This window comes from Mytilus trossulus, chromosome 5, assembly GCF_036588685.1.
Source record: "Mytilus trossulus isolate FHL-02 chromosome 5, PNRI_Mtr1.1.1.hap1, whole genome shotgun sequence".
Classification (NCBI taxonomy): Eukaryota; Metazoa; Mollusca; class Bivalvia; order Mytilida; family Mytilidae; genus Mytilus; species Mytilus trossulus.
The window spans coordinates 75,108,858-75,169,218 of record NC_086377.1 but is presented as its reverse complement, the minus strand read 5'-3'; the positions used below and the strand labels follow the sequence as shown (position 1 = coordinate 75,169,218).

General features: G+C 32.6%; 1 protein-coding gene across 1 annotated transcript; it reads left to right on the top strand.

Moving 5' to 3' along the window:
- Nucleotides 1-13,356: 13,356 nt before the first annotated feature.
- Nucleotides 13,357-52,401, top strand: LOC134719164 (uncharacterized). The gene is made up of 11 exons (XM_063582140.1): nucleotides 13,357-13,600; nucleotides 14,081-14,560; nucleotides 21,077-21,183; nucleotides 24,655-25,108; nucleotides 32,846-33,618; nucleotides 34,683-34,713; nucleotides 38,298-38,569; nucleotides 39,231-39,258; nucleotides 40,275-40,598; nucleotides 42,313-42,612; nucleotides 52,030-52,401. The coding sequence occupies exons 1-11, from the start codon at nucleotides 13,387-13,389 to the stop codon at nucleotides 52,347-52,349; spliced, it is 3,303 nt and encodes a 1,100-aa protein (XP_063438210.1). The 5' UTR covers nucleotides 13,357-13,386; the 3' UTR covers nucleotides 52,350-52,401.
- Nucleotides 52,402-60,361: the final 7,960 nt, after the last annotated feature.

Below are 60,361 nucleotides of genomic sequence, written 5' to 3'. Positions count from 1 at the left end.
CCATGTTATTGACAGCGGGGCCCACAGAAATGGCTTCCATCTTAATGGTATCTAGTTTTGTATATTTTCTTTGGTTACATCTTCTGACATCAGACTCGGACTTCTCTTGAACTGAATTTTAATGTATGTATTGTTATTCGTTTACTTTTCTACATTGGCTAGAGGTATAGGGGGAAGGTTGAGATCTCACAAACATGTTTAACCCAGCCGCATTTTTGCGCCTGTCCAAAGTCGGGAGCCTCTGGCCTTTGTTAGTCTTGTATTATTTTAATTTTAGTTTCTTGTGTACAATTTGGAAATTAGTATGGCGTTCATTATCACTGAACTTTGTTTAGGGGCCAGCTGAAGGACGCCTCCGGGTGCGAGAATTTCTCGCTACATTGAAGACCTGTTGGTGACCTTCTGCTGTTGTTTTTTTCAATGGTCGGGTTGTTGTCTCTTTGACACATTCCCCATTTCCATTCTCAATTTTATTTGGATTGATTGATAATTTCTCAATCCAGAATGCAATGATAAGCGGACTGCACGTGATTTATACTGATAACGGAAAATATATTTTCTCGATTTATTTTACTATTGTCCAATCGCTGACCGCTGACCACTGACCACTTGTCGACTTATTCATTGCATGCACACACAAATTATGCTGGTGTTATCGATTAATTTTCAGAAATACATGTACACGATTTGGAGCAGATATTTTATTTTGCAAGGGGGGTAGATGGGTAGTTGTGGGCATTCGATGATTTACCCATTGCATGTACGCATCATGAGAGCTGTAAAGTTTGAAGCTATAATTAGTCAATTTGATGATTTTTCCATTTCAGTGGCATGAAAACCCACAAAATACTACGAATATTTTTTCAACAAAATTTCACGACATAAATAATGTCGCCACTAACATTTTGCACACATTTTTTCAATTTTACCCCGGACTTCTTTCAGAGAAAAAGCAGTTTGAAGTGAATGTCAAAATTATGAACATGACCTTGACCTTTGACCTTAGCCTCATTTTTAGCTCACCTGGCACGAAGGGCCAAGTGAGCTTTTCTCATCACTTGGCGTCCGTCGTCCGTCGTCGTCCATCTTCCGTCGTCTGTCGTCCGTCGTCGTTAACTTTTACAAAAATCTTATCCCTTGAAACTACTGGGCCAAATTTAACCAAACTTGGCCACAATGATCAATGGGATATCAAGTTTGAAAATTGTGTCCGATGACCAAGCCGACCAACTAAAAATAGAACATAGGGTTTAAATGTAGATTTTGGCTTATATCTCTAAAACCAAAGCATTTAGAGCAAATCTCACAGGGGGTAGAATTGTTTATTAGGTCAAGAACTATCTACCCTGAAATTTTCAGATGAATCAGACAACCCGTTGTAGGGTTGCTGCCCCTAAATTGGTAATTTTAAGGAAATTTTGGCGTTTTTTGGTTATTAACTTGAATATTATTATAGATAGAGATGAACTGTAAACAGCAATAATGTTCAGTAAAGTAAGATCTACAAATAATTCAACATGATCAAAATGGTCAGTTGACCCCTTAAGGAGTTTACAAAAATCTTCTCTTCTGAAACTTCTGGGTCAAATTTAACCAAATTTAGCTACAATCATTATTATACCCCACGCAACGGGTTGCGGAGGGTATAATCTTTTTGACCCTTCAGTCCGTCCGTCAGTCCTGTTTCTTGTCATCGCAACTCCTCTCAAACCACACAACAGAATTTCACGAAACCTTTTCAGATAAGGCCAACTAAAATTAATTAGTAGATTTTCATCCAAATTTTGTAAAAAAATGGGGTGGGTGGGAGAATTTTATTTTTTAAATTTTATTTCATATGAAACCCTTGTCACAAGTTCTGCATACCGCGGGGTATGTGCTAGTGGAAAACAAGCTTGTATAATGTATTATACATGCTGTATAAGGAATCCGATACTATTTTTTAAACTCTTAAATAAAAATCCATGATTGGTAACCACTGTTATACATGCAATTGCCGCTTTAAAAACCTATTTATAGTATACATCAAAGTGAAGAGAAATGCTCTCTTCAGTTGGACTAGACCTACACCAAATTTATTTTGCTTTCTAAGCAATGGTTTGTAGTCCACATAAAATCAATAAAATGTATTGGTACAATTGTATGCAACACAAGTATTATGAGTACAAAATAAAATGTAAACTCAGTGTGGAAAGTAATTATGATGTAAAACATGAACTTAACCAAAAATTAGCTGTTGTTTAATGACTATATTGAGGGTATTGGGACAGTTACAGAGGGTGTTTGCTGTTTGTCAACAAAAACAATAGCCATGGGTAAATATAAGAGAATTACAATGCGTGTTTGTCGACTTTTTTTCTCAATATACGGTCATAAATCAAACGAATTCGTGCTTGTGTCAATTTCTTTAATCCAGTCATGTTTCTTGTACCAATTTGTTCTACGATTCTTGCGCTTTGGATATCATTCACAGTCCAAATTTCCTGACACAAAGTTTTCGTAAATAAATAAATATTAAAGAGAGAAAAAACACGGTTTTCGATTCACTTGTGACTACCGCAATTTGCGTTAAATGACAAGGCGTTTTACTCGTTACTCGAATATTTCATACCCTTCTCGTTATCAATCTCTATTCTCGGTAGATGATGTTGTCATCATAGAGCAGCAGAATGTGTCGACTCAATCAATCACTGAGTCGTTAGTTTACTCGAAGAAATACAAAAACGAAATTTGAAATCGAAAGTGTTGAATGAAACGAAATTATCGATGATTCCCGGTAACGGACATGAACAAAATCCGGAAATCGTATTTTTGTTAAATAACAAAAATCGGGGCGGGACGATGTCAGAGGGGCGGGCGGGGATGAAAATCTAGCAATTAATTTTAATTGGCCTAATAAGGACATACTATGTAGTTGTGCATATCGACAGGAAATTGCAATTCAATTTTTTTTCTAGGAGTTACGCCCCTTTGAACTTATTTACTTTAATGTACTACTGCAACAGTTTGTCATCGCAACTCCTCTCAAACCACAGAACAGAATTTCACGAAACCTTTTTAGATAATAAGGACATACTTTGTAGATGTGCATATTGACAGGAAATTATGATTCAATTTTTTTATTCTTATACAATTTTTTTTCTTACCCATATTGTATTTCTCCAATGACAATGTGGGGACGTGGGGTATGTGAGCGCGCTCACTAAGGTTCTTTAATTATGGTATCTAGTTGAAAAAATGTGTGTGGTGACCCAGCCAACCAATCAAGATGGCCGCCAAGGCTAAAAATAGAACATAGGGGTAAAATGTAGATTTTGGCTTATAACTCTGAAACCAAAGCATTTAGAGCAAATCTGACAAGAGGTTTAATTATTTATCAAGCCAATATCTATCTGCCCTGAAATTTTCAGATGAATCGGACAACTGGTTGTTGGGTTGCTGCCCCCCAATTGGTAATTTTTAAAGAAATCTTGCCGTGTTTGGTTATTATCTTGAATACTGTTATAGATAGAGATAAACTGTAAATAGAAATAATGTTCAGCAAAGTAAGATCTACAAATAGGTGAATATGATTAAAATGATCAGTTGACCCCTAAAGGAGTTATTGCCCTTTATAGTAATTTTTTAACAATTTTCATTAATTTGGTAAATTTTTGTAAATTTTTACCAAATATTTTCCCCTGTATCTAAAGGGCCAAGTTTATTATAGATAGAGAAAATTATAAGAAGCAAGAATTTTCAGTCTAGTAAGATCTACAAACACAATTTTGTCATGATTTCATCTGTGTCCTTCATAGAACAAGGTGAGCGACACAGGCTCTTAAGAGCCTCTAGTTTAAGTTGGGACCCAAGGACACCAAATAAAGCGGTTCTAGGTTTATACGCATAAAGGTTAATGAGTTCATATGCATATCACTGATATCAGATACAAAAGGGGAAATAACTCTCATATGGAGTCTCTGGAACTTATATCAGATACAAAAGGGGAAATAAATCTTATGGAGTCTCCGGACAGCTTCGGTTAAAATTAAAATCCTAATCCTGAAGACGTAATGAGCAAATTGGTGAAACAAATTTGTCATAATCTTTTACGGTTACGGAGGAGTAGTGACCACAAGAAAAACAGTGTTTGGGGAGGTAACTCTTACAACGTTAAGTATTTTGTTACGCGGTTGTCAGTTTTTAAAGCACATAAACTTTACGATATCATATTCCACATATCTAAGCGACATCTTGTGAAACAACAATGCTACGCAAGAAAAAAATTAGGCGGAAGAAAAAAAATAATAATCAGAACGAAATCAATAGGTCTTTCCACGGAAAGTTGGAAAGACCCAATTATTTGAAAAAGGACATCACATTACAAATCATTAGTAAAATATTGTTTGTCGTCCATTACTTGGGTATTAGGATTTATGACCGAAGTCACCATCACACAACTCAAGTGCCAGATAGTGTGGGTTGTATCATCAGCCTGGTCAAACCAACAACTTGAAAATATGTATTCCCAACTTCTCTATAAAGAATAATGTGTCTGACGTATGTATTTCTTGATCTTATATGCACTTTCCAAACATTATGTGCAAATTATGGGCAAATTTGGAATTTTTCTAAAAATCATTATTTTCATTGACAAAAATGGGCCTTTAAAATTAGGCCTTTTACTTAATTTTGTAAATATCAAAATAAACCAATGAAATATGTTTTTTTAAACAGTCATCTACAATTAGAGCAAAATAAATCAAAACATTTGATTGTATGTTCTTGCACGCCTGAGAAAACAGTATTTCATTTTTTTTTTATAAACAACAAATGAATACAAGGGGAACAACCAGAGTTTTTTTTATTAAGTATAATCTGTTTCATCAATTATCTAGCAAAGAACGAAATCATTTTCTCTGTAATTTTTTTATACCACCGCAAAAAATTCTATCTTGTCATTTGTGTTTGGTAAATTGATATATTTTGAAATTTCAAATAAAAAAAAATGGGGATGGGGGATTTTGTTTTTGTTTTTTCACTTTGTTTTTGGAGGGAGTCATATTATTTTTCAAGATTGATCAAAATTTCAAAAAAAAATGAGGGGGGGGGTTCTCATATCTAAACATTTGAAACCCAATACATTAAACAGTCAGGGGACTTACTGAAATAAGTGATTTTTAAATCACTTATTTGAGTAGCAAATTCGAGGTTTTGTCACAAATTGGGATTTTGTAGTTTTTTCAAAATTTTAAACACATAGGTTTAAATCACATCTTTTAATTAGTAAAATTAAAAAAAATGAACTTTTTGCTTCTTTTCAGTAGTAAGGTTTATGCCTTTGATGCTATAATTTACCTGAAAATTCTATTTTAGTTGAAAACATGCTATAATAATGGCTTTACATAATGAACTGATACTTTCTTAAAAGATTTTTCACAGCAGTGGGAGTATTTTTCCTGTGAAGTTCAAGGTTTCATCTTTCAGACTATGTCATAAAATACTACTGTTCGCGATAAAAATTTCACGGTTCGGGGGTGTTGAAATTAGTGGGGGTTATTAAAAGAATGATACTTAAAGAAGTGATTTTTGGGAAGGAAATTGAGGTCTGATACTTAAACAAGTGATTTTTATGCTATTATCCTAGATTCAGTACAAGGTCATCACCTGAAATGACCTGCTCATCCTAGACAACACAGATGTTGGTTCTGATAAGTTTAGAAACATAATTAGTCCCTGGATCGTTAGTATTCTATATTTAAAGCTACACTAATATTAAATCACTTCTTGTGATTAATTTGTACTACTTAAATAGGTGATTATTAAAGAAAGACAACGCTTACTTCCAACCTTTATGGAAATAATGTTACTTGAATCAGTGATTTAGAAAATCACTTGTTTAAGTAAGTCCCCTGACTGTTAAAGGAAGATTTGCATTAATTACAGCTTTGACTGTATTTTTCAGACCTCAGACAATTCAATGCAAGTACACCAAACCAGTCATATAAAATGTATAGGCCTAAGTCTGTCAAAGAAGGTTATAATTGCAAATACCAAACTTTAGAAATAAATGAATATCTTTAACCAATGAATTAAAAATACTAATATCTATTTAATTTCAAAAATATGTACTGAATAAGCATCATGTAAATCATTAAATATAGAACATGAAATTTATAGTTTTAAACAAGGGAAATAACAATGAACATTCTGAAACTGATTATACTAGTAAGGGAGACAACTACATATGCACTTTCATATTTAGTCAACGTGCATCACTATGCATTATCTATAAATTATGTGGCGAGGAGATGATTTTGTTCAATACAATGACTGTACCTACTATAACAAATAGATGCAAACAACATAATCAAAGGTAGAAATTTAGCAAAGAATTACGGTCCATTCAAGATAATTGTCTGTGTCTAGTTAAAAAAAGTTGTGATCGCATTGCTCATTTCAACTTCATGTAAAATATAGAGTTATTGTCTTTTAAACCTAGTGGCAGGTAGAAAGGCTATTAAAATATGTGTATTAAACTAATTGACAAGTTTTCAAATGGGGCATGATAGTTTATAGCATATTTTTCTTTTGTAGACTGCCATGTCAAAGACATCCCCAGAAGTAACTCCTGACACCCATTTACAGAAACCTGCAGCACCAGTAGTTGAAGGTAATTATCTAATGTTAATTATTCAGATACTCGCTGAAATGATTTATAATTACTTGTTTCTAATATAGGGAAACCTTGATATCTGCTTATAATGTTATAATGAAAAAACCCAGCAAATTGATAGGAAAAGTGAAATGGGCTATTGATGAAGATTGATTGATTACAGATCACATGAACTTTAACTGATTTATACTTTCCTCAACGTGTTGAATATATTTTTGATAATCATTCTTACTAGCTCCTCTCACAAGGCATGTAACTACAATATCATTCTTACTTGTTCCCCTCACAAGGCATGTGACATCAATATCATTCTTACTTGTTCCTCTCACAAGGCATGTGACATCAATATCATTCCTATTTGTTCCTCTCACAAGGCATATTACATCAATATCATTCCTACTTGTTCCTCACACAAGACATTTGAAGTCAATATCATTCTAACTTGTTGCTGTCACAAGGCATGTGAAGTCAATATCATTCTTACTGTTCCCTTCACAAGGCATGTGACGTCAATATCATTCTTACTTGTTCCCCTCACAAGGCATGTGACATCAATATCATTCTTACTTGTTCCTCTCACAAGGCATGTCACATCAATATCGTTCTTACTTGTTCCTCACAAGGCATGTCACATCAATATCATTCTTACTTGTTCCCCTCTCACAAGGCATGTGACGTCAATATCATTCTTACTTGTTCCTCCACAAGGCATGTGACGGTACTATCTTTCTTACTTGTTCCTCTCACAAGGCATGTGACATCAATATCATTCTCACTTGTTCTTCACACAAGGCATGTGACGTCAATATCTTTCTTACTTGTTCCTCTCACAAGGCATGTGACGGTACTATCATTCTCACTTGTTCCTCAACCAAGGCATGTGGTGTCAATATCATTCTTACTTGTTCCTCTCACAAGGCTTGTGACGTTTATATTATTCTTACTTGTGCGTCTCACAAGGCATGTGACGGTACTATCATTATCACTTGTTCCTCACACAAGGCATGTGGTGTCAATATCAGTCTTACTTGTTCCTCACACAAGGCATGTGGCAGTAACATCAGACTACACGAAATGCATCTGACCGTTGGACAAATCTGGTTAATAAAGGATCGGTCTGGTAAAATTTTGTTGAATTCCTGTTCGAATGTTCGGTGTTGTTTTTTTCATGGATTTTTCTAGCATTCTAGCAAAATTCCCCAACGATCTCAAAATTCATTTTAATCTTTATCATTCGTGACAGCGATGTTTATTTTGTTCAATCACTAGCTTTATGCCGAAAATCGCCAACAAGTAATGTGTAATCCGAGTAAAAACATATCTGACTGACAAAAATATCAATGGCTGCCATCAACAGGAAATGTAGACAATACCAGATCAGATTCCGGGAACGGATAAGGCTAATTCCGGGTTTGCCGATCAAATACAATAAATATTAAAATTTTTAAAATATCCAAGCAGGTTACACATTTACAGCTATGAAATATAAACACTAGAATTGAAATTGGAGAGTATGCTTTTATTTCCTTGTCAAAAGGAGATACGAAGATTTGTTGTCCCAAGTACATCCATACTTTTCTGAGAGTATTGCCACAGTTGGATATAGCTGATCTGCCTAAGACAAGTAAATGGATGTTTTATGTTCTGCCTACAATAATAGAGGGTCATGATGTTTTCTTGCTTGTGCGTCTGTCCCAGTATCAAGTTAACGTTTTGAAATAAACATGCAGTTTGTGATCACATCAACTTGAAACTTAGTTAATATATATAACTCAAGCAATTAAATATTTGATTAAAATTTAGAATGGAAATGGGGAATGCGTCAAAGAGACTTCAACCAGATCAAAACGCATAAAACAGTCCATGCCCACCCATTGGTCTCTAACACAGCGAGAAAATTCCACACCTAGAGGCTGCTTCAGCTTGCCCCTAAACTTTAATGTATACAAGTTCAGCGAAAATGGACGTCTCACTAAAATAAACTATCAGTATTCACAAAGTGTGGAATAATCAAATAAATTAAATAAATGGACAGGATATCACGCTATTACGTATTGAAGGGTTTCTTTGCAAGTACAAACTGATGGACGCCACTAGTGGATCAATAATTCTTCTCATGGACGTTTGGTGAGATTTGTGCTCTATCTGCAATTTTATGTTTAATGTTTTTAATGGACTTGTGTTTGTCTTTTTATGTTGACTCTAATGCGAATAAGGGGAAGTTGAATTGCTGAAAACCAGCAATTGGCTCAACTGGATTATACAAAATAAGTAGTTTTTGGCATATTAATACATTGACACATAGACGGATAGACACATTGACCAGTTGACCTACTAATAAATCGACATATTAATCAATTGACGTATTAAAACATTGACAGATCATCATCTCAAAATTGAGGAATCAAAAGAGTATAAAATTCAAACATTGACACATAGACATATGGACACATTGACCAGTTGACAAATTAACAAATTGACATTTTAATACATTGACAATTCTAAAGCTTTTTACACATCAACACCTTGAGAGATCTACACATTGACATATTGACACATTGACAGATCAACACTTAAACAGCCTCATATACTGACACATTGATGTATCCTCACTTAGACAGATCAACACAATAACAGACTCATATATGCATCGACACATCAGGCCTCTACAATAACTTTTTTTCAACTTGTCCAGTAGGACAAGTACATACCAAAACTTACTTGTCCGAATGAAATTGTTATTGTCCAATTTTTTTTTAACCCAAAATAACCTTTTTACACTTTAAGTTGATTAAAGGAACAAAACGAATTTAAATAATAGAATAGAATTTGATGAATTTCTTTTGAAATACTTTTCAAAAATATGAGTCAAGTACAACTGAATCTAGTCATGTCACAGGACTTAGGTTCTAGTTTTCACCAATGCCAGTCTCATCAGAATCTAAACATTAGGCACCATCTGATAGGCCTGTACACTCATCATTGCTCATTGGATTTGTATCCTGTTTTTTTTAGTTGAAAAAAGTTTTATTCAAATGCAATCAATAAAAAGAAGATGAGGTCTGATTGCCAATGAGAAAACTCATATGGTATTTATTAAAAAAGAACATAATAAGGTAAGAAAATGAGATACTGATGTGTCTTGGTCCCAAATTGTCTCCTGTCTTGCCAAAATGTCTATCAATCATGTCTACTAAATATGTGTCCTACTGTGCCAAACTGTCTTAAACTTCGAGCTAAACCTGTCCAGGTGACAAACTGTACTATAAAGTTACCTTATCTATAAAGCGCAGCATTGATTCGGATCAGTAAGACTGGTTTCCGAGAAAAGTATACTTTTGACCTGTTAAAAAGTACCTGACAAAGAACCAGTTAAAAATTATCAATTGCAAGTCGAAGAAAAAGGTTTTGCATTTGAATAGACAGAATACAGAAACCACGTGACAGAAACATGTCAAATTCATATTTTTTTTGTTTCTTTGTTGTTTATAATTATACTTTGTTCATTAAAGTTGGATGAAGTTTATTTTCTGCAGAATAATTGTACTTGTCCCAACAGACAAGCTTGATACAGCTTTTACTTGTCCGACCTTTTTTCCCTCTGGTACCGGATAATCGGACAAGCGTTATTGTCGAGGTCTGCACATTGCTATATTGACACACTGACAGATTAACACTTTTACAGATTCATACATCAGCACATTGACATATGACAAACTGACAGTTCAACACACAACAGACTCATCAATTGGCATATTGCTACACTGACAAATCAACACATAAACATATTCATACATCAACACATTGTCATATCGATACACTGACAAATCAACACATAAACATATTCAAACATCAACACATTGTCATATTGCTACACTGACAAATCAACACATAAACATATTCATACATCAACACATTGTCATATCGATACACTGACAAATCAACACTTAAACAGACTCATATATCGACTCATTTACATATTGAAACACTGACAGATCAACACATCCACTGACTTATACATCAACATTTGATTTTTCAACACATTGACAGATCAACACATTAACAGACTCACACATCAACATATCAACACATTAACATACTAAAACATCTACACATTGATACACCGACACACTGACAAATCAACCCATTAACACTCATGCATCAAAACACTGACAGATCTACATATAACAAGACTCATACATCAACACAATGACATATTGATACCTTGAGAGACTTAAAAAGCAATGCATTGCCATATAAACACACTGACAGATTAACACATTAATACACTGATATATCAATACGTTAACACTCATACATCGACACAAACATATTGACACACTGACAGATCAACACATCAACTGACTAATACATCAACATTTGATATATCAACACATTGACAGATCAACACATTAACAGACTCACACATCAACACATATACATATTGACACACTTACAGATTTAACACATCAACACACTGGAATATTGATACACTGACAGCTGAACATATTAACAGACTGGTACATCAACACATTGATATTTTGACACACTGACAAATCAACATATACACACACTCCAACATTAACAAGTTGACATATTGACACACTGACAAATCAACAAATAAACAGACCCATACATCAGCACATATACATATTGACACATTGACAAACTTAACACATTAAAAGATTCACACTGACAGATCAACATATTAAAAGACTTGTACATCAACACAATGACATATTGAACAGACACATTGACATATTAACACACTGACAGATCAACATATTACCAGACTCCCACTTCAACAATTTGACATATCAACACACTGACAAATCAACACGTTAACACACATTTGTCATCACGCTGATAGATCAACACATTGACAGGCTCATACATCAACACATTGACATATTGACACACTTACATATCAACATATAACCAGATTCATACATCAACACATTGACATATTGACACACTTACATATCAACATATAACCAGATTCATACATCAACACATTGACATCTTGACACACTTACATATCAAAATATAACCTGATTCATACATCAACACATTGACATATTGAAACATTGACAAATCAACACTTTGGCACACATACACATCATCACGCTAATAGATCAACACATTGATAGACTCATGCATCAGCACATTGGATATTGACACACTGACATATCAAGATATTACCAGACTCAAACATCAACACATTGACATATTGACACACTGACATATCAAAAAATTTCCTGACTCAAACATCAACACATTGACATATTGACACACTGACATATCAACACATTCCCTGACTCAAACATCAGCTCATTGACATAATGACACACTGAATATCAACACATTCCCTGACTCTAACATCAACACATTGACATATTGACACACTGAATATCAACATCTTACCAGACTCAAACATAAACAATTTGACAGATGAACACATTAACAGACTCATACATTGACACATTGACAGATCTACACATTAACAGACTGAAACATTTGCATATTGACAAATTGACACACTGACAAATCAACACATTAACATACTAAAATATTCACACGTCGATCATACATCAATACATAGACATATAGACACTCTTGAACATATTGAACCACAAACATATACAACTCATACATTAACACATTTACACATTGACACACTGTCAAATCAACACATTAACAGACTCTAACATCCACAAGTTGACATTACGACACATTAACAGACGAACACAGCAACTCATTTGCATATTGACACACTGACAGATAAACACTATTACAGATTCATAAATCTACACATGACATATCAACACATCAACATATCAACACATCAACATATCAACACATTAACATACTAAAACATCTACACATTGATACATCGACACACTGACAAATCAACCCATTAACACTCATACATCAAAACACTGACAGATCTACATAGAACTAGACTCATACATCACCACAATGACATTTTGATACCTTGAGAGACTTAAAAATCAATGCATTGCCATATAAACACACTGACAGATTAACACATTAACAGATTCAAACATCAATGCATTAACACACTGATATATCAATACATTAACACTCATACATCGACACATAAACATATTGACACATTGACATATTAACTAAAATTTCAGACTCATACATACACCTTTACATATTGGCACACTAACAGATCAACAAATTAACAGACTTGTACATCAACATGTAGAAATATCAACACACTTATAAATTAACACATTAACAGATAAATTCATCCACACAGAGATATCGACAAACTGACATTTTAACACATTATCATGCAGACTCATACATCGACACAGACATATTGACACACTGAAATTTCAAAACATTAAAATATTCATATATCAACACATTAAAATATTCATATATCAACACATTAACATATTAAAACACTAACAAATTAACACATTAACAGACTTCTACATCATTACACCAATAATTCAATACATAAACAGGCTAATACATAAAAACATAGACATAAAGACATTGTGACATATTTAACACATTGACATATCGAAAAGATGACATATCAACATATTAACCAACAAATGAGGAGAAAGTATCTATGAGCATGATGAGTGTTTGTATGGATACATTTTTTTTTTCACAACATAAACAAATCAGAACTTTCCAATTTTTTTTTTTTTTTTTTAGATTCCATCGGAAAAGGGCAACAGTCTGCCATGTTAAATCGTTTATTAGGGAAGGGCAGCTATGAATCTTTTGATATGAGATGCATGGTAACTGGCCAATTTTCTGTTGGGAAGTCGACTCTTGTTAAGCTGTTAGCTGGAGAAATTATACCTGATGGTCGACACCCGACAGATGGGATTTCTCTGGTAGAAGGTCGCTGTGGCCTAGATATTCTTACAAAAGAGTGGATTATTGTTGATCAAGGTGAGAAAGGGTACAAGTACAAACATCTGACCACATTTAAAGAAACTATTGCATGGACTGCGCTATCAGCAGAGATGTTATAGCACTGATTTAAATTAGTTTCACATTGTAGCCATCTTTTTGGTGCCTTCTATTCACGCACCATATTAATTCAATATCAAATCTTATTTGTGTATGAAAATCTTAACATCATTACTAATCTCATTAGAGAGATGTTAAGGTTTTTATATTTTGAAATTGAATTTAAATGTTAAAATTATGCAATGAATTAACATTTATTTTCCATAATCAATAATTTCATCAATCAATCAGTTAAAATATGACTCTCTTTAAAATGTGTTAATAGCATTATATGAATGTTACACCTGATAAGATATGATTCTTATCTTAATTCTGATTTTTCTTACATTCTTCACTTGGTTTTGACAGCCTGCATCTGTTTTGGATTTGATTTGCCTGATGTATTAAATATAATTTCAGACTCTTACAATGCCCTGGATGTTGTGTATCATAAGGTTTTAATGACCTCTCTGGAAGAAGAGGAGGAGAGTGAACTTACCAACAAAGCTGCAGATACAAGCTCAACTGGTTATGCCAAAGCAACACTTTCCTCTTTGCCCTCAGAACAGTCTGCAGCAGCACAATCTCTACCATCTACCAAATCCTCCAATGTGCCTCACACGGTAAAACAGATGGAAAAGAAAATGAGAACAAGAATGACTAAAGAAGAAATAAGAAAGAAAATGGAAAAGGTCCTCAAAAGTGGGAAGTATAAGATGAAAGTTGGACGTCTTATCTTCTGGGATTTTGGTGGACAATATGTTTATCTAACAACACATCAGACCTTCATGACATTCCGGGCATTGTTTCTTGTAGTATTTGATGGGAGCAAAGATTTGCATGAACAGGTCCCTGATGTGATGTGTTTTCCAGGGCAGCACATGACGCCAACTCCAGCAGGTAATATGCATGTTATTTACACTCAGATAATGAAAACAGGATACATTTCTATTACAGCAAGGGGATAATTAAAAAAAACAATTAAAATTGTCTAAATATTTACAGCTAATACATTAATGCTATCAAGACAAATCTTTGTTTTGCTTGCTTGCTTTGCTTGTATCAATGTTTGCTCAAGCATGGCAATTAAGATAGGCGGGGCTTCAGCTTGTATACATCATACTTAAATTTTATTGGACGTTATGTTTGAAGTTAAGGACAGTCACACTAAATTTTAAAACATCACAAGATGACAAATATAAAGCGCAATCGTAGAAATGGAAGCCAAAAAATTTGTTATTTTTCTCGAATATATGCATTTTTTATCATCCAACTGAAAAGACTGTCGTCAAGTACTTTTATTAAAACAAAAAAGGTATTCGAACACACCTACTCTGATTTCGAGTGATTCATTACATAGGTATTTCATTTGACCCAGTCATTTCATCTTTTAGTACTGTGATTGTTTTTATGTTATAACGTCAACCTGTAGCTTTGCTATATAAAAATGATAGAATCTGAAGCGAGATGATGTATCAAATATTCTTTCTTTGTACGTTTTCAACACAAAATATTCATCGCAAACACACCCTAACATAAGAAGGTGCACTTGATTTTCTAATAAAAGGGATAAATTAATTAGGGGGGATGACTTAATTATTTTATTTATTATGTCTATTTTTATTGAATATTGCGCACTTTGGATTAATTTTTGCTTGTAAACCTTCAAACTGATTATTCTTTGTTTATAGAGAAGGCCATAAGTGCTTTCTGTTATGTTTACTTTAGTGAGAATTTTTTTAAAAGTGAATAGAAACAAATAAAATAACAATTTTCTTCTCAAAATTTTATTGTAAAAAACAACCATTTGCATAAGTTTTTAATTTATCTATTACAAAGTTAAGTAGAACAGTTAGATATCAAGTCGACGACATGGTTATCTATCAAGTTGGATGAAGAAAATTCTTCCTTTTTTTAAAATTAATACAGACGGAGAACATATCAATCTATAAGTTTACCTATTTCCGTGTCTGTCCTTCCATTACGTGACTCAAGAAAAAATATCAAAAAATTGGAAAAAATTGTATCAAAAAGAGAAAATCGAGCGAACCTCCTTATGTTAGGGTGTGCTTGAGATGAACAATTTGTCTTAAAAACGCACAAAGAAAGAACATTTGATACATCATCTCGCTTCAGATTCTATCATTTTTATATAGCAAACCTACAGGTTGACTTTATAACATCAAAAAAAATCACAGTACTAAGGCCACGGTTTTTTAATTTGTTGGGTTTATGGATTTTCCCCATGAAAAAGTCGGGTCGGTCGGTTGGGAAAAAAAAAGAAAAAAAAATATCTTTCAAGACAGAAAAAATAATGCAAAATAAATATACATTTCACCTTTCCAACAAAATGTTTTTTATGCTATTTTGTCATCATTTCAAATTTAAGTTCGATGAAATATTCTTGCTGAACTCAGCTGTCATAAATATCGCATGACATTGTCTTATGATTCACCGTAAAAAAGGGGGGTGTTCACAGACAAAGACGAAATTAAATCGTCTTTTTACAAACAAGAAAAACAAATTCTCGTAGCTCTTAATCAATTCCAGAAAACTTGGTGAGTAATGTTCTTCAAAAACGAAAACTGATAAAGAAAAAAAATGTAAAAATCGTCGTACGAAAATAAGTTTCAACACAAGTGTCAAAAACGTAATAGACTCGTCCACGGAAAAAACGAGAATATCGGGTTAATCTAGTGTCATGCATTCCCGTTTTTAATCCAAATGGACGATACTTTTTTTTTTATCCATGAAAAAAGAAAATTCTAAATGACTTGTTGATATTCAGAACTTTTACTTCCAAGGTGCTTTCCACCTGTCCACATTTGGACAAGTCTATTTCTATGAGATAATGCATCTTACAAACTAATGACAATTAAGGGAAACGAACTTATTGTGTAATGGGTTTTAAACACAGATTTCGTTCAGTAAAATTATTTGCGTAAACAACATTTCAAGGTCAGTTATAATTGATTTGTCTATTTTTAGAAACGTAAACTGGAAGTTTTATTTTTTCACAACAGAGAGTGTTATCAATTTTGTTAGTGATTCATGCATTTCATTTCATAAAAAAAGAAGAATTTAATTATTTTTCAGGGATATTGTATTTGTTTGGGTCGGTGGGAATAAAAAAGCATGAAAAGTCAATTTTATTTTTATTCTAAGAATCAGCAAAATCGGGTTGGTGGATCCGTAAACCAACAAATTAAAAAATCCTGGCCTAAAAGATGAAATATATGGGTCAAATGAAATACCTATGTAATGAATCACTAAATCAGAGTAGGTGTGTTCGAATAGTTATTTTGCTTTTCTAAAAGTATTTGAGGACAGTCTTTTCAGTTGGATGATGAAAATGCATATCTTCGAGAAAAAACAAATACATTTTTTGGCTTCCATTTCTACGACTGCGCTTTATATTTGTCATCCTGTGATGTTTAAAATTTAGTGTCCTTAACTTCAAACTTAACCGTCCAATAAAATTTAAGTATGACGTATACAAGCTGAAGCCCCGCCTATCTTAATTGCCATGCTTGAGCAAACATTGATACAAGCAAAGCAAGCAAGCCAAACAAAGATTTGTCTTGCTAGCATTAATGTATTAGCTGTAAGTCAATCTAAAGGTTTACGTAACTTGTTTACATTGCCACTTTGAGCTTGTCACAAACTACAATTTTAACTTCAATATGTCTCACATTTTGAAACATTGATATGAGGTAAGACAATAATATTTATCAAAGATACCAGGTTTAAATTTTTGTACGTCGGAAAGTGCTTTAGATTTTGAATGAGTAAATTCTAACAAAAAAGGAGCTGATGATTTTATCATAAGCATGAACAGAGTGTTGCATTTATTGACAGACAACATTATATTTTTGCGGTCATATATTGGTATGAAGTTGGCGTCATTGTCATCGTCCGAAGACATATTGGTTTTTGCGCAATAACTTAAGTTTAAGAAATGGATCTCTATGAAATATTTCCATAAGATTCAATACCACAAAAGGAAGGTTGGGTTTGAATTTGGGGGCTATGGTACCAACATTTAAGGAAAAAGGGGCCAAAAATAAGCATTTTTGTAACTTCCAGACAATAACTTGTGTGTTAGTGTATGGATCTCTCTGACATTGTACCACAAGGTTCCATATCACAAAGGAAATGCTGGGATTGGTGTTGGGGGTAATTGCCTCAAAATTTTGGGAATTAGCGGCCAAAAAGGGTAAAAAAACATGCATTTTTTTAGTTTCAGGACAATAACTTTTGTGTAAGTGTATGGATCTTTCTGAAATTATACTACAAGGTTCCATATCACAAAGGGAAGGCTGGGTTGGAGTTTTGGGGCAATTGCCCTAAATGTTTAGGAATTTGGGACCAAAAAGGACACAAAAAGCATTTTTTTCTAGTTTCCAGACAATAACTTGTGTTCAAAAGTATGGATCTCTCTGAAATTGTACTGCAAGGTATTATACCACAAAGGGAAGGCTGGGATTGAGTTTGGGGTGATGAATCATAAGAGGTTCAAAAAATTTTGGGGGGGATTTTTTTTTTTTTTTTCTTCATTTTTTTTTTTTTTTAATTTGTTTATTTCTGATATATATATATATAAAAGCAAATAATAATGATATGGCAGGAGATACACACCAAACAGGATATGTGAATTATTGTATTAAGTATTGTGCAATAGCAAAAAATTTTCAATTGCACAGTATTGCGCTATAGTAAGAAATTTTCAATTGCACAGTATTGCGCTATAGCAAGAAATCTTCAATTGCACAGTATTGTAGGTGTGATCTGACCTTAACCTCATTTTCATTTCATTGAGGTTTGGTATTTTTTCTAATACTATATGTAATAGGTCAACTATATTTGGTGTAAGGAAATATTTTATGATGTACATGTCAGTCTCCATGTATCATCTGACCTTTACCTGATTCTCATGGATCATTGATCAATGTTAAGTTTTCATGGTTAAGTTTGTTTCTTAGATACTACAAGCAATAGTTCGACTATATTGAATGCATAGATTGATTGTACAGTGTACATGTCTGCCTGGTATGGTTTATCTGACCTTGACCTCCTTTTCATGGTTCATTGGTCAATGTTAAGTGTTCTTGGTCATATCTATAAATTAACTGTTTACAAAACTTTTGAATTTTTGAAATACTAAGGCTTTTCTACCTGAGGAATAGATTACCTTGGGTATATTTGGAAAAACTTTCAGGAATTTTGGTCCTCAATGCTCTTCAACCTCGTACTTTATTTGGCTTTTTTAACATTTTTGGATTCGAGCGTCACTGATGAGTCCTTTGTAGACGGACCGGTCAACTACATTAAGTGAATTAAATGATTGTTAGATGTACATGTATTTCTGTTTAGTTTATCTGACCTTGACCTCATTTTCTTGGATCATGCTAAGTTTATGTGATACATATAGTTGTAGTAAAACTTTATATCTAGGACTATCAACATAATATAAATGGTTAGTAAAGAAGGCGAGATATTTCAGTGTGTGCACTATTGTTGTTATTCCTTAAATCTATTTTTGTTAAAACTTCGTATTAAATAGCTGCAAAACAAATGTTATCCTTAATTGTGTCAAAATATCTTATTTGTTGTAAAAGTAAGTTAAGCAATGTATTGTCAAATTCACAATTAATGGCCTAGTCATTAAGCAATGTTAAAAAAAATGTTTTCCTATAGAGATTCTTATTGTTTTTAATGAGTAAGCCAGAAAACATATTTAATGTTAGAATGTTTACATACTGATTTCTCAAAATATCTACCCAAAGACTAAAAATAGTAGTTTTGATGAGAAGGATTTATCACGTAGGTATTTTGAAGGTGTTGCTTTGCTTGAACCAAAACTGAACACATTTATAAAGACAAAACATAGCATTTGATATATTGTAGTTTGTCCATCCATCCATTAACATTTCAGACAATTTTTTATTTTTTTTAATCAGTTCTTACTTTAACGCATGTTTTAATTGAAGGAATAAAGCTTCTTTTTGATTTATATAATTTTCAAATGATGCAATTCCAGATTTACAGAACTTTGTTAACTACATAATTTCAGTATGATTGAATCTGTTTTGAAGGACATGCATCGTAAGAAACCCACTTATCCGCATCTCCATTTATTGCATTGAGTTAAACATTTCTATATAATGTGTAACCTTCTTAGAACTGATTGAAATTAGTCCTAGTTTATATTATGTATTTCATTAACATCAAAATCTGGAAAAATGAGGATTTTTTTAGTTTTCAGTTTTGACTTCTTTAGAAAACTAATTTTGAAAATAAATCTTAGGAAATGTGGACTACTTTTCAACAATACTACCTGGCTTTAAATGTCTGTTGTAAGGTCCCGGGACACAGTTATCATCGTTTGATTTTCCTTGTCTACAAATAGTGACCCTCATGTGACAGTGTATAACTTGCAATTTTTTTTTCTTACACCATCCAGATTTATTTCTTTATATTTTATGCCTAAAAAAGTAAGTAGGAGAATGGAATTACTTGTCAAATTGGGACAGGAATTTGTATATGAGGTTCATATAATGCTAGTATGTCGTTGTCGTTCGACGACACATTTGGTTTCCGGACAATAACTTTAGTTGAAGTGAATGGATCTCTATGAAATTTTACAAGAAGATTCAATACCACAAAAGGAAGGATAATTTTGGGGGTTGTGGTACCAATAGTTTAGGAAATAGGGGTCAAAAAGGGACATGTTTGTAGTTTCAGGAGAATGACTTGTGTGTTAGTGTACTGTTCTCTTTGTCATTGTACCATAAGGTTCCATATCACATCATTTTGGATAGAGCAGGTGTGATTTTTTTAATTTGCATTTTTAAAAGAAATGCACTACGGAATAACTGTGTTCTCGGCCATAAATGATAATGAAAAAAACAAGAAAGTGATAAGAACAAACACAAAATCCAAGGGCTGTTCCATAAAATCTTACACAGGACTGCAACTTGAACTTGCCATTATTTTGGTGGTGTGAAATATTAGTTTGTATACGTTTTAATTGTATGCAGGTCTTAAGCATTGTTACCTTTTTTGTAATATGCCTTCCTTTAACTATCATGTGTTAATAAAATAGTCTGAAGAACAAATACAACAATATAGAATAAACATATACACTGAAACAGTTGTCACTTTTTGACAGAGAATCCAACTTAAAGGACGACTATTATCATGCAGCTGTTTAAATAAATCAGGTTCATAAAGTATTGATACTTTATCAACCTCATTTATCAGCAATTCATCCAGTTTTTTTAAAATAAGGGGTTAACAAGACAAAAGACAATGAAATTTTTTAAAAGTGTAGTACAGGTATCACAAATATGAAAAATGCAGAATGTATATACTTTTTATACTTTTTTTCTGACAGATTTTGATTTTATTTTGTAGTATTCTTGCAATATTGGGTCAATTCCATCCTGACCTATTGTAAGGTTGTATATGCAGGCATTCCAAAGATCTTGTTTGTTGCCACTCACAAAGACAAAGTACCAACGGTGAGTGATCTAATGTTAGATATATAGTAGTAAGTCATTGCCATTTGAAACACTTGAATAATGTGTAAAAACTGCTTCATAAGAGCTATAATGCTTACATGTTGATAATATGCCCACATGTCTTAACTTGACCAAACTTCTTGTAAAGCTACACTTTTGAAAGAACAAGATCCTAATTGATTTGTGAGTAATAGACTTAAGATCAAATTATAGGGCCTATAACTAGAGTAGAATATATGAAGAACCACTTATAGATAAGAAAATGATATTTGGTTTGCATTTGTATTAATATTCAATTTGATACATCTCAGCGATGTCAGAGGCCAAGCTATTTGAAATTCCAAAATGTAAAACAAATGTTGATGGGTTGGTGAAATCAAAAATTGGGACAGGGAATGCATGAGGACAATTCATGCTTTGTTTTAAAATAAGTTCAATTGTTTATCAACAAAAAATTTAACTGAAACAATATCCATATGTTAATGCAAATGAGACAATATCTGAAAAAGTCTAATTTCCATGTCCAGCAATTTTTTTTTTTTCAACCATCTTTTTTGAACATTTTAAGTTTCAGTATAAACTAAATTATATAATGCACCAACTCCTGCTAATTAAACACTCATTCTTGTATTTCTTCCAATAAAATATTGTAATTTAAATGTTCAAATCCCCCCCCCCCCCCTAAAATCATGTTGTCCCCTGTGTTATTTTGAAAACTAAATCATTCAAATAATATCCAAATTAATTCAACAGGCGTCCGATTCTCACATATATGATATATTATATAATTATATAATAAACTTGCCCCTAATTTGTCTTTTTATATTATAACAAGAGCATGTAATAACATTTTGCAAATTTTAAGAGAAAAAAAATGGTCCCCAGGGGTGATTTCCTTCCTGTTACCACTAATTTTTTTTTACCTGAGGAAACGTTTACAAGACCAAGAGTTATATCCGATTAAGTATTTTGAAGAGCATCATTTCCTGAATGCATTAGTACAAAGAAATAGATGGAAAGGCGGCCAGGTTTGAAAATTCAAGCCCATCCAAGGTACGAATTTATAGAAAAATACTTATTGGTGTTCTATCCTGTTATAGCCTTTTCTTACCCTTTCTGAGAATAATTTTAGGTGTGCACCACACATTAAGTGTGTGTTTATATCATCTTTTTAAAAAATATATGTCACAGGAAATACACTTACATTTAAAATGATAAAAAGGACAAAAACTTTCGCGTAATTCCTTTCTGTTATGTTCTGTCATGTTACCTGATAAAAAGTAACAGCATAACCATCATTAGTAACAGGAAGGATGTTCAAGACAATTTCACTTAAGAATTGAAAAGATAATCTACTATATGCCAACCATTTTATTTAATATTTAAGTTATCACCACCTTATCAAATAAATTTCAAAAAAATATACAGTATATTGAATAAAAAAATAGGTTTTTTCCCTTTGATAACAGCAGAGAACATTGTGCAATTCTAGTATAGTAGATAGTAACAGCAAGGAATTTATTTTAGAATTTTTCATTACCTAGGCAGATATTTCATCTTGCAAATACAGTTTCAAAGGATAAATGACATTGTTTGCTGTTATCTTCCAATTGTGACCAATCTAAAATGATGTATTTTTCTTGAACTTTAAAATAAAGCAGAAAAATCCTTTCTGTTACCAACTCTGTCATGTTACCGTTGTCCTGTTACTCAAGATTCTTTCATGTTACCGACATGTCTGACTATATTTAAGTATATTTCTAAACCTTTTGTATTGCAAATGCTAAAATCAATAATTGGCGTTTGATAAACTATTGCAGGATATACTAGTAAACATAAAATAGTGTCTTAAACTAATTCCTTATTCCCATTAGAAACTTTTTAAAATTGATTCACTTTGGTAACAGGAAAGAACTGGAATTTTTTTTATCATTTTTATACGCCCGTCGTCTTTTAGACGGGACGTATTATGGTATACCGTTGTCCGTCCGTCCGTCCATCTGTCTGTCCGTCGTCAACACTTCGGACAATAACTCAAAAACACTTTCACCAATTTCCATTAAACTTAAGTGAATTGTTTATATCTATTGACGTAAGCTCCCTTCCGTTTTTTTTTAATTTCAGATTTTAAGTTTTGGATTTATGGGGCTTTATTCATAAAAAGGGGGATTTTCAACACTTCGGACAATAACCCACAAAGGCTTTCACCAATGTCCATGAAACTTTGGTGAATTGTTTTTATCTATTGATGTAAGCTCCCTTTCAATGTTTATCAATTTCAGATGTTAAGTTTTGGATTTATGGGGCTTTATTCATAAAGAAATGGGGATTTTAAACACTTTGGACAATAACTCAAAAAGGCTTTCACCAATATCCATGAAACTTTGGTGAATTATTTATATCTATTGATGTAAGCTCCCTTTCAATTTTTATAAATTTCAGATTTTACATTTCCGTGTTATGAATTTTTATGCTTAAAAAAGGGGGGATTTTCCAATTTTGGGACAATAACTAACACTTTCACAAAATTTTATGCAACTTTGATAAATTGTTTATATCTATTGACATAGGCTAATATTTAGTCTATTTTATCTCATCTATAACTTTTATATAATGTATATGCCTTAATAAATATAAAAGGTACTTGGTACTCAGAAAGTGTGTTGTGAACAAGATAGAATGTATGGATGAAAAATAAGACAACAAACTTAGTTAAATTTGAGGTAGCCTTAATAGTGCCAATTTTTTTTTGCATTTTTATTTATTTATTTTTTTTTTGGGGGGGGAAGGGGGGTATTTGACAGGGCTCACACTATTTCGAGTTGATCATATAAATTCATTTAAAGCATAAAAGACAAGTTAAAAGAGCAACAGGCGTATCATGCGCTAAAGCGCAGCCCTTTATTTAAAATTGCCATTGTTTGCTTATTAAACAATTGTTTGAATTACAGACAACAGTTTATAGATCCCCAATGTGTGTTCTTCGATTCGTGCTATTAAAATACCGAGTCTAAAGATTTTGTTTTTGTTTTTTCTTATTGCCAAAAATTAGACTTTTTCAGATATTGTCTCAAATACACTCTTGACCTGTTTTAAATTTATTGCCAACTTATTAAATGTGACTTGTTTTGTTAATTTGTGTTTCTTTACTAGGTAGGTAAAGTGAATTACCGAACAAAAGTATCAATAACAAGTTTTTCTTTCAAAAGACCCTTTTTATTGTATTCCCCTTGGAATGCAATATTTAACAACTGATAACAGTTTCATTCTGTTATCTTTGAAAGTATAAGAAATAGGTTAAAAGTGTAAAATTGACCTGTAAGAGAAGGTGTATGTCATTCAAAAATTTGAGATAAATCTTAATGTAGTACGCAGTGGAATATTCCACCTTTGAAGATGCATATACATCACCAGGTGTGTGATACAGTATCTTTACAGTGTATTATTCTATCAACTTTTTATGTTTAACAGGAGAATATTGAGATCACACGTGAAGAGCTTAACAGAGGAATTGAGGAGTTGTTTAAAGACCACGAGGGAAAACATCATCTGGTCCTACGACCTCTAATATTTGTCAATGCCAAAGATCAAGCCGACCCAGAAATAGAAGTTCTAAAGAAAACAATAACAGAACTTACATTCGACCACCCATGCTGGGGTGAAAGAATGCCCAATGCTTGTGTTCCACTAGAGCTAGAGATCGCTGAACTAGTGGCAGAAGGAAAACAAATAATGTCATTGGCTGAAGTTAAAGAATTAAATGCTATCAGCGAGGTGTCTGTCCTGTCCCCTGAGCAGTTGACTGATTTTCTACATTTTCATCATTCTCTGGGGAAGATTGTTTATTTCGATACCCCCCAGCTGAGAGATAATGTAATGATCAACCCCCTTCTTATGGTGGAAGTTATGAGATCTTTTATCACAGGTGTGTATGTTGTTTCATTGTGTAGTGAATATATTTAGGACTCAAATCTATGGCGGGTTCCAAATCTATGACAGATTCCTAATCTATGGCAAATGTGACGTTACAAACGTCAAAGAACTCAAATTTATGGCAGATTTTTGTTTTCTCCAAATCCATGGCACATCTGGGGGAAAGAGTAACATATAACGTCACAATTGAATAACGCCATAATTCACATATAGTTTTGAACCCCATTCAAGATGAAGATATTTCCCTGACAACAATTTGCAGGTAGTTTAAAGGAAGATGTGACATATTAACCCTGAAGATGGACAAAATGTGCTGTACTGGCCGAATGCCTCGATGAATTATGGCTCGGCTATTTTTAGTACCGCATATTTTAGAAAAAAGAGTTTTTGGGGCCCTTTATAGCTTGCTGTTCGGTGTAAGTCAAGGCTTTTGTTGAAGGCGTTGACCTATAATGGTGTAACGCATCATGTAAATATAACGGAATTTGATGAGACTGTTATTAAAGAGAGAGGGTTAGCGCTATACAACCAGGTTTAATCCACCATTTTCTACATTTGAAAATGTCTGTACCAAGTCAGGAATATGACAGTGCTTGTCTATTCGTTTTTGATGCGTTTTGTTATTTGATTTTGCCATGTGATTATGGACTTTCCGTATTGATTTTCCTCTGAGTTCAGTATTTTTGTGATTTTACTTTTTACTGTTAGAAATTGCAATGGCACTCATACCACATCTTCCTATATCTATTTGGTAGTAGTTTACTGTCTACGGCTCGCAAAGTTTATAAAGTGAAATAAAAAATTACCGGATACAAATTTGATTTAAATCGTCATTAAATAAAAAAAGATGTATTAACGATATCGCTAAAATAAATATTATTTGAAAATTCAAACTGTTTATTTTTATTTGTTACTTTTTTTTTCTTTTTTTATAAAAAACCGCCTCCTTGTTTTTCAAAGGTCTTATTAGTCGATTAAATGAATTTGTTAAACAGTTACCATGCACAGATTAAAAATGTTTATTTTTTACAGAGCACATCATTTTAATCTTGAAATCTGTATCAAGGCATATAAATTTTTCCTTTATGATTTTTTTTTGGGGTTGACCATTATGGAATGTATATTTCAAAAATGTTTATAGGTACGCTCCCATTGTCGTACCTTTACTCTTGCTTAAGACAAGTAATTGGTCGAAAATATACTGCATTGTTTTCAATTTGCACAAAACTTGCCATAGATTTGGAATTAACATAAATCCGCGTAAGATTAAAATTACAAAACTTGCCATAGATTTGGGATGGCATGACGTCACATATACAATAGATTAGGAACCTGCCATAGATTTGAAACCTGCCATAGATTTGAGTCCTACATATATATATAATGCAGGTAAAAATGTTCCAATATCCAAAAAGTGTTTACCTTTTATTAGAGCGTGACAGACTGTTTGATAATATCCTTAACTAATAGTTCTGTTGGTATGTGAGAATTTTTATGTAATATGATTACTAAAAAAACAATCTTTTTTTATCCACAGTGTTAATAATTGTGAAATGCATGCACTTGTTTAACTAATTTCTGAATGAAAATATTTTTTTTAATTGGTGATGTACGGCAGCAGGCAACCGAGCAGTTTACTCAGATACTTAGATCAAATTTGAATTGTGTGGCGTCACTTTTACTATACTAGAGTTATGTCCCTTTATAAATGGGTAAATTGCTGCATTTTTTGTTTCCATTTTCTTACTTAAGTTTGCCTCAACCAGGGACTTTCTATACTAACGGGACTCGTCTCTATTGATTTTAACTGATTACCCAGCCGCCGGTTTAAAGCTACAACCCAAATATAAACATAGTTTTGTATCTCTGATATACGATGCTAGTAGTTATTTGAGTACTTAACATTACATTGTAATTGTATAATTATTATTTGTTGTATATATAAAATCGGATTAATAGCGATTTAAGGTGACAAAAAATATAAGATTTTGAAAGAATGATGAATTATTAAACTTAGACGTATCGTTTTGAAGAACAACCCAGTTGTGTAAAATTGTTTCCATATCACACAAGATGGCGGCCACTGAAAATTCAACGAACAAATTCCTCAAAGTTCAAAGATCAATATTTAAAAAACAATCCGAGAAATCTTTTGAAAAACAGCATTTTGCAATGACAAAATGTATAAAATTTCATAAAATCGCGCCTTGTAGAGTAAACATGTTTACAACTAGTTTAGTGTAGTGTACACTGGTTTCACATTACATTTGTTCACATCTATACACCTTGTTTAGCTAGTACCTGTACATAAGATTTGTTCCCACTTGTAAACTATATGTCATTTAAATGTTCATTACGTAGAACTGAATATTCAAAATTTTTGGAATTTTTTTCTAGCGGTAAGGGAACAACCATTTGACTTCAAAAGGGGGGTGGGGGATGGGAATGGAAATATTCCGATCCCCAATTTGATAAAAAATAAATGGTCATACAGATGATAATTTTTTTTATTCTGAATCAAGAGTTTCCCCATACATTATAGTGTAAAATATTACAAAAAAAGTATTTGATCACCAGCATCGAAAAAAATGGAATAAAAAAGTACGCGCGAAAAAAAAATCTGACTCAGATAAAAAAAAAATAACCCTCCCCCTTTTTTAGCTCACCTGGCCCGAAGGGCCAAGTGAGCTTTTCTCATCACTTGGCGTCCGGCGTCCGTCGTCGTCCGTCGTCGGCGTCCGTCGTCGTCCGTCGTCCTGCGTCCGTCGTCGTTAACTTTTACAAAAATCTTCTCCTCTGAAACTGATGGGCCAAATTAACCCAAACTTGGCCATAATCATCATTGGGGTATCTAGTTTAAAAATTGTGTCCGGTGACCCCGCCAACCAACCAAGATGGCCGCCACGGCTAAAAATAGAACATAGGGGTAAAATGCAGTTTTTGGCTTATAACTAAAAAACCAAAGCATTTAGAGCAAATCTGACGGGGGTAAAAATGTTCATCAGGTCAAGATCTAACTGCCCTGAAATTTTCAGATGAATCGGACAACCTGTTGTTGGGTTGCTGCCCCTGCATTGGTAATTTTAGGGAAATTTTGCTGTTTTTTGTTATTATCTTGAATATTATTATAGATAGAGATAAACTGTAAACAGCAATAATGTTCAGCAAAGTAAAATCTACAAATAAGTCAACATAACCAATATGGTCAGTTGACCACTTTAGGAGTTATTGTCCTTTATAGTCAATTTTTAACCATTTTTCGTAAATCTTGGTAATCTTTTACAAAAATCTTCTCCTCTGAAACTACCAGGCCAAATTTAAACAAACTTGGCCGCAATCATCATTGGGGTATCTAGTTTAAAAATTGTGTGGCGTGACCCGGCCAACCAACAAAGATGGCCGCCATGGCTAAAAATAGAACATAGGGGTAAAATGCAGTTTTTGGCTTATAACTAAAAAACCAAAGCATTTAGAGCAAATCTGACGTGGGGTAAAAATGTTCATCAGGTCAAGATCTAACTGCCCTGAAATTTTCAGATGAATCGGACAACCTGTTGTTGGGTTGCTGCCCCTGCATTGGTAATTTTAGGGAAATTTTGCTGTTTTTTGTTATTATCTTGAATATTATTATAGATAGAGATAAACTGTAAACAGCAATAATGTTCAGCAAAGTAAAATCTACAAATAAGTCAACATAACCAAAATGGTCAGTTGACCACTTTAGGAGTTATTGTCCTTTATAGTCAATTTTTAACCATTTTTCGTAAATCTTGGTAATCTTTTACAAAAATCTTCTCCTCTGAAACTACCAGGCCAAATTTAAACAAACTTGGCCGCAATCATCATTGGGGTATCTAGTTTAAAAATTGTGTGGCGTGACCCGGCCAACCAACAAAGATGGCCGCCATGGCTAAAAATAGAACATAGGGGTAAAATGCAGTGTTTTGCTTATAACTCAAAAACCAAAGCATTTAGAGCAAATCTAACAGGGAGTAACATTGTTAATCAGGTCAAGATCTATTTGCCATGAAATTTTCAGATGGATTGGACAAACTGCTGTTAGGTTGCTGCCCCTGAATTAGTCATTTTAAGGAAATTTTGCCGTTTTTTGTTATTATCTTGAATATTATTATAGATAGAGATAAACTGTAAAGGGAAACAATGTACAGCAAAGTAACACCTAAAAATAAGTCAACATGACCTAAATGGTCAATTGACCCCATAAGGAGTTATTGCCCTTTATAGTCAATTTTTAACAATTTTCATAAAATTTGTAAATTTTAACTAACATTTTCCACTGAAGCTCTTAGGCCAAGTTCAATATAGATAGAATGATTGTAAGCAGCAATAATGTTCAGTAAAGTAAGATATACAAACACATCACCATCACCAAAACACAATTTTGTCATGAATTCAAATGCGTCCTTTGTTTAATATTCACATAGACCAAGGTGAGCGACACAGGCTCTTTGGAGCCTCTAGTTTAAGTTAAGTGGTTGCTACTTTATGAAAGCCATTAGATATGTCTCGATAACGCATTAGAAAACGTTAGCTGCAACAGCGTGCTTACAGCCGAAAAAAAGGATTGAGATATTAGAGTTTACTACATTTTTACTTTTTCTGTTCGTTTAAAATTGTATTTCTTCTCCAAGGAGTATTTGGTAAAGGAATAGGGTAACGTTTTTTTTATTTATTTTACGTGTTATTTAACGGAACTGAAATACTAGACAAACATATCATTTACCTCACACTTTTGTTAGTCATGCATTTATGCGTGAATCGTTTTTTTAGTGAAGACCAGTGGCGAATATTTCTGTGTACGTCAAGTCGATTCGGGAAGACCTTTTCAAATGAATTAGGCAGCAACTATTTACTTCATTTTTTTGTGGAGGGAGGGGGGGGCGTGAGCTATTGATTTTTTTCAGGACAAATTTTGGTGACAAGTCGAAATCAATAGACCACTTTCGAGTTCATCCGTCACCGGAAAAAACTCGTCAATTATACGCGGCTTTATCACCGTCATTTTTGCGTATAGGGGCGTCGTCACTTCCTTCCAATGTTGAGCGAGTGGTAGGAAAACTATAATTCTATATTGTACGAATTATTCGGCAAATTGAATTCTCAAAATTGACAATCAACACTGCTGTCATTAGGGAATTGTCAGTAAGTACCTACAGAGCAACCATTATTTCTAGTTTATCCTGCACAAAGACGATCACTAAGACGCTTGATGAACGTAAATAGTGCAGGGATACAGGCGAGCCACTCTATCTGGTAAGTGACGTCATAAAGGCGTGCATAATTGACGAGTTTTTGCCTGTGACGGATGAACTCGAAAGTGGTCTATTGTAGCATTATATATAGTGTCAGCTGAGGGTGAAACAAACAAATTTTTTTTCAGGGCCAAAAACTGGAAACATTTTTTGTTTCCAAAACAAAATCCATAGCTCACCACCCTCACCCCCTTGCCTTTATGTTTTATACTCGACTATAATTGCTCCCCCCCCCCCCCCCCCCCCCCCCCCCGAAAATCAATTGGTTGCTGCCTTATGGGTTCGGCAATGATACTGCTTTGAGTCTTGATTAGGGGTTAATAAAGTACGTTAATTTTTTTTAACAAAAAAAAATCTGTAAATTTTAGACAACTAATAATTATCAAAAATATCAATTTTACTCAAAAACAGTTTCCTCCTTAAATATATACACGATACAATTAATACAATACATATAATGTCCCAAATGCCTAGTTTTGTGTACACTTAACCTACACAAGGCCTACATTGACTATCGACGGTGTGTAGGTTAAACATGATTTAAACTACATGTAAACATTGAGTTTTATCAATGGGAACGCAATTTTGTTTAGTTTACGTGTGAGTTACACTAACACAACACCGAATTTAGGTCAATGTGAACACGGCCATATAGTTTATTTGTATACATTGATATGAAGAATACTTCGTAAATGTGAAATGATTTGCTATAAAGTCACGTGACATCAGCTACGGCCGAGATCAGTCTGATAATTTGTATAGATATCGTTATAAGTGACCAGTCCCGTTAGTATAGAAATTCCCTGCTTCAACCAAACTTTATGAATTCTATACAAAAACATGAAAATGCTTATAACCACAAAACAAAGATCAAGTTTGAATTTTGGTGCCTTCCCTTTTACCGTTCTAGAGTTATGCCCTTTACAAATGGAAAAAATGCGGATTTTTTTCGTTTCTATTGTCCAACTTAAGTTTACTTCAACGAAATTTTATGAAACTTAAATATAATGCTTATTACCAAAAAGCAGATCATTTAAAAATTTGGGTTGCGTCACTTTTTCCGTAATATGCAAGCTGGGGCATCATCTGTGTCCCATAGACACATTCCCTATTTAGTTTTGTTTTTCAATTTAAACTGAAACTGATATTTATTAAGTATAAAGGTACTAGTATAACTATAGAACTACATGGTTTCAAAATATAAAATATATTTGAACAATCCTAAAAAACTTGCAAGTAGTTCTATCTCATTTTGAGTTGATTACCAACACAATTATGTTTTGAGACAATGTGTTGTTGTTATATATTTAAACTGAAACTCTTATATCAGGCTTTTTATAGAAAGTAAATGTATACATGGTTAGTGTGACATTCATTTTCACTAAACTATCATACATTATTGTTTAGGGACCAGCTGATGCACACCTCGGTTGCGAGATTTACTTTAATGTACCACTGCAACAGTTTGTCATCGCAACTCCTCTCAAACCACACAACAGAATTTCACCAAACCTTTTCAGATAATGAGGACATACTATGTAGTTGTGCATATCGACGGGAAATTGCGATTCAATTTTTTTTCTAGGAGTTAGCCCCTTTGAACTTATTTGCTTCAATGTAATTCTGCAACAGTTTGTCATCTCAACTCCTCTGAAACCACACAAGAGAATTTCATGAAATTTTGTAGATAATAAGGACATACTATTTAGATGTGCATATTGGCAGGAAATTAATTTTTCTTATACAATTTGTTTTTCTTACACTTATTTATTTCCTCCAATGACAATGTGGGGTATGTGAGGGTGCTCACTAAGGTTCTTTAATTTGTCCACATTATATTCTATCATGATGTGGCATGGTTTTAATTTTTTTAATACATTTTGCTCAAATCGCTGTAGATGTAGTCTTACATTAGGATGAACTTCTGTAAATTTATTGATCTGATAAAGACAAAACTAAACGGGGAATCTTCAAATAACCAGTATTTCAAAGAAAAAAATCACATCTAGTGTATTTAACATTAACGTCTACCTTATACCGAAAAATTGTGCTTAAAACTGGAAAATAAAAATATGAAAGACAGTAATTGACTGACAAGATGTCATCATGGATGACTGCCATACATCATTCTTAGTGTTTCCCTTACAGAAAACATGTACAAGCCATGCAGACATTAGAAATCTAGCAGTTTTCTCACAGCACATGCAAGCCTTGTTTCAGATAATTTTCTTCCAAATGGAAATGATTCAACTTTGATCACCAAATCCTGTTATAACAGACTAGACAAAAAAAAATGTGTTCTGATATAAAAGACATTTAATTGAAATATTAAGATAAATTGTGTTTTCCAGTGATGATCTAAATGAGTGATACCAATTGTTTTATCATGTAGCTTTTATAGATCGCTATAATATCATAATATAAATAATATTTCATATTTTATTCAATTTTTATAGATGTTGCATTTTGGCCCAAAGAAAATAAAACAAGGAAAACCTTCAAAAAGATGTCTGAAAATGGAATGATTCAAAAAGTAGACCTCTACCAGATTTGGGAACAAGAAGAATTCCGTCAGATTTTACCATTTAAAGAGTACATATTTGATATGCTGATACATCTAGATATCGTATCCGAACAACGGAGATATGATACAAAAACAGGAAGTCGTCTACCAGTAGAAAACTTCTTTGTACCCTGTATGCTTACACAAAGAAATGATACAGATTACTTGACACAAGAATGTACACCAGAGAGGACTGTAAGTTTGGCCTTTGTTTTCAAAGGAACCATCATACCTCCAGCTTTACCAAACCGTCTAATATGTGCATGTCTGAGTATGTGGACATTAAAAGAATACCAAGGACGGAAACTTATGTTTTCGGGGTTTGTTGGGTTATCATTTGATAAAGAGCATGATATTGTTGTCTGTGTAGAAGGAAATAAGATCTTATTGCACCTAGTCCACAAGCGCTCCAAGGGTTTGATAATACCTGATATAGCCACCAGTGTCCGGGATTGTTTGTTTGTTACTTTGGAGAGAATATCCGAATTTTATCAGTCAACTATCCATTGTAAAGCCAACAACAAGTTACCATTCCACACTGAGTATTCCTGCTCAAAATTAAACTGTTTTACTCCAGAAGAAAATATGGTTGTAGATACAGAGGAATGTCTTTGCGAACATGGTGAAAACATTAAACACAACTGGAGAGTTTGGAATCAGAAACTGGTATGTACTTTACTTTAACTATTTTCATTTTGAATAATTTCTTAGGATGCATAAGACAGATATTTTTGGACATCATATAGTTGGTTTGTTTCTTTATAAAGAAATAAATAAAAAACAAATACAGAAATACCAAGGAAAATTCGGAATGGAAAGTCCCCTATCAAATCGCAAAATTTAATGCTGAAACATTAAAGAAAAAAAAATACAAGGACAATTTTATTCATCAGTATGATAACAATCTTTTGTTTTCAACTCTAGCTTTCCATCTGTTATTTTTTCGTAACTTTTTCGAGTATAATTAACAGCAATGCCAGTGTAGCAATTATTTGATAAAACCCCTAATCAATGTGCTGCAATTCACAGACACAGTGTAATGAATACCAGTTGCTATACATGATGATGTTCTTCTGTTATGCCAACACCAACCACCATGCAAATATATACTTACTCAAAATGTCATAATATGTAGAACAACACAATCAGTGTAGTAAAAGGTCGCACAACAAACCATACAATCCCTCCACAAAAGTCACATAAAGGTATTTGTTGTAGTCTCATTGGTGTAACTTTGTACTTCCAAATATTATGATTAATATGGAAACAAGACGATGTTGTATGATTGCCAATGAGGAAGCTCTCCACCAGAGATCAATTGACAAATTCGCAATGCTAGGTCATGGTATGGCTTTCATTAATTAGAAAAAAAAACATACCATATTTTCAACTATAAAGGGCCCTGAAAAGACAGATCTATGTAAAACAATTCAAAAATTAAAACTAACGAACTGATTCATGCATAAAACAAAGAACAAAAATAAGTAGGATGTACACCCAACAAATTACAACAATGAAAATACAGGCTCCTGACTTGAGACAGGCACATACAAATTGTGGCTTGATTAAACTTGTTCAGCAAAGTTATCAACACTAGTCTAACATTATACTAACATATAACTTTAAAAGAAGCAGATTCTATGTTTTTGTTTTTTGGTATGTTAGCCGGATAACGGATAACGTTAGCTACAAATAATTGTAGAATAATAAAAAGTTTTGTTTCCTTACAGGAACAAATGCAGTGTGATCCTAGTTGTCCAGGTAAATGTATTGACTATTTCTTTTTCTGTTAAAAGATCTCAAAAATATCATAATTCCTTTGTGAGTATCTTAGGAGTAAGTTATATTATGAGCTGATAACATAAATACAAAACCTTAGTAAGATTCACAATAATCCAGTTCTAAACATTTGGAATTGAAATGTGTATCGGCTATCTTTGTGTTCCATTACCACAAACAAATTTCAGCAAATATTCAAGCGTTACTGATGAGTCTTTTGTAGACGAAACACACGTCTGGCGTAAATCCCAAAATTATCCTGGTATTTATAATGAGTTTATATGCATGATATATATAAGAGTTGACAAGCATAAAAACCTTTACTGTTTTTGTCATGATTTCACTACTCCATGTTGGTTCAAAGTTGGTTGGCTTGCTTACCAATATTGTTAGGATGTTTACTAAAAAGTAAAATCACAAAAATGCTAAACTCCAAAATCAAATTATAAAACCCATCAAACGAATGGACAACAACTGTCATATTCCTGACTTAGTACAAACATTTTCAAATGTAGAAAATGCTGGATTAAATCTGTTTTTTAGGACAAAAAAAAAGCATCGTTATATTATTGTATATAACTTGATATGATAAGACAAGGCATATTTATTAATAAGGGAGTTAACTCATGTACAGTTTGGATGTGATTTTTTTTTATTATATTGTCCCTATAATAAACTCATCATAGATACCAGGATTACATTTTGTTTTTACGCCAGACACGCGTTTCCTCTACAATAGACTCATCAGTGACGCTCGATTCTAAAAAAAGTTTATTGGGCCAAATAAAGTTTGACGTTGGAGAGCATTGTTGTAGAAATTGGTGTTTTATAAGCGTATAATTTGAAACATTGAACTGCATGTATAACTTTACATGTCTTAAGATAAAGGTAACTGAAAATTGTTTAGTTATAGAGTGTTTAGATTTTATAGGTAGATATAAAAAATGGTTTGCAATGTTGTCAACATCAATACTTTAGTAAGTATAAAGGTAACACATAAGTCGTATTATAGAAGCTGTTTGACAAACACAAGTAATAATATTTACATAATTCTAACATGCCTTACTCATGTTTTCATAACGATCGTAATAATATGAAATGCAGACTCCGTTCATAGTTCTCATTGAAACATAGATTATGAACTAACTAGTTTGATAATAAATGAAATACAAATTTAAATGTATCCATTTGAGTATCATCATTTTAAACTCTAAATCAGCACTTTTTGACAAAACCTTCTCATTTATTTGAGAGCAAATTATATTTTTATACGACCGCAAAAATTGAAAAAATTTTGTTCGTATATTGATATTGGTATCACGTTGGCGTTAGCGTTGTCGTCGTCGTCGTCGTTGTCGTTGTCTTCCTAATATTTTTGGTTTTTGCACTATAACTTTAGTTTAAGTAAATAGAAATCTATGAAAATTAAACACAAGGTTTATGACCACAAAAGGATTGATTTTAGAAGTTTTGGTCCCAACAGTTTAGGAATTAAGGGCCAAAAAGGGCCAAAATAAGTATTTTCTTGGTTTTCGCACTATAACATTAGTTAAAGTGAATAGAAAGCAATGAAATTTTGACACAAGATTTATGACCACAAAAGAAAGGTGGGGATTGAATTTGGGAGTTTTGGTTCCAATTGTTCAGGAATAAGGGGCCAAAAAAGGACTTAAAAAACCATTATTCTTGGTTTTTGCACAATAACTTAAGTATCAGTTAATAGAAACCAATGAAATTTAAACACAACGTTAATGACCATAAAAGGAAGGTTGGGATTGATTTTGGGAGTTTTGGTCCCAACAGTTTAGGAATAAGGGGCCCAAAGGGTCCAAAATTATACAAAAATTGAATACTTTGTGTTGTTTGATATGCCAATCTAACTGCTTGATTTCATTAAAAATTGAATAATTGGTGTTCTTAGATATGCCAATCTAACTGCGTATGAAGATTCTTAATTTTTTGTCCCATTTTCAAGTTGGTCTACATTAAGGTCAAAAGGGTCCAAAATTAAACTAAGTTTGATTTTAATAAAAATTTAATTCTTGGGCTTCTTTCATCATGTTCATATGCTGAATCTAAACATGTACTTAGATTTTTGAATATGGGCCCAGTTTTCAAGTTGGTCCAAATCAGGATCCAAAATTATTATATTTACTATTGTGCAATAGCAAGAAATTTTCAATTGCACAGTATTCAGCAATAGCAAGAAATTTTTAATTGCACAGTATTGTGCAATAGCAAGAAATTTTCAATTGCACAGTATTGCGCAATAGCAATAAATCTGCAATTGCACAGTATTGTGCAATAGCAAGTATTTTCAATTGCACAGTATTGCGCAATAGCAAGAAATATCTAATTGCACAATATTGCGCAATAGCAATACATTTCAAATTGGAGTTATCTTTCTTTGTCCAGATTAGTAGTTGAATCAACTTAAATCTTTGTTTTATACAATATACTATGTATATTCACTTTTACTACCAACTGATAAATTAAAACAATCTTTACCATTCAGTGATAACAAGCACTTTTTTTACATTTTAATATTTTATGATGTATTTAAATGAGTAGTTATTGTATTAATTTGAATTGAGATCAGTTTTGGAATAAGGGAAAGGGGATGTGAAACAAAATTGGGGGGGGGGGGGGGGGGGGGGGTTCAATTTTTCTCATTTCAGATTTCATAAATAAAAAGAACATTTCTTCAGACATTTTTTGAGAGGATTAATATTCAACAGCATAGTGAATTGCTCAAAGGTAAAAAACAAAGTTAAAGTTTATTTGTCCACATTCATTCTGTGTCAGAAACCTATGCTGTGTCAACTATTTTAATACAATCTAAATTTAGAGCTGAATCCAGCTTGAATGTTGTGTCGATAATTGCCCCAACCGTTCAGGGTTCAACCTCTGCGGTCGTATAAAGCTGCGCCCTGTGGAGCATCTGGTTTATATTTTTTATACGACCGCAAGAAAAACAAATGGGATCGTAAAATGCTATCATGTCCTCATCGGCGTCATTGTCTGTGTCGTTGTCATCCGACGACATTTTGTTTCTCAATAATTCAGTTTAAGTGTATGGATCTCTTTGAAATTTAAGTAAAAGGTTTAATACCTCAACAGGAAAGTTGAGATGGTTTTTGGGGGTGATGGTCTCAACCGTTTGGGAATTAGGGTTACAAATTGTGCCCAAACAATAATTTTTCTAGTTTCAGAACAATAACTTGTGTATTAGTATTTGGATTGCTCTGAAATTGTACCCCAAGGTTCCATACCACAAATTGAAGATTGGGATTGATGGTGGGGGTAATCTGTTCTTGAATTTAGGGTCAAAAGGGTCTAAAACAATCATTTTTCTAGTTTTCAGACAATAATGCTTGTTTTAGTACACTGATGTCTCTTTTTGAAAACAACTGGGTCAATTTGAATCAAACCTTGCTATACTCATCAGTATAATTACTATTTATATTTGTTGACAATATTGACTAATAGTGTTCTAGTAATGTATCGTCACATTTACATAATTATTACTATCTATTCACAATGTTTACGTTTTATACAACTTGTAGGTTTGAGTGAATATTCTTTAGATCAAATTCCAAGTAACCCCGAGTTGCTTCGTCTTTCTGGTAATTGTGAGGAAGACTTGATACATGAGTTAGCACTTCGTCTTGGAATGGAAGAGATAGATTGGAGAGATATTGGCAAGAATTACACAGGAAATACACAGATGGTCAAGTTTTTGACACTTATTCACTTGAAAGATAATTATTCAATATGTTTTGGAGATCTAGATAGAAGTTTGCAAGAAATGAAAATAACAACACACACATTATGCATGGTAAGCTATATAGAGATAAAGTGTTTTTTGCATTTTCATATCTCCCTTTCAATTATGGTCACTTCAAAGTATATTAGCCCTGATTTTGACAACATCAAATCCAAGTTTTAGAGCAGCTTACATCAAAGATATATACTTAAATTTCACAATTAGATTGCTGGAATGTTTACATTTATAAACTACAGAAGTGTCAATAATTGATATTTAATATCGTGTTACATAACTATTAATGATATTTCATTAAATATGCATTGGGTTTTATTTTCCCAAGCTTTGCTGATACAGCAGGAGAAATGACCCAGATATATATAGATATGAACATGTGCTATTTGTTTTCTTAATTTTTGGATAACTTTCTCTTTTAAATAAACGGTCATACTTGACGCCATTTATCAAATTATGTAAATATAACAAAATACAACAAATGCCTCCATATTATTCGAAAATGGTCCTTAAATAATGGCGATATTATCCACATTTTTTCACATCTGTATGACAAAACAATGCTGATGATATGTATTCGTGAATTAAATTGGGGGCAATCATTTAAGATACAATGGAAGAATAATATTGAATAGTGAAAATTTTATTTTTTAACTTCTCTTAAGTTTGCAGATCTCATCATAAATGCTTATACAGTTTCATATGACTTCATTTTCAGGTCAGAAGAAGAAAACAAGTGAAATCTAGTAAGTAAACTGTTAAGATAGTCATGTACTTAAAACAAAATCTAGTATTTTTGTTTTACTGTACTGTCAACAGAAATTATACTTAACAGTGACTTTTTTAACCCATGGTCAACCGTAGTGTGGGCTTAGCTATAGTGCTGTGTCTGTCTATTAATTCTCCTAATTAACTAATGTCTTACAGTAACATCAGTTTAAAATCATAGAAACTGCATATGTTATCAAGTAATGCACATATTCTCAAATTAAATTGACAGAAGCATAAACATGAATTGTGTTTGTTAATTTTTATGTTTAGGAAAAAACACAAACAGGATCTAATATTGAACGTGATGTTTTGTCAATTGATGGGCAGTTTTTTCTTATAATCACTTTGTCATTATTTTTTACAAGGGAAGCAGTATGACTAAAAAGGACTTAGAAAAATCTTTGAAAGGTTCATAAAGAGGGGCTACAGATACCAGAGGGATATTCAAACTCATAAGTCGAAAATAAACTGACAATGTCGGGGCTAAAAAAGACAAGGACAAACAGAAACACAATAGTATACAAAACAAAACACAGAAAACTAAAGACTAAGCAACATGAACACCACTTACCATTGTGTGTGATCTAAGGTGTGCCAGAAGGGTACGCAGAACCTGCTCCTCACGAGGCACCCATCATGTTGTTCATGTCATCTAAAACCAGTCCTAGATAATATAATGATTGTTTAAAACATCACTTGAAGGAAAAGATTTTTTCTGGATTTCTGGCAGTGTAACGGCCTGATTGAATAGTGATTAATGTATAATTTGCAAAAAGTTTGGATGCGAATACAAGAAAACACATGTTCAGAATCGAGTCAGTAAACATGGTAAATACCATTTGACAATAAAAGTTGATCGATATTCAGAAAATCTTGTTGTTTGAATAAAGCAAGGACAAGGTGTTTAAAAAGTTCCTTTTAGACTAATGTCCATGAGTCCATGTGAATTTATGAACTTACATGTATTATTTAAATCTAAATTCTCTTATAGGAATTCCAGACGATATATTAGATTGTATCCCTACAGATGAAATTTTAGACAAGCTAGCACCAAAGATTGGAAAAATGGTTTTTCAACTTGGAACAGAACTCGGATTGTCCATAGCGGATTTAGAAAATATCGACAAATGTAGTCCCAATTTGACAGCCCAAAATAAGGAAGTGTTATTTACTTGGAGAAAAGACAGATCAGTAAAACCTACAATACGGGTCATTAAACAAGCTTTAGTTAATATAAGAAAAGGTGTACGTTGTTTAGAGGAGGTTGTGGAGAACATTGATGCAAAAACATTAAGAGCTGTGGAAATTGTTACAGGTAATAATATGCTGCGACAGAAAACATGCATGGAAGCTTTTCACTAGCTTTTTATTTACGGAATAGGTAGCATTCGTGAATAAATCTTAATCTGAAATTTGCTTATTCTGTCATGTTCAGTCTCCCAGTCAATTTTCAGCCATATCCACTGCGGTTCATTCAGTTATGTTAAAACCACTTGCAGTCAACTAAGTAGCTTTTCAGACAATTTAGTATACAGGTGGCATCTGGAATCATCTAGGAATCTCTTTCAAACTATTTGTATATGTTTGCTTCTAGTTGTTCAGGTTTTTTTTTTTAATTTAATTTCTTTGAAAAGTTATAGCAGTATTGGTATATTACTTTTGTGAAGGAATGCACTCCAAATTTTTTTTTCATTTGTTATGACCTGCGTTTCCTTTGTTAAGTTTTAGTTTATGTCAATTCAATGCATATACATGTGTCAGAAAAGTTTTGGATATTTTAAGTTCTATATTTAGAAATAATCTTGAAAACTAACCTTTCTTAAACTATGACAGTTGTGTAAATGGAACATATATAATCCAAATATAAAAGGCACTTTGGGCTTAACTCGTCAGATTGATACCAAAAAGACGGTTTCTATGTATGCAGGCATTTGTTTTTTTTAGCATTTCAGTATTTCTGTTGTTCCATTGTTTTCCTCATATAGTTGATGTGTTTCCCTCGGTTTTGGTTTGTGATCTTGATTTGTTTTCACTTAATCTATTTATGACTATTGAACAGCGGTTTATTACTGTTGCCTTTATGAGACAAAGCAAACAAACAATTAACAGAAACACATAAGCATAAAGTACTGATAAGTTAGTTAAAAAACATTAACAACTAATTAAAGAAAAATGTACCCGAGACAAAATATCAATCAATACACATCAAATGAATTTAGTTTGATTACGGCATAAACACTTTAGGAAAACTTGACATAACATATCTATTTTACTGTTAATATCACTTTATATATCTATGTACATTTTTGGGAGTTTGGGCTTAACTCGTCAGATTGATACCAAATAGTCCGTTTCTATGTATGCAGGCATTTGTTTTTTTTAGCATTTCAGTGTTTCTGTTGTTCCATTGTTTTCCTCATATAGTTGATGTGTTTCCCTCGGTTTTGGTTTGTGACCTGGATTTGTTTTCGCTTAATTGATTTATGACTATTGAACTGCAGTTTACTACTGTTGCCTTTATGACACAAAACAAACAAACAATTAACAGAAACACTGAAGCATAAAGTACTGATAAGCTAGTTAAAAAAACATTAACAACTAATTAAAGAATAATGTACCCGAGACAAAATATCAATACACATCAAATAAATTTAGTTTGATTACGGCATAAACACTTTTGGAAAACTTGACATAACATTTCTATTTTACTGTAAATATCACTTTATATATGTACATTTTCAGGAGTCTTATACAGAAATATCCTATCTGTGGGCTAAAATGGAAGGTTCTTCCATAGAAATAGATAGTGTCTTGAGAGTTTGAGCTGTGCTAAACTTTTATATTCCATATTTTGTATGTGTGCAATTTCAAAACTTGAACTAAAGTTTAGACTTTTCGTTTGCTTGACAATACATATTTTGAAAAGCAATCAGTACATGCAGTATGCTAACTGAATACAAAATATAATCATTTTGATACTTTAAGTCAACTTACATGCTAAACGAAATTTTGTATTTCTACAATTACAGATAAAATCAGAGACAATGCAGACAGAATCATACAGGACATACAAATCAGTCAAATTTTAGATCATATGATGACACATCTGGTGATTTCAGTAGATGACAGAAGCCGTATTGAACAACATGCTGGACAAGATGATCAAAATAGAGCGTTGCTGGATATTGTGATTAAAAGAAGAGAACCTGCGTACAGTGTATTTGTTGATGGATTACTTAATTATGGATACGAAGATATCGCTAATGATTTGAAATGTGATACACAGGAAACGAGTCCAAGTACAACATTAGTATCTGCTGAAAATGAAGGTATGGCTGAAGGGTTTATTATAAGCACAAACAAATATGTTTATACTGAAATTATAATACTTTGGTATAACTGGATGCTCTTTTAACTTAGTCATTTAAAATAGAGGTGTGCAACAGTTCCCTAGCTGGTCTGGGATTATTTTTTTGTTTTTATATTGTTTGAAGCATATGTATTTCAAATATCACCACTGATGACTGCATGATAAGAATTGTTTTCACATTAAGATAAACACATCTTCACGACATTTAGTTTAAAAAGCATATTTGGTGGTGTCAGTAAAATTTACGACGGGACCATGATTTCAACTTCACAATTTGGAGCTCTTGATTTAATAGCTTCTTTATGAGCAACAACCCTCTTTTAAGGAAATCATGATAGGAAACAGAAGCTCTGGAATATCATATCAACTGGGAGATATATACTCCTTATATATACAGACACTGCTGGAATGTTGTTACATAGAAATGGAAAGTTCCCAATTGGGAAGCTGAAATCATCTCTATTGTCGTAAAGCCTTGCAACAACTTAGCCATAGTATTCAACTTAAATACAACTTGTTAACCTTTTAAGACATCTGGTCTCTGGTTGAGAGTTGTCTAATTGGCAATCAAATCGCGTCTCTACTGTTATAAATGTTTAAGATGTTTTATTCTTGATTCATATAGTTTACTGAGAGATATTTTTAGTCATTATTTTAATTTGGTTGTTTTCAATGAAGTATCAGTAACCAAAAATTTGTTCCGACTGGTGTAAGCTTCAATTCCGTTTCATTCCTCTTTTACAATATCATAGACACATTTGACTTGACAAGTGGGTGAGAACATATTCCTTATCTTACAATTTTTGATGTAGCTAGTGCTAAGGGTGGAGTATTGTTGACTGTCTTTTTCTCTTTCTTTTTTTAGCTCACCTGCCCTAAAAGTTTTCGTCGTCGTCCGTCGTCCGTCGTCGTTAACTTTTACAAAAATCTTCTCCTCTGAAACTACAGGTCCAAATCAAACCAAACTTGGCAACAATCATCATTGGGGTATCTAGTTTAAAAAATGTTTCCGGTGACGCGGCCAACCAACCAAGATGGCCGCCATGGCTAAAAATAGAACATAGGGGTAAAATGCAGTTTTTGGCTTATAACTCAAAAACCAAGCATTTAGAGCAAATCTGACATGGGGTAAAATTGTTTATCAGGTCAAGATCTATCTGCCCTGAAATTTTCAGATGAATCGGACATACCATTGTTGGGTTGCTGCCCCTAAATTGACAATTTTAAGGAATTTTTTTTTTAATTTATCATATTTTATTGATATCTGTACATTTGTTAGTTTTCAAACATCAAGTACCGGTATCTTATCCCGGCCTCGTTAACATTAGTAAATAACATATATATACAACTGTTAGTTTTTGTTAGTATTATACATACAATTTTCCATATTTGAAAATATTATATACCATATCAGTAATATCAAAAAATGAAGTTTACCATTAAGATAATCAACCATAATTATCTAATATAACAAATGCACAGGTTATGAAAAAAATATATAATGTGAGTAGTTGAAGTAATAAAAATAAATATATATAAGCTATATATTTTTAGGTATGCCTGTAGATTATTTTCAAAATTATGAAGAAAAAAAAAAAAAAAAAAAGAAGTTTAAAGAAAAAAAAAAAAAAAAAAAAAAAAAAAAAAATTAAAAAAAAATTAATAAATAAGTAAATAGATAATTGAAAGATAAATATTCAATTTCAAGGAAATTATAAGTTTTTTGTTTGTTTTCAGTTATTTGCAGAGATGAATAATGTAGTTCTTTCTCATGTTAGAAACAATATATCATATGACAATTCTATTTCTACTAATTTATGTACACATATACAATGTAAAACAAAATATCTGATCATTCATCAAAAAGAATGGCAAAAGCATTCCAACTTTTGTCAAAAATTTCTACTCTTTTATTTTTAACAGCAATTAATTTTTCAGTGTTGTATAAAGATTTTATTTTACTTTGCACTGCCTGCATTGATAGAGATTTCTTAAAATATTTGCAGTTGAAAATATATTGTTTTATCTGCATATAAATCAAATTTGCAGCATTCCCCTTAAATGATTTTGTAGTATCCCCAAATAGAAAATATTTTAAGGTAAATGGAACGCTTATACCATTTGACAATAACCATGAGTCAATTTCATCAATGAATGTTTGAACAATCTCACAATTCCAAAATAAATGTACAATAGTTTCTACTTCTTCTTGGCAAAAAGTACAATTTGGGTTGTCAGTGACCTTAATTTTATTCAAAAATTTATTTGTACCTAAAATATGTTGATTTATTCTGTATTGTATGTAACCACTGCAGTTTGGTATTTTTTGTTACTTTAAAAGGTAACTTGAAAATTAATTTCCATTCCTCTTCATCTACCTTCACAATTTGATCCCATTTTTTCTGGCCTGTTGAAACTATATTATTTTTAATTAACAGTGAATACATGTCTTTAGTTCCCCTTGAGCTTTTAAAAAAAATCTTGGCAAATGAAGGAATAAAAGGTGTGACTAGTTTATAATTATCAAAAACATATCCTTTTCTTGCATTCTTTACAGCAGAAATTATGCTGTTATATTTCATAACATTTCTATCAACTTTAAATGTTTCTACTAAATGTTCTAAACTGAAAAATTTTCCAGCATCTGATACAATGTCATTAATGAAAAATATACCTTTATTAAACCAGTTTTTATAAAATACAGGTTTATTTTCTATTTTTATACAATTATTCATCCACAGTGGACTTGACAAAAAATATTCCCACATATTCTTTTCTTCTTTATCAACAATACTGTCCCATGAATGGAATACATCCTGCCAAAATTTATTTTTCATCTTTACTTTAATGTTTGACAGATAACCATTTCCAAACTTAAATAATTTTTCTTGATTTATTATGGAAAATAAAATATTTTTCCATTTATTGTAAGATTGAAAAAGTTTTCTAACCCATGTGGATTTGAGTGCTATGATGAAGGAATTAAGATTGATCATTTTCAATCCACCTTCACTGTAATCCTTTTGTAACAGATCTTTCTTGACTCTATGAACAGGTGAATTCCAAATAAATGTAAAGATAAGCTCGTTAATCTTTTTCACAAGTTCTTGATTTGGGTTTGGCAATGTAATTATAAGGTGATTAAGGACAGGTAAAATCAGAGTTTTCACAACTGTAATTTTACCAATTACTGTAAGATTTCTTTTAGACCATATTTTGATTAGATTTTTTATCTGCAAAACTCTCTCACTATAATTGATGTTAATAATTTTATCAAGATCTACGTCAAAATTAATACCCAATAACTTAAAAGATGTTGCACCCCAGGATAAATTTCTGTTTGGACAAAGTTTGTCACTACAGTATCTTTTACTCCCAATCCAAACTACCTGTGTTTTAGAAAAGTTTATATTTAGCCCTGAGAGGTTTGCATACCAATCTAATTCATTTAAAGTTTGATTTAAGGAGTGTTCACTTCCATCTAAAATAAGTGAAGTATCATCTGCAAACTGTGATAACTTATGTTCTATCCTAGCCACAGTTATGCCAGTAATATTTTTATTCCCTCGTATTCTAATTGCCAAAATTTCTGCACAAAGTATAAAAAGGTAGGGTGATAAGGGATCCCCTTGTCTACAGCCACGTCCTATTTAATTTGAAAAAAGTCTGAAAGATTTCCTCCCTGAATGACTGCAGATGAGATATTATTATAAAATACTTTAACCCAGTTAATAATAGATTCACCAAAATTAAATAATTGCAACACTGACAACAAAAAGTCCCAAGATAGAGAATCAAATGCTTTTTCAAAATCAATTAAAAGCAATAAACCTGGAATATCATGTTCTTCTGTATATTGTAAAAGATCATAAATCAATCTGATGTTATCCCCAATAAAACGCCCACTTATAAAGCCAGTTTGATCTAAATCAATCAGTTTGTCTAAAACTATTTTAAATCTACTAGCAATAACCCCTGAACCAATTTTGTATACAGTATTAAGTAAGGAGATTGGTCTCCAATTTTTGAGTAAATGCCTTGGTTTATTGTCTTTTGGTAAGCATGTAATGATTCCCTGCCTTTGAGTCACTGATAAATGTCCCAAGTTTGACCCATAATTTAAAGATTTCACAACAAAAGCTTTCAAATCCTTCCAGAAAAACTTAAAAAAATCTTAAGGAAATTTTACTGTTTTTGGTTATTATCTTGAATATTATTAAAGATAGAGATAAACTGTAAACAGCAATAATGTTCAACAAAGTAAGATTCACAAAAAGGTCAACATGACCGAAGTGGTCAGTTGACACCTTTAGGAGTTATTGCCCTTTATAGTCAATTTTTAACCATTTTTCGTAAATCTTAGTTATCTTTTACAAAAATCTTCTTCTCTGAAACTACTGGGCCAAATTAATCCAAACATGACCAAAATCATCATTGGGGTATCTAGTTTAAAAAATGTGTGGCGTGACCCTGTCAACCAACCAAAATGGCCGCCATGGCTAAAAATAGAACATACAGGTAAAATGTAGATTTTGGCTTATATCTCTGAAACCAAAGTATTTAGAGCAAATCTGACAAGGATAAATTGTTTTTCAGGTCAAGATCTATTTGCCCTGAAATTTTCAGACAAAACAGACACCCTGTTGTTGGGTTGCTGCCCCAGAATTAGTAATTTTAAGGAAATTTTGCAGCTTTTGGTTATTATCTTGTATATTTTAATAGATAGAGATAAACTGTAAACAGCAATAATGTTCAGCAATGTAAGATCTACAAATAAGTCAACATGAACAAAATTGTCATTAAGTTACCCCTTAAGGAGTTATTGCCCTTTATAGTCATTTTTTTTAACAATTTTCATAAATTTTTGTAAATTTGTAGAATATATTTTCCACTGTAATTACTACGCCAAGTTCATTATAGATAGAGATAACTATAGCAAGAAGAATGTCCAGTAAAGTAAGATCTACAAACACATCATGATCACCAAAACACAATTTTGTCATGAATTTATTTGTGTCCATTGTTTAATATGCACATAGACCAAGGTGAGCGACACAGGCTCTTGAGAGCCTCTAGTTTTATCTTGTGCTTCAAAGAAGCTCATTTTTATCAAGAATCAGCTACTCAATGGGATTGAAATTAAACGTGGATACATTATTTCGTGTAATTAAAGAAGGACTCCCATTAATTTTTGTGTAAAATAATTAGACTTAAAAATATAAAAAGTGGTTTCTGGCTGAACTTATATGGATGTGGGGTTATAACGAGGGATAAATTTCCATTGATTTTGAGGTCACGATGGCTGCGATGATATTTACCTAACAATGGCTGAGATCATAGTTACCTAACAATGGTTGAGATGATTGTTACCTAACATTGGCTGAGATCATAGTTACCTAACAATGGCTGAGATGATATTTACCTAACAATGGCTGAGATCATAGTTACCTCACAATGGCTGAGATGATAGTTACCTAACAATGGCTGAGATTATAGTTACCTAACAATGGCTGAGATGATATTTACCTAACAATGGCTGAGATCATAGTTACCTAACAATGGCTGAGATCATAGTTACCTAACAATGGCTGAGATCATAGTTACCTAACAATTGCTGAGATGATAGTTACCTAACAATGGCTGAGATCATAGTTAACTAACAATGGCTGAGATCATAGTTACCTAACAATGGCTGAGATGATTGTTACCTAACAATGGCTGAGATGATAGTTACCTTACAATGACTGAGATCATAGTTACCTTACAATGACTGAGATCATAGTTACCTAACAATGACTGAGATCATAGTTACCTAACAATGACTGAGATCATAGTTACCTAACAATGGCTGAGATTATAGTTACCTAACAATGGCTGAGATGATAGTTACCTAACAATGGCTGAGATCATTGTTACCTAACATTGGCTGAGATCATAGTTACCTAACAATGGCTGAGATCATAGTAACCTAACAATGGCTGAGACGATAGTTACCTAACAATGGCTGAGATGATAGTTACCTAACAATGACTGAGATCATAGTTTCCTAACAATGGCTGAGATGATAGTTACCTACCAATGGCTGAGATCATAGTTACCTAACAATGTCTGAGATGATAGTTACCTAACTGACTGAGATCATAGTTACCTAACAATGACTGAGATCATAGTTACCTAACAATGGCTGAGATCATTGTTACCTAAATATGGCTGAGATGATAGTTACCTAACAATGGCTGAGATCATAGTTACCTAACATTGGCTGAGATGATAGTTACCTAACAATGGCTGAGATCATAGTTACCTAACAATGGCTGAGATCATAGTTACCTAACGATGGCTGAGATCATAGTTACCTAACAATGGCTGAGATGATAGTTACCTAACAATGGCTGAGATCATAGTTACCTAACAATGGCTGAGATCATAGTTACCTAACAATGGCTGAGATGATAGTTACCTAACAATGGCTGAGATCATAGTTACCTAACATTGGCTGAGATTATAGTTACCTAACAATGGCTGAGATGATAGTTACCTAACAATGGCTGAGATCATAGTTACCTAACAATGGCTGAGATGATAGTTACCTAACAAGGTCTGAGATCATAGTTACCTAACAATGACTGAGATCATAGTTACCTAAATATGGCTGAGATCATAGTTACCTAACAATGGCTGAGATCATAGTTACCTAACAATGGCTGAGATCATAGTTACCTAACAAGGTCTGAGATCATAGTTACCTAACAAGGGCTGAGATCATAGTTACCTAACAATGGCTGAGATCATAGTTACCTAAATATGGCTGAGATCATAGTTACCTAACAAGGGCTGAGATCATAGTTACCTAAATATGGCCGAGATCATAGTTACCTAACAATGGCTGAGATCATAGTTACCTAACAATGGCTGAGATCATAGTTACCAAACAATGGCTGAGATCATAGTTACCTAACAATGGCTGAGATCATAGTTACCTAACAATGGCTGAGATCATAGTTACCTAACAATGGCTGAGATCATAGTTACCAAACAATGGCTGAGATCATAGTTACCTAACAATGGCTGAGATCATAGTTACCTAACAATGGCTGAGATCATAGTTACCTAACAATGGCTGAGATCATAGTTACCTAACAATGGCTGAGGTCATAGTTACCAAACAATGGCTGAGATCATAGTTACCTAACAATGGCTGAGATAATAGTTACCTAACAATGGCTGAGATCATAGTTACCTAACAATGGCTGAGATCATAGTTACCTAACAATGGCTGAGATCATAGTTACCTAACAATGGCTGAGATCATAGTTACCTAACAATGGCTGAGATCATATTTTCCAAACAATGGCTTAGATCATAGTTACCTAACATTGGCTGGTATTTGTCTGGTACTGTAATGCTCATCAAAGATACCACGCTTGGCAAGTCACAAAACTAGTATACCAATTAAGGAATGACTGTAATATTTTTTTCTGTCTATGAAGAAATAACATAAAAATTTTGATGCACACTGAATAACTCGCGTAGCGGGTAATTTAACAGTGTGCACCACATGTTTTTATGTTATTTCGAATAGACAGAAAACATATTACAGTCATTTCTTATAATTTCATTCTAAATTTCATTTAAACCATAGAAAACCATGGAAAAACGTTGATGATGTCACGGTCACATGACTAAATAATGTCTATGGGCTGATAACAAAATAACGTCAGCCAATCAGAAGACGCTTTACATCCAAAATTAAATTATTGATATCACAAAAGAATGTGTAACCCTGCCTCATTTATGCACATGTGCTAAGTCATGAACCTTCAGTCGTGTGTATATTCTAATTTTGGTTTATTCATGTTTCGAATTTTAGTGTGGCTTTGATTTTGCTGAACTAGTTTATTTTCTTCTTGTTGAAAACCCATTGGTAGCATAAGGCTGTTTTCTGTTTTTTGTCGGGTTGTTGTCTCTTTCACACATTTTCCATTTCCAATCTTCTGTCTATGTATGATTACAATCTCTCTTAAAAATGTTATGTGTGTGATAATTTCAAAGCAGACTTATAATGTTGTTGTCTTTTTGACACATTCCCCATTTCCATTCTTGATTTTATTATAAATCTAAATTATGCAATATGTACAATTTTCTTGAAGAAACATAAGATCTATTGACCTAACATTCCATGTGAACATTTAGATTATTCGTTAGACATTATATTGAATATATTAAAGACATTGCACATGACTATACAATTTTTACTTGTGAAAACTCCTGAACTCCAGAGAAAATCCAAAACATCAAGTCCCTTAACAATTGTCAAAATCATAAGCTCAAACAAATCAAGCGATTGGAAAACAACTGTGTTATCTGACTTGATACAGACATTTCCTTATAACGAAATTGGTGGATTAAACCTTGTTCTAAAGCTAGCTAAATCTCTCACTTGTATGCCAGTCACATAAAAGAGCCGTGGTGTAGTGGTTAGTGCATCGGACTACTAACACAAAGGTTCTTTGTTCGATTCCCGTTTGGGATGAAAATTTCAGGGACTGAATTTTCGGCTCTCCCTTGACACCATTTGCGAGTATGGTCTTGAGGAAACGATGACAGTCCATCGGAAGAGGACGATAAATGACTTACCTGTGTTAAGAGAGAGCCATATCTCTTGTATGTTAAAGACACCCTTGTAGATTTAAAACAGAGCAGGCTAATGCCTCTACAAGGCAGCACTCGCGCCCGCAAAGTGGAAAGGGATTAATATAAGTTGCAAAACTTGTTTCACAATCCACTATAAATAAAAATGTTTAAACTAAAAACAATTTGTAAACAAAACGAACAAGACATAATAGATACAAATGTAGAAAATGGGGAAACAGCAGTCAACTTTGTCATATAATTTCAATCACTATAAAAACAAACAAAGATGTCAAGAAAGATATTACCAAACAAAGCACAACACCACAATGCCTGGATGCACAAATACAGTCACGTCTAAAGATATTACCAAATAATGGACCAAACAGTAAACATTAATAATTTACTAAGACAATGCCTGGATGTACAAGCACAGTCACACCTAAAGATATTACCAAATAATGGACCAAACAGCAAACGTTAATAATTTACTAAGACAAAAAAAACCTATAACACGTAATTAAGATGATAAACAACTTCAGTACCTAGATTATCATATATTATTTGTGTAGTTGATACGGAATATTTATCAACAAGGTCTTGGTATCTTCCAATGAACTTTTTTAGAAAAAGGACGAGATATTTGACATTATGTAATATATTCCAAAAACTGAATAATTTTTATGTTTTTTTATCATGAAAGGTCAATAACACTTAAGAAAAAAAAGTTTCTCATATTTTGTAGGTTTATCAGACTGGAAAGTTCGTATACAGAAGAATTATCTCAACATCATCACTGATATACAACATGAAAGCATAGTAGATCATCTAATATCAAAACAAGTGATGTCAAATGACGATGGGAAAAAGATAGAATCTGGTAAAACACCACAGGAGAAGAATAGGACGTTAATTGACATGCTTTTACGTAAAAAGGAACAGGGATTTATTGAATTTCTAAAAGCTCTACGTAAAGACCAAGTTTATGCAGATCTAGCAGATCAAATAGAAAAGACATTAGTTACAAGCACAGATATCTCAATCCTTTGTCAATGCTTGAAATAAAATAAATGTAATTTCTTTCAGAAGAAAAACTTTACATGAGAAAGTAAAGACCCCTAGGACAAAAATCTGTAAACAATGAATACAAGGAGGTATTGTCAATCCAATGTTCAATGATTTGGTCATTTAAACCATCAATGTAAATGAATAACAATATACTATTGATAACAATCTTTTATATTAAACATATGTCATGTGTGAGTGTCATGCTGGGCAAGAAAAAAGCTAAAATATGTACCCCTTTTCCGAGTATTCATTCCTAAATACAAATCCCCTACGAGTGTTCGTTCCATAACATATATGATAATTATGAAGCAGTCATGACATATTCTATATTCATAAAAAATAACTTTAATGTATCTTAATATAATTATTGAGAACCAGTAATTGGAAAGTTCATATGCACTACTGTTTTTTAAAGGTCAAAACATGGCTGTGTGGCATATTTTCAACATTTATATGCCTCAAACTTCCAAGAATTTACATGTATACTGAAATTATGTATTTCCTCTCAGTTAACATTTGGTCCTTCTCAAAATTTAATTTGGCCGCTATCCATGTGAATTCATACTGGTAAAGTTCTAAAGATGTGTCTCTTTGAGATGCAACATAGTATCATATCTGGCAACCAGTAGAAATCCCAAAAGAGGATTTAAACCATCAATGTAAATGAATAACAATATACTATTGATCACAATCTTTTATATTAAACATATGTCATGTGTGAGTGTCATGCTGGGCAAGAAAAAAGCTAAAATATGTACCCCTTTTCCGAGTATTCATTCCTAAATACAAATCCCCTACGAGTGTTCGTTCCATAACATATATGATAATTATGAAGCAGTCATGACATATTCTATATTCATAAAAAATAACTTTAATGTATCTTAATATAATTATTGAGAACCAGTAATTGGAAAGTTCATATGCACTACTGTTTTTTAAAGGTCAAAACATATGGCTGTGTGGCATATTTTCAACATTTATATGCCTCAAACTTCCAAGAATTTACATGTATACTGAAATTATGTATTTCCTCTCAGTTAACATTTGGTCCTTCTCAAAATTTAATTTGGCCGCTATCCATGTGAATTCATACTGGTAAAGTTCTACAGATGTGTCTCTTTGAGATGCAACATAGTATCATATCTGGCAACCAGTAGAAATCCCAAAAGAGGTGTGGTTTGTGAAACAGCTGTATTTACAAAGTGAAACCTAAAGGAAATGTCATAACTTGATACAATATTCTATATGTACTATTTTGATAAATTTTAAAGAACCTACATAGCTGTAATTAGCTTATTATCAATTTCATTTCAGTCATAATTGTGTATGTCAATCTCTCAAAGCAGTTAAATGTTACCTTAATAGTCAATGTAGGTCTAAATTTAAAGTCTAATGAATAATAAAGTATGTACATATGAAATAACTAATTCAGTGACAGAATCTTGTCCTAAGGATGTTTTTGTATTTTTTACATTAACTTGTTGTATATTGTGTTTATCAAACAGCTACTTTTATATGTACATTTGTAAATAAAAATGCCTATTCATAAATATAGTTTTAAATAAAAATGCGACGATATGCTCTTTATGTAAATATAGTTATTGCTAACATAATATGGTATTTCACAACGAATGTTTTTGACATAACACATCTGTTCTGTCAAATGAACTAATCTTTCATCCATCAGAAAAAAAGGATTTTAAATTCAAACAGATCAGTGATAATTGTCTGGTTATATTATATTTTCAAATAGTTGAGAACATATCAAATGTCAAAAAACATTTGATAACCTACTACCAAGCAAATGTTTGGCCTCTTTCAAGTCAAGCTATCTGCACCATGTGTTGTTTGGTGGTGTTTTAGCGCAATGCTATATAACTTCCTGCTTGCCTTTTTAATATTTTGTTTTTCGATCGTCACTGATGAGTCTTTTGCTTAAGTTCTTCAGAAGATACCAAGACTTTGTTGATACATATTCGACTGCACAAATAATACATGATGGTCTTGAAGTATAAATGTTAGTCACTGACGTTGTTTATCATCCTAATTATGTGTTGTAGTTTTCCTTTTTTTGTCTTCGTAAATTACTTTTACTGTTAAGCCCTTTTTTGTAATACCCTTTTGGGATTTTTTGGTGTGGCTCAGTACTTAAACATCCCGCCATTGTGTTATTTTGCTATGGTCATTTCTGTATTCTTGTATATTTTTACCAATGCGCTTTGGTCTATATGCCATTTTATTTTCTTTGTTGACATATTTGTCTTTTTTTATAGTGATTAAGATTATAACACAATGTTGACTGCTGTACCCCTATTTTTTAAATTTAAATATTTTATCTATCATGTCTGTTTGTTTTGTTCACACATTGTTGTCAATATAATGGAATTTTATGCGACTGTCATACAAGTGAGAGGTTAAGCTAGCTATAAAACCAGGTTTACTTCACCATTTTCTACATAAGGAAATGCCTAAACCAAGTCAGGAATATGACTTCCCATTCGTTTGATGTGTTTGACCTTTTGATTTTGCCATTTGATAAGGGAATTTTTCGTTTTGAATTTTCCTTGTATTTCTGATTTTTACTTTTTTGTAAACGAAAAATACAATGACGCTTAAAATGATAAGCCTGGAATCTTTAATGAGTTTTTCTTATGTTGTACGTCTGTTAATAATTTGAAGGAGTCTAGTGTGTAAAATTTAAATTTCAATATCCATTGTCAGTTTTACAAAATTTAACCCCTTTTCCTTTCATCGCCAATATCGAAATTAGTATATAAAAATAAGGAGATATGATATGATTGCCAATTAAACAACTATCCACCAAAGTTCAAATAAAGTGGAGGTAAGCAATTATAGGCAACTGTACGGGCTTCAACAGTGAGAAAAACCCATACCGTAAAGTCGGCTATAAAAGGCCCCAACATGACAAATATGAAAAAAATTAATTGAGAAAACTTACGACTCAATTTATGACAAAACAATTCATGAAAAACAAATATGACAGATTTAAACCAACGACAACCACTGAACTACAGGATCCTGACTTAGGACAGGCACATACAGAATCTGGCGGGGTTAAACATATTTATGAGCCCTCAACCCTACCCTAACCTGGAACAGTGTTTCATAGTTATTTCATTGTCTTCAACTTATTCCTTTATTCCATTATTAACTATTTCTATTGATTTTATGTGAACATGTTTATATATTCTATAATATTTAATAGTGATTAGATTATGACAGAATTTTTTTGGCAACAATTATAGTCCGATTTCCCGCTTGATAATTTTCTCCTTGTACTCAATCACTCCATACGTGAAATAAATCCTAAGCCTGATTTGTAACAACGTCAACCTTTTTTCAATGCTAATAAATATTGCCTCAAACTGTCTTCATAAGCACAACTGTTTTGTTTTAAATGCCTAGTCACTTAATTTACAAATTAAAAATGTTATGATACCGTTTTGTTTGTTGTTGAAGTGATTATTGTGGCACTATTTGTATTTTAGTTGTATCTTCTACTTGTATATATGTATAAACTGTTAATGCAGTCTACCTTCCTTAAAGATAAAAACAAAACTACATACTTGTTCTTGTTCTTATTCATTATACGACCGCAATAAAATTTTGGGGATCGTAAAATGCTATCATGTCTGCGTCAGGGTCGTCTGAAGACATTTGGTTTCCGGACAATATCTTAAGTTTCAGTGAATGATCTCTTTGAAATTTAAGCAAAAGGTTCAATACAACAAAAGGAAGGTTGGGATTGTTTTGGGGTGATGGTCTAAACTGTTTGGGAATTAGGGACCAAAAAGGGGCCCAAAACAAGCATATTTTTAGTTTCAGGACAATAACTTGTATATAAGTATTTTGATTGCTCTGAAATTGTACCACAAGGATCAATTCCTCAAGTTGAAAGTTGGGATTTATTTTGGGGGTCATTGCCCAAACCGTCAGGAATTAGGGGTCAAAAGGGGTCTAAAACAAGCATTTTTCTAGTTTTCAGACAATAACTCGTGTTTAAGTGTATTGACGTTTCTTCAACTGCACCACATTTTACAAAAAAAAAAATTCTGCAAGATGTAAGGAATTGTCAATTTTCCAAACAAAATTTAGGGGTCACAATTGCTAATTCTTTGTATTATGTCTGAAAACAGATTGACTAAGTATTGCGCAACATTTCAGTGCACAGTGTATTGCAGAGTAGCAAGAAGTATTCAATTGAATATAAATTAAAATCATATAACCAATTTTAAGTTCTTTGACTACATTTATTCTGTGTCAGAAACCTATAATGTGTCAAAAATTCAATTACACTCCAAATTCAGACGTGTATAAAGCTTAAATATTGTGTAAATTTTTGCCCCAACTGTTCAGGGTTGTACCTCTGTGGTCGTATCCAGCTACGCTCGGCGAAGCAGTTTATTGTGCAAAAAATTAAAGCAGCATCAGCACGGTAAGTTTGATAGTCCAACCATTCACAAAATCAGAACCGAGGTGAAAGATACCAAAGCCATATTCAAACTCATAAGCTGACAACGCCATTGCAAACAAAAATGCAACCAAGAAACAACAGTTTACTAAATGCAACGTAAAACACTATAACTGAGCAGCACAAAGCCTACTCAAAACCGGTAGCTTGAAGCTCTTTTTCGAACAATGCCACTTGTTCACTTTTTTAAAAGATGACGGTATTGGGTAACATATCTTTGATATTATGTTCAAATCTCATCAATCCCAGGGAAAAGACAAAAAATCAAAGAATCGCTGATATGATATGATTTGTTTTTCTTTACATTAAAACCATATCAATGACAATTCATGTCAGTCAAGTGCTGACTACTGGGCTTGTGATACCCTCGGTGAAATAAATCTCCACCAGCAGTGGCATTGACCCAGTGGTTGTAAATAAACTCATCTTAGATACCAGACGCGCGTTTCGTCTACAAAAGACTCATCAGTGATGCTCGAATCCCAAAAAGTTAAAAATGCCAAATAAATTACGAAGTTGAAGAGCATTGAGGACCAAAATTCTTAAAACTTTTGCCAAAACTCAATTACTATTGTACCTGTTCAACACAATTTTATATTAAATGAGCAGGTAGACCGAGAAAATGAAAAATCATCTAAATAAATTTCATTTTAAATATCTAGTTTTCTCATTGTATGTGTTATGGTCTGGAAGTTATGATTAAGATTTATCGCTTGTCATCTTAATGGTTAATAAAAGTTAATGATACATTGTACTGTGGATTCATTATTATTCGTTGGATACCAATTTTCGTGGCTTTCGTGGTTACAGGTGAACCACGAAATGATATGTTCATCGAATAACGAAATTTTTATAGGCTTATATGTAGACTTTGTCAAAACCACGAAATTGAATATCCACGAACATGCAAGTTTTCCGTAATCCACGAAAATTGGTACCAGCGAAAATAAATGAATCCACAGTATATTCATATTTAAATAACCGACATAGGTAAGTATCAATGTTATTTTATCAATTTTCATGCTTGATAAATTATGAATACATAACAAATTATTGTTGGTTATACTATATACTTCACCGAGACAGCAACCAAACGAAACAAATAAACAAAACATATCTGATAATTCCAAAGAATTCGGTATAGCACAAGACTCAAACAGATATCGATAAATAAAGTTAATGCACTTGAGACTACTCCAAGTTTTTAACTGTCCATCTGATCAATTCTAGAAAGATATATTTTTAAATAATAACGGGTTTTTGGGACATATTCACCAAAAAGTAATAATTTGGTATACTGTTTGAGTCAAAAAAGAAGGATGAAAGATACCAGAGGAACAGTCAAACTCATAAATCGAAAAAAAAACCTGACAACGCCAAGGCTAAAAAAGAAAAAGACAAGCAGACAAACAATAGTACACATGACATAACATATAACACTAAAGAATAGGCAAAATAAACCCCATCAAAAACTAGGCTGATCTCAGATCCACATGTCGCACCCGTCGTGTTGCTCATGTTACAAAATCCGGTAAATAGTCTTAATCGGTAGGTCACATTAATGAAAAGGAAAGGAATTGTAGTTACGACGAAAAAAAGATATCCGATATCATTTGTGAAACGGTTATTCGATAAATATCACCCAAGTTGTGCTGGCGTCCGTAAAACGTACGAAGGGATGAATTTAACATCACCATTTGAAATTCTTGGTTTCATAGCTACCTTTTGAGCACCAACCCTCAATAAAGAAAATCATGATATGAACTGCAAGCACTGGAATATCGTATCAATTGGTGTGATATAAACCCTGAATTCAGGTGCTGCTGGAATGTTGCTTCTTAGAAATGGAAACTTCACAATTGGAGAGCTGAAATCACCTCTTTTGTCTTAAAGTTTCGTTTGCAACCGACCCTCATTGTCAGTTTCCAGATGGAAAATTTGGAGAATTTGCGGCTTAATGAAATGAGATTTCATTGTTTATACATTTTTTTCAAATGACGTTTTGTTTACTTAATATTTATCTAGATTAAGGTAAATGAATGTACAGCGAATGTATATACGATGTTAATAATACCTGTGCTATTATCAGTTATTTAACATAATGGTGACATTAAAATAAATCATACCACTGAAAGATCACAATGGGAGTCCCACTTAAATGTTTACTTGTTCACTTTTTTAAAAGATGACTTAAAATAGTTCCACGTGTTATATTTCTTGTTCTACAATATAGGATAAGGTGATTCATAAAAGATAGAATTATAATGATTGTATAATGCTCCCTCTATTGTCTATCCATGATGAATTGTGTTCACTTTTTTTTTAACGTTTCAACTAACTGAATTACGATTTTTAAAATGAAATATCTGCACATTTCTACAATGTTCCACCTGAAAACAAGTTACTCTATGATGCTATTTCTGCCTTTTGCAATTCAAGCTATGATTGGTCATAATGAAATGACTAATCGTTTTATAAACCATTTATGGCATATTTAATCACCAAAGGTTGTATCACAGATATCATAGATTCACATAAAAATGTACATCTTCATGACTTACGGTGACCTATCATGCCTATAGTTGTTAATGTTTGTGTCATTTTGGTCTTTTGTGGATAGTTGTTTCATTGGCAAACATACCACATCTTCTTTTTTATATATTGTGATTTAAAATTAAAAGAGTTTCCAAATCCATTTTATCTTCTGTGAACGTTTTACATGAGGTCCCGTACGCTTGTGGTACCGTGTGTTAAATATTGTGTTTGAGTATCACATTTGATTAGAACATAATAAAAAATAAACAGTCAAAACGTGATTTTTACATTTTAAAAAGTATTTTCCTGCTGCAAATTAATTCCTTTATTCAAATATAATAACAAGAGTTTAAAAAGACAACACCCGAGTAGAAAAAAGGCGGACGTAATTGTGATCTTGTTGGTCCTCCTATATCCAATAGCTGCCATATTGTCGGTTTAGTTTTTAAGACACAACAATCTTCATAATTTTGTAAATTGTAATTTTGACTAAATGGACTGTGATCAACATGATGATGTTTAAGTTTTGTAAAGACAACACCGAATAGAAAAAAAGGCGGACGTAATTGTGATCTCGTCGGTCCTCCTATATCCAATAGCTGTCATATTGCCGGTTTAGTTTTTAAGACACAGAAATCGTCACATTTTTGTAAATTGTAATTTTGACTGAATGGACTGTGATCAACATGATGATGTTTAAGTTTTGTAAAGCTGATTCTTGTGAGACTGGAATGTATTTGGTTGTGACATACCAGATCTTTAATTTTCAAACGAATTAAGAAATCTGTAGAAAAAGACAAATATACTAGTGAGAGGTCTAGCGCTATAAAACCATGTTCAATCCATCATTTGAAAATGGCTGTACTGAGTCAGGAATAATACAGTTGTTGTCCATTCGTTTGATGTGTTTTATCATTTAATTTGGCCATTTGATTAGGTACTTTCGTTTTGAATTTTCCTCAGAGTTCATTTTTTTTCCGGA

Bases quoted from the DNA above. Each gene is read 5' to 3' on its own strand.
- LOC134719164 (XM_063582140.1), top strand. From the start codon at position 13,387: ATGTTAAATCGTTTATTAGGGAAGGGCAGCTATGAATCTTTTGATATG. The intron at 34,714-38,297 runs GTAAATGTATTG...TACAACTTGTAG, and splicing joins GTGTGATCCTAGTTGTCCAG to GTTTGAGTGAATATTCTTTA. The intron at 40,599-42,312 runs GTAATAATATGC...CTACAATTACAG, and splicing joins AGCTGTGGAAATTGTTACAG to ATAAAATCAGAGACAATGCA.